Source organism: Neoarius graeffei, chromosome 4 (genome assembly GCF_027579695.1).
Source record: "Neoarius graeffei isolate fNeoGra1 chromosome 4, fNeoGra1.pri, whole genome shotgun sequence".
Classification (NCBI taxonomy): domain Eukaryota; kingdom Metazoa; phylum Chordata; class Actinopteri; order Siluriformes; family Ariidae; genus Neoarius; species Neoarius graeffei.
Window position 1 is genome coordinate 61,810,719 of NC_083572.1, and position 60,515 is coordinate 61,871,233.

The following is a 60,515-nucleotide window of genomic DNA, read 5'->3' on the forward strand; positions in this document are numbered from 1 at the left end:
AGTGGTGTCGCCTCACAGCAAGAAGGTCCTGGGTTCAAGCCCAGTGGCCGGCGAGGGCCTTTCTGTGTGGAGTTTGCATGCTGTCCTCGTGGGGTGCTCCGGTTTCCCCCACAGTCCAAAGGCATGCAGGTTAGGCTAATTGGTGGCTCTAAATTGACCGTAGGTGTGAATGGTTGTCTATGTGTTGGCCCTGCGATGACCTGGCAACTTGTCCAGGGTGTGCCCTGCCTCTCGCTCATAGTCAGCTGGGATACGCTCCAGCTTGCCTGTGACCCTGTTGCACAGGATAAGCGGCTACAGATGATGGATGGATCCCTTGCTCTTGTGGACTATAAGAAAGTGGGTCAGTTTTAGAAATGCGCCGTCTTCTCACCACAAGTAACATGCCCAGTATATGACTTGTAGCTCTGAAATTCTGCGCAGTAAATTTCCATCTCAAAAGGTCACTTTTGGCAGCAGAGAAACACAAAAACCTGAGGTTTGATTTTTGGACTATTGTGGACCTGAAAAGTATACCCTGATTGTGAAACAGCCTGTACAAAATTTGGAGGAAAAAGAGTGAGGCTTTTAATCCAAAACATATTATCTCAGTTGTGAAGCATGAGGGTGGCAGCATCATGTTGTGGAGCTGTTTTATTGGAAAAGGGACGGGTGCACTTCAGCAAATAGATCAGCCAGAAAGCTAAAACCTGGTCACAACCGGGTCATGATCCCAAGCATACTTCCTAAGTTTGAACAGAATGGTTTAAAGACATCAACGTGAAAGTACTGAAGTTGAGTTCCATCTCAAAAGGTCACTTTTGGCAGCAGAGAAACACAAAAACCTGAGGTTTGATATTTGGACTATTGTGGACCTGAAAAGTATACCCTGATTGTGAAACAGCCCGTATAAAATTTGGAGGAAAAAGGGTGAGGCTTTTAATAAAAAAAAAAACAACAACATTATCTCAGCTGTGAAGCATGAGGGTGGCAGCATCATGTTGTGGAGCTGTTTTATTGGAAAAGGGACTGGTGCTCTTCAGCAAATAGATCAGCCAGAAAGCTAAAACCTGGTCACAACTGGGTCATGATCCCAAGCACACCTCCTAAATTTGAACAGAATGACTTAAAGACAGCAACGTGAAAGTACTGAAGTTGAGTTCCGTCTCAAAAGGTCACTTTTGGCAGCAGAGAAACACAAAAACCTGAGGTTTGATTTTTGGACTATTGTGGACCTGAAAAGTATACCCTGATTGTGAAACAGCCTGTACAAAATTTGGAGGAAAAAGAGTGAGGCTTTTAATCCAAAACATATTATCTCAGTTGTGAAGCATGAGGGTGGCAGCATCATGTTGTGGAGCTGTTTTATTGGAAAATGGACTGTTGCACTTCAGCAAATAGATCAGCCAGAAAGCTAAAACCTGGTCACAACTGGGTCATGAATCCAAGCATACTTCCTAAATTTGAACAGAATGGCTTAAAGACAGCAACGTGAAAGTACTGAAGTTGCGCTAAGCCCTGACATGGATCTAGCAGGCTACTCCAAGCATTTGTTTCAAGTTCAAGCAACTAAAAGACAACGCCAGCAAATATTTTCAACATTGTACCAATGGAAAATCCTCAGCTAAAATTAAAAAAAACCAAAAAAAACTCTCTATTATTCTGAAATGACTTCTTATGGAAATAAAGCAGACCCTCTAATTGACAACACAGGAAATGTGTGGAGTTAGGAAACACTGAGTTTTTGCCTCAACCCTAAGTTACATTGTGTGGGTAAAGAAGAAGAAGGCTAATTATCTTATTATATGATTTCTGTGACATTTCTGCAATGATTTCTGTTTAACTCGAGTCTAAAAGGGTGAACAGGGATGTGAGGTAGCCTATTAGTGCATAATGTAGCTGAAGTATAACTTTGAACAAACAATGCACTTCACACGTTGTTTAATAACGTTATTAAGTCTCCAATGTCTCTGAATGTTGTGTGCCTGTGACTATAACGCTGAGAAAACAGCTCTATCATCTCCCTTCCACTCTCCCAGTCACAGTGAGAAGGAGACACAGGCTGCACAAAGAACAGAGTCCATCACCAAACTCCTTCTTCTTCAACGCCTGCTGCCTATATCGCTTTCCTATTGGTCCGCAATATTAAATTCCGCTTGCCTATTGGCTGCCCGGGATGTCAATCATTGTTACTCGTTCCCGTTGTGTCTTCATGGTGAAATGTAGTGTGTAGTTGACTCGTCTTTAAATCGAAATCTGATGACCAGTGTTAGAAAGTGAACAAAGCTGGAATGGCACCGACGACGGTAAGAATTTCCATCGTATAAACTGTGTATGTTTTGTTTTATTTTGTTGTTTTCGCATGATGATGATGATGATGATTATTAGTTGGATGAAAGTAGTCCAGTTTGCAAACTTGGTGCAAATCTACAGCTGTTTAGGAAGACTGTCAAGAGAATATGTAGAAAACGTTGGTTTTAATTGCTTTATATTTATTATGGTGCATTTGGTGAAATGTAAACTATCCCAAGTGATGATGCAGTGTTGGAGAAGTTGTTGGACAGCCTGCTCTTTGTTACTTTGCAGTGCAGGAGTCAGATATCAAATAACCACAGGATTGCTGTCAGGAGCAGCCTGACACACTGTTACAGTTCCCACACATCCTACACACAAGGCTTTTCATACATGTGGAAGCTTTACGACACTGTTAGTACTGGATTCATGTAGCTTTGATATTACTTCTGTTTCCAAAGCTGGAGCCTATCCCAGCTGACTACGGGCGAAAGGCGGGGTACACCCTGGACAAGCCGCCAGGTCATCGCTGGGCTGACACATAGACACAGACAACCATTCACACTCACATTCACACCTACGGTCAATTTAGAGTCACCAGTTAACCTAACCTGCATGTCTTTGGACTGTGGGGGAAACCGGAGCACCCGGAGGAAACCCACGCGGACAACATGCAAACTCTGCACAGAAAAGCCCTCGCCGGTCACAGGGCTCGAACCCGGACCTTCTCGCTGTGAGGCGACAGCGCTAACCACTACACCACATGGCATGTAAAATAACTGACCTTGTTGCTTTAAAGCACTGATGGTAGAGTTCATAAACTGCCTTAGCGAAAAGTAAAACTCCTGTAAGAAAGCAACAACTTTTAATACTTTTAATAAGTTGTTTGGTGGGGGCGGCACGGTGGTGTAGTGGTTAGCGCTGTCGCCTCACAGCAAGAAGGTCCGGGTTCGAGCCCCGTGGCCGGCGAGGGCCTTTCTGTGTGGAGTTTGCATGTTCTCCCCGTGTCCGCGTGGGTTTCCTCCGGGTGCTCCGGTTTCCCCCACAGTCCAAAGACATGCAGATTAGGTTAACTGGTGGCTTTAAATTGACTGTAGGTGTGAATGTGAGTGTGAATGGTTGTCTGTGTCTATGTGTCAGCCCTGTGATGACCTGGCGACTTGTTCAGGGTGTACCCCGCCTTTCGCCCGTAGTCAGCTGGGATAGGCTCCAGCTTGCCTGCGACCCTGTAGAACAGGATAAAGCAGCTAGAAATAATGAGGTGAGAATGAAGTTGTTTGGTTGGGGCAGCATCAAGGGGCTGTCAGACACCGAGCAGGGCCACGCCCCACCAAGCACCCCTGACAAGCCGGGCAAGTAAAAAGCAAATGACTTGGCAGGTTCCCTTTGGGTGTTGTAAGTGGTTAGCACAGTCGCCTCACAGTGGTTCTGGGTTCAAGCCCAGTAGCTGGCGGGGGCCTTTCTGTGTGGAGTTTGCATGTTCTCCCCGTGTCTGCGTGTTTTTTTTTTTTTATTGAAAGAAAAAGAAAGCAGAACTTTATTCATCACACACTTGTGAAATTTCCTCTCTGCATTTAACTCATCTGAAGCAGTGAACACACACACATGAGCAATGAGCACACACACATACATACCCAGAGCAGTGGGCAGCCATGCTAACAGCGCCTGGGGAGCAGTTGGGAGTTAGGTGCCTCACTCAAGGGCACTTCAGCCCAGCCCATATTAACCTAACCACATGTCTTTGGATTGTGGGGGAAACTGGAGCACCCCTGAGGAAACCCACGCAGACACGGGGAGAACATGCAAACTCCACACAGAAAGGCCCTCGACGGCTGCTGGGTTCGAACCCAGAACCTTCTTGCTGTGAGGCGACCGTGCTAACCACTATACCACCGTGCCACCCAATTTTGTGAATATTGTGTACAGTTGTGAACAATAGCAAGATAGAATACAATTCCACTTGGCCAATCATCTGGTTCACTGTAGCTCATCTGGTAGTGGGAGGAGTGGTCAGAAGATGCCTGTGGACCCTGCATTTAAAGGCCTGTCCAACTACATGTTCTGGAAGGCTATTCCATACCCGGACAGCAGTGTGGAGGAAGGTTCTGCCCAGGGTGCGAGTATTAGAGGCTGGGAGGTCCAGGGCATGATCTGGCATAGCTGTGCATAGGCGAGTGGTTCGCCGTCTAGGGTATGGTGGGTGGAGCATATCCCGGAGATCCGTAGGGCAATGGTGGGTATGCATTTTGAACAGGACTGTAGGAACAGCAACCTGTCTTCTGTGGCCAAGGCTGGGGATGGAGAGTTTTGTGCTGGCAGTGTCCTGGTCCACTCCTGTAATCTTTAGGGCCTTCTTCTGGATGTTGTCGAGTAGGCCAAGATGTGTTGGTGAGGCACTCATCCAGCTGAGTGAGGCGTATTCCATGACGCTGCGTACCTGTAGCTTGTAGACAGTTGCTTGGCTCTCCATGGTGAGTTTACTGGATACTCCTCAGCGCTGCCAGTTTCTGACCAGGGTTTCCTCCGGGTGCTCCAGTTTCCCCCACAGTCCAAAGACATGCAGTTAGGTTAATATGGGCTGGGCTGAGGTGCCCTTGAGCGAGGCACCTGACTCCCAACTGCTCCCCGGGCGCTGTTAGCATGGCTGCCCACTGCTCTGGGTATGTGTGTGCGCTCATTGCTCATGTGCGTGTGCATGTGTGTGTTCACTGCTTCAGATGGGTTAAATGCAGAGAGGAAATTCACAAGTGTGTGATGAATAAAGTTGCTTTCTTTCTTTCTTTCTTTCTTTCTTTCTTTCTTTCTTTCTTTCTTTCTTTCTTTCTTTCTTTCTTTCTTAAACAGACACATCATGTAGTTCATTTTGCACTGGAAGGCTGTGTGTGTGTGTGTGTGTGTGTGTGTGTGTGTGTGTGTGTTCAAGAGTTTCCTTTCTTCTTGTCTGGAGTTACTTGGGAAGAAAAGATTCAAAATCTAAATCCAAGTGGCTCTGCATTTAAGTGCACTGCAGAAAATAGAGGGAGGAAATCATGGATGTTATATCCAATAGGAGAGCACTTGGAATTCGGTCAAGAGTTTTCTGTGGAGCCTAAAGGAATTTCGGCACTCTTTCTGAAGTGGTTGGACATGTTTAACACCATAGCCCTGTTGAATGCTCAGGGCCAGAGAGGAAATGCCATATTACTGAACCATATAAGGAGCACTGCAAGACTGGGCTCAATCCCAAATGAACATTTAGTGCACTTCATTGAGTGGTGAAGCCATCATTTTTGTCCCCTGTATGGAGAAGCATTTGGAACTCGGCTCTTGGATAAAAGACCGGAAAGCTTAGAAGTGATTTGTAGAGGTGGACAATTTTTAAAACTGTTGGCGGAACGGCTGGTGAGCTCCTTAAAGCCACACAGTTAATGTCTGGCCAGCATTATTTTAACCAAAGTGCAGAAGTCTGTTTTTTTTTTTTGGGGGGGGGAGCAAATTTTGTTATAGATATTTATTTTCATTAATTGTGTATTATTGCGCTAGTACAAAAACATTTTATGTTATCAAACGTTACTTTTCCAAAAATTTTTTTTTTTTACAGAAATGTTTTATATCAGCGAAGAAAGCAACACATTATGTAAGAGACCACTTTTCAGGCAAAAAAACATAATGAAGGCTCCTTCATTATGAAACATAATGATGGCAGTCAGAATCTCTAGATGAATTGTGGCAGATATTTCAAGATGCTCAGTAAAACCTACCAGCTAATTTCCATATAAAACTGCACGAATTGTACTTTGGACGACTCTTTAAGAAAAAAAAAAAGCAAAGGGTCATCACACCAAATATTGAATTTGTTTAGTTTATTATTGCATTGTAATATCATCTGTACTTAACAGCATTTCTTTGCATGTTCCTTAGACTTTTGCACAGTTCTAATATACTGTATATAATTATAAGAGCAATATAGCAGCAGCGATTATATGCCCTTGTGCTGTTTGAATGTAATCGTACAGTGTATGGTTCGTTATGATGGTCTAGTGACCTGAATGGCTGTATCGGCAGGAAGTAGCTGATCATAAGTTAGAAAAGACCTTGAATATGATTTTTTTGCAAGAAAATTTTTTGCCTGCAGTAAATATTGTATCAGGCTTTATGCTTGCTTATACTGCAGAGCTTCCCTTCTATACTGTAGGATGAATATCTGTATCTAAGATGTATTATTGTATTGTACTGTATTATTATTGTAGTGTATTATTGTACTGTACTATTATATTCAAACAGCACAAGGTCATATAATCATTGCTGCTATATTGTTCATATATATACTGTGCAAAGGTCTAAGGAACATGCAAAGAAATGCTGTTAAGTAGAAGTGATTTCAAAAATAATGAAATTATATCTTAAATCTTGGGGGAGAAAGAGACTATTCCATGGAGGAGAATTTTTTCATTATTTGCGTGGTCAGACACAAACCATGAACGCTGTCGACACCACTAAAGACTACAGAGCTACTTGGTACCAATTTAGTCCACAAAGCAAAAGCAGCATGTATGGTACAACTTGGCAAGTTATTGCAAAATTGAAAGTGTTAACACTGCCATGTTGAGATTAGTGGTAACAGTTTGACGAGGGAGAAAACTATAGTTCTTTGCAGTCTGAATTCTTGATTTAGTACAGTAGCCCAAATTGCGGTTTCAGCGTATATTATGTAACTCAATCCTCATCACTTCATGATGTGGAAACTTTGGCTGACCAGACTAATCTCAGTGTGAGCCTGCAGTTTTGCATAAACCAAAGTACAGGCTGTGTAGAGAGGTAAGTGTGCTCAGTTTGAGCTCAGTACGCTTTAGGCGTGATGATGGGGAATTAAATTTACCTTTTTTTTTCTTGTCATTGTTTATTGAGAGACTGGTGAATGTGTGTGACTTCCATAAGTTTCAGTCAGTCCTATTCCATTTGCACCCAGTTAAGAAACACTTCATTTTGGACTTTCGACATTCTGAGGACTACTGAGACATGACAGCGCTGAAGGTAAGGAATGTAGCTTTGGCTCAAGAAGAGAAAATGGATGGCCTTCATTTATTGATGGTTTTTCTTTCTCATGAACCATGTGACAGAAAAGGAGATGTACCATCCAGATGTCCATGCATAAACATCTATAAATAATACTATGAGAACTTCTCTGTTCTCCAGGCTTGCTGCATATTTCATGTATTTCTCTGTTGTCATTAAAATAATACTTTCTGATAAGAAATGATTTTAATATGACATAGATTCCAGATAATTGCAGACATGGTGTTGCATGGTGTGCGGTTTTCGTATGTAAAAGACTGGGGATTCCCAGCACTGTGGTTTGTATGAGCAAGCTACCAAGTAAGCATCAGATTTCCTCCGACTCCCTTTGTCTGACCCTGAGTGTTTTTTTTCCCCCAGGCATTGACTGGGCTATATCAGGCAATTCCTCTACTCCCCAAACAGTGCACCTACTCAGTCCTGTACCTGGGTTAATTATTCCCATATGCCTTCTCTATTCTTATCCCTACCCTAAGATACCTCCAGTCAGACCTGGCTTTCTGTTTTTGTTGTCTGGATGTTTGGAATGGTCTGAAGGTCTGAAATCAGGAGCACACTTAGAATTGAATTATATTTTACAAAGAGCGTTCTGGTGTATTAAGAATCATACCTAGCGTGTGTTCTAGATATTATCTTGGCTTATGTAACTGGCAATACAATGAGCAACACAATGAGAAAACAAGCATTGCTCAGAGTGCTGCTGATATTTATTTACCCAAAAACGTGTGATTAAAACAGCCGAAATACCACCGTGAAATTTGCGTGTCACTCTCTACAAGTCGTTACAATGTTTGCACACCTGGATTTGGGCAGTTTATCTTGCTCTTCTTGGCAGATCCTCTCAAGCTCAGTCATATTGAATGGAGAACGTCTGTGAACTGCCACGTTCAGGTCTCTCCAAACATATTCTGTGGGTTTTAAGCCTGGGCGCCTTTTTGTTTGGGGTGGGGTGGGGGGATACTCAAGGACATTCATGCCCCTTTTCCACCAAAGCAGTTCCAGGGCTGGTTCGGGGCCAGTGCTTAGTTTGGAACCGGGTTTTCTGTTTCCACTGAACAAAGAACTGGCTCTGGGCCAGAAAAACCGGTTCCAGGCTAGCACCAACTCTCTGCTGGGCCAGAGGAAAGAACCGCTTACGTCAGCGGGGGGGGGCGGAGTTGTTAAGACCAACAACAATCGCAAGACCACGAAAGGTCGCCATTTTTAAGCGACAAGAAGCAGCAGCTGTACAAACATGAAGTCATCCATTATTATTGTTGTTGTTGCTGCTGCTTCTTCTTCTCCATGTTGTTATTGCTTCGATGTTCGCGCCAAGGTTTATGCAAACGCAGCGACGTAACTGACCTATACAGCGACGTAACTGACGTATACAGCGACATAACTGACGTGGCTCCCCTTAGCACCGTAAGCTATGGAAAAGCAAACTGGTTCTCAGCTGGCTCGCAAGTTGAACGAGTTGTGAACCAGCACCAGCACTGGCCCCGAACCAGCCCTGGAACTGATTTGGTGGAAAAGGGGTATCAGAGACTTGTGCTGAAGCCATTCCAGTATTGTCCATGCTTTTGGTTGCTGCCGTGCTGAAAGGTGAGTCTTCACCCCCAGTCTGAGGTCATGTGTAGTCTGGAGCAGGCTTTCTTCAAGGACCTCTTTGTATATGGATCCATTCATCCTTCCTTCAGTTCTGACCAGTTTTCCTGTCCCTGTCGCTGAAAAGCACCCTGCAACCATGACCATGCTTCACTGTAGGGATGATATTACCAGTTGATCAGCAGTATTTGTTATTTATCCCGCGTTCTTTAACTTATACAATAATGAATTTCATATGCAAAAGGGGATCATGTCAACACGATCATTTAGTTGTTTTCCTTTTATAATGTTGAATGTGTTTTTCTCAATTGAAAATGAAAATCCAAGGCAGATATGCAAGAACTGCTTACTTTTGCTGCATGGAAAATGTATTTTATTGAGCCACCACTGTATCATAATATATTGTTATCTGTTCTATAGTAACAGTTAACAGCAACAGAGCTAAATTACTCATAAACAGAATAAAAAGGCACTTTGCAACAGTCAAAGTTTTCCGTCACAGGAGAGAGGACAGAAGGGTTTATGTTTTTTCTGCTTTTTTGGTCTTATTAACATCAAGAGAGAGAAAAAAGGAAGCTATTAAGGGACTGACTGTTTATAGCTAGTACTAAATAAGCAATGAGCTGAACTGATTTCTTTTGTGAATATTTAAATAATATTGGCTAGTGTTGAGTGGTATCTCAAATATATTCCATTCAGCTAGCATGATATTGAATAAGTTGAAGACAAATATATCTAATATACCATGAAAAAAGGCAGCCAGTATTATTATTACAATACATACACACTCTCTTTTCCAGTTTTTCAATGTCTGTTGGTATGTTTTTCTCTTGTAAAGATGCATGAAGGATACCGAATGAAGTTCGGGAAGCCTTTCGGGTGTTCACAGTGTCTTTCATTACATTAAATTAATGGCATTTAGCAGATGCTCTTATCCAGAGCGACATACAACATACCCAGAGTAGCCTCTGGAGCAGTTGGGGGTTAGGTGCCTTACTCAAGGGCACTTCAGCCATTCCTGCTGATCCAGGGAATCAAACTGGCAGCCTTTTGGTCCCAAAGCTGCTTCTCTAACCATTAGGCCTTGGATTCCCTGTTTTGTTCCCCTTTCTTTTTCCCAATGAACAAAGAATTGCTTCTGCAGATGCGCAGCAGAAAACTTTCTCATTGGATATTCGCATCAGCTCCGACGTGTGACCTCATGTTGTCTTGACAATATCGCAATATTCGTAAACTATATTCAGCGCTCATTCTCCATTGGATAGAGTGACGATACATGTCGGATAAGCAATACGTTAACAGTATTGCATGCTATTAAACCAAATTAATGAAACCCACTAGAAGGGAATAGAATCCATGTTTTTATTCCATCGAAAAAGTGTCCTGGATGTATAATAAGACAATATTAAATGTAAGTATAAAGTTATGAGAATTATGATGTCCTTCAATATATAAACAACGTTAGTGTAAATGTACATTGGGACACAACTGATCGTAAGCCAAGACCTGCCTGTCTTGAGCAAGTGTTTTTACTGCTATTGATACTTTTAAATCTATAAATACTAAGAACTATAATATATAATTAAATATAATATAAAAAATAACAGTGGCGGCACGGTGGTGTAGTGGTTAGCGCTGTCGCCTCACAGCAAGAAGGTTCTGGGTTCGAGCCCCGTGGCCGGCGAGGGCCTTTCTGTGCGGAGTTTGCATGTTCTCCCTGTGTCCGCGTGGGTTTCCTCCGGGTGCTCCGGTTTCCCCCACAGTCCAAAGACATGCAGGTTAGGTTAACTGGTGACTCTAAATTGACCGTAGGTGTGAATGTGAATGGTTGTCTGTGTCTATGTGTCAGCCCTGCAATGACCTGGCGACTTGTCCAGGGTGTACCCCACCTTTCGCCCGTAGTCAGCTGGGATAGGCTCCAGCTTGCCTGCGACCCTGTAGAACAGGATAAAGCGGCTACAGATAATGAGATGAGATAAAAAATAACAAATCATAATGGATTTCAATATTAAGGCAGTCTCAAGGGTCACTGTCTTATCCTCAGTGATTTTAATTAAAATAGTGAAGACTGTCAGAATATTCCAGGGCAACCAGAATGTTGTGTATGACTAACATTAACCCTCATCCTACCATGCTATTTTACACCTTAATCTTACCATGTGGGGTCCATTTGGACCCCAATACTTTTCTTTAAAATTAAAGCTTATAAAGACAAAATCACCAGATAAGTTTTGTTCAGAACATCTTGTATTAATAACAGCAATACACTAAAGGGCCCAAGGCATAAAGAACACACTTAACCTTCATCTTACCAGCCAATTTTACATACACAAACTACCAGGCGGGGTCCGTATGGACCCCAGGAGGGAATACCTTGAAATCAATGCAGTAAGAACCAATTCAATGCAGCAAACAGACATAACTTTATTGAAGAACAAAATCCACTATGGCTGAATATCAATGATGTATTATAAATGCAATAACATTGCAATAATATTGCAATAACTAGCATACATGTAGCAAATTATAGCGCCACAAAAAAATTGCCATTATATACATGATTTTTGCAGCTCATGCAGCTGTAAAACATTCTGGATTACAACTTAGGTCTTTTCTTACAGAATTTAAAACAAAAAAGTAATTGTAAAATAATTTAGGGCTTTTGTTTTGCAGCCTGTGCTTATTGCAGCAGTGGGGTCCACACGGACCCCAAGAAGGAATGCCTTGGTAGTTTCATTATGGAACATAAAAGAAATAAAAGAAGTTAACTTTCAGTGTGCTATTCAATTATAAAATGAAAGACAGATAAACTTTACTCTGGGGTCCGGTTGGACCCCAGTAACAAATTAATTATACCTTCACAATGCAAAAAGCTGATCTTCCGGTGCTTTAGTGTTTTAATTAAGACATAAATTCCGACAAATTCATAAAACGGTGAGGCAGTATGTCACATATTTTTAAAATGGCAAACAAACATATAGGTGCGGGGTCCAGATGGACCCCACTTGGTAGGATGAAGGTTAACAAATATTCACAAGCCAGCTAGCTTAGTGCATTCAGCTTAAAGTTTTGTGGTACCTCGCCATTTTCTAATCTTTGAATTGAGTGCAGCTTATTTTCTTGCATCAGTGACTGAGTTCATATAACTCATGTAACAGTCAGAATCAGCCATCCAGGAATTAAGTGTAATGTTTTCGAGTACTGTTGTATCCTGTCAGTGGGGGGTTAAAAACATATATGCATGGCTCAGTCACTCTTGTTTTGTACGCAGGAGTCTAGGTTGAACGTTGATGCTCTCAGTAAGAAAGATGTGCTGCTGCTCTTCAGTGTGCTGGAGGGAGAACTGGAGGCCCGAGACCTCGTCATCCAGGCACTCAGGGTGAGTGAGAATGAGTTTGGCTCTTTAGATCTGCTCTAAGACTGATGCTGATATTCTTTACCCTAATGCACACACAAATGCATTTGACCAAGGCTTGCACGAGTCATCTGAAAGACTGTGGATATCTTGGTGGGAAATTTCCATTTTGAAACCCCAGTCAGGAGTTGTTAAAACACCACTATCCCTCACAAATAACTTCGAGATCAACTAAAGTATGCTTCACTGAGTGCATTGTTAATTGCCCTTCCTCACCTCATTCCATTGGCTTCCCGTAGCTGTCTGCATCATGTTCAAGTCCTTGCTTGCCTATTGAGTAACTAGTGGAATTTTGGCCACCTACATGGAATCATTCATCAGGTGCTGGTGTGTGCAGATCCACGAGTGTTACCACCACCATGTGCTGCTAAGACCCTGTCTACATTTATATAGATATTTTTATCCCCCGCTGGCTGAAATGCCCAAAGGGGGATTATGTCATGGCGATGTCCATCTATCCGTCCGTCCGTTCCGGGAATGGTGCTCACCTTCTGAAATCAACTCCTCTCACAATTTTTGGAGGAATTTCACGAAACTCGGCAGGATTCTTTGTTATATGTCGGTAATACGCATATTGTAATTTCATTCAGAGTTCGGTCACATTTTACCAGAGTTACAGCCCTTGATTAACAAAATTAGACTTTGACAATTTCATGAGTGTGTTTTCCTTCTGAAATCAACTCCTCTCACAATTTGTGGAGGAGTTTCACCAAACTTGGCAAAAGGCATTGTTATATGTCGATAGTACGCATATTGTAATTTTGTTCAATTCAGTCGCATTTTACCAGAGTTGTGACCCTTGATTATTAACAACCTTGTACTTTCACAATTTCATGAAGGTGTGCTTGCCTTCTGACATTAACTCCTCTCACAATTTGTGGACGAATTTCTCGAAACTTGGCAAAAGGCCTTGTTATATGACGCTAATACGCATATCGGGATTTAATTTCGTTTGTGAAAATTTTACCCGAATTTTGACCCTTGATTAAATAACTTGTATTTTGACAATTTCATGAGAGTGTACGTTCTTCTAAAATCAACTCCTCTCACAATTTGTGGAGGAATTTCACCAAACTTGGCAGAAGGCTTTGTTACATGACAGCAATACGCATATTGAAATTTCGTTTAATTTGGGCAAATTTTACCAGAGTTATGCCCTTGATTATTAACAGACTTGTACTTTGGCAATTTCATCAAGGCGTGCTTGCTTTCTGAAATCAACTTCCCTCACAATTTTTATCCCCCACTGGCCGAAAGGCCCGAAGGGGGATTATGTCATGGCGATGTCCGTCCGTCTGTCCGTCCTGGGAAGAGTGCTCACCTTCTGAAATCAACTCCTCTCACAATTTTTGGAGGAATTTCACGAAACTTGACAGGATTCTTTGTTATATGTCGGTAATACGCATATTGTAATTTCGTTCAGTTCAGTTACATTTTACCAGAGTTATGGCATTGTTGCCAGCGGGGGATATTGTACTCTCAGAGCACTCTTGTTGAAAAGACAGTTTTACTCCTCTGATGTTTTTCTCCCCTGCCAAATTCCATTCACTAGCCAGCTCTCCTCTATCACACGACAACTCCCAACTAGGGAAGATGAAGGTTAATAAGCGTTTCCTCCTAGAAACATGAAGCCAGCCAAATGGACCTTTTTGAACTGCTGCTCATGTTGGGTCACAGGACACCATAACACACTTGGAGGACAGTGTTTTCTGCTCTCTTCTGTAGCCACGGATGGCTGCAGCATACTCCACGGTGGATGCAACAGAAAAACTTCTATCCACATAAACGGCATTCCCGAAAATGTTTGTCTACACAAAAATGATTTGAAAATGATCACATGAAGATGTCTGGTATATCGCAAAGTGTTATGTTAAATAATAACTACGTTAAGAGTATGCATATTGAGTAGTAGAGAAGGCGAAATCCACCAAACACCAACAAGGTCAATGTTTCTATTATAAACACTGACAAACGCAAGGAAGTGGAACTACTGCTTAAGACTACACTTGAACACAAATTGTTCAGATGGGTCTTATCCAAAATCTATACTGTGGTTTAGATCTGTATTCAGATTTAATCCCAACATGTATTCTTAGGCTACATCCACACGACAACGGCAACAAGATGTTATTTAAAAAAATATCGCGTCCAAATGGGCAACGATCAGTAAAATATCAGGTCCATATGGCAATGCAACGCTTGCTGAAAACGATGCAATACACATGCCACACCTCTAGGGGCACTGTAAGACGGTCCCTTCGGAGACACCAGAACAATAGAAGAAGTAAGGACGCATGCACATAAACTATTATGCGCGAGACTTCATATTAGCCACAAAGTCAGAAAAATCTGTTCGTAAAATTACATTATAATGACCAAATACAATGAAAAGTATTTTTCCAGTCTCACCTGTGAAAGGTAATCCCATGTGATCTCGTTTGGACGGTAAACCTGTTGGTACAGTTAAACGCAGCACATGAATGAGGCATCTTTATTCCCCGCTTTGACCCATCCAATATGGCGGCGAGGTTGACGTATGATTCTACGCGGAAGGCGGCGTCTTTAATGGTCTGGAATAAATTGAATGCTACACGTTGATGGATTAATTTGTTCTTCTACGCCCTTTTTGAGGAATGTATTGTAGGACTTAAACCAACATCTGAAGAGGTGAGATCACTCCTTTTTTTCCCTATTTTTGCTGGCGGGATTGACTCTGCCCTAAGGGCTATTCTCTCTCTCTCTCTCTCTCTCTCTCTCTCTCTCTCTCTCACTTTGCACCATTACACAATAAATATTCACAGTGAAAATATTTTGGAAGCACGTTTCATGAACCAAGTTATAGGATTTGTTGACAACTCGCATCGAGTTCGTTACACTTCTACCCGGCGTAAAGCACTCACAGTCATGTGGTTGTGACGTCATCGTAAACAAATCCGTTCTACTCATCCAGACGACTTCGCAACGGCAACGTTGCCAGATCTTTCCACTCTGGAACCCGTTCTCAAAAGATTGTGTTTTGGGGCACCCAAAACGCCGGTGCCGTGTGGACGCCAGGCCGAAACAATAAACAATTGTATCGGATTCACCTGAATCCGTTGCCGTGTGGACAGGGCCTATATCAGATGCCCAGTGAGCCTTTCTGGCAATCTTTCTTTAAAAAAAAAAAGCATGTCACCTATTTATGTCTGTATTTGTATCTATAGCACATTCAATCCAGATGTTTCAGTATTCAGTTATATCGATAGTTTAATTAATTTGATAAAAGTGGGTGCCCAATCCATAAATCCATACTAAATGTTATTTAACTCCTGGTGTTGGAGAGACATACAGTGCTCAGCGTAAATGAGTACACCCCATTTGAAAAGTAACATTTTAAACAATATCTCAGTGAACACAAACAATTTCCAAAATGTTGACAAGACAAAATTTAATATAACATCTGTTTAACTTATAACGGGAAAAAGTAAGGTTAATAATATAACTTAGATTACACATTTTTTCAGTTTTACTCAAAAACAACAAAAACTACTACATCTAATACTTTGTATGGCCTCCATGATTTTTAATGACAGCACCAAGTCTTCTAGGCATGGAATGAACAAGTTGGCGACATTTTGCAACATCAATCTTTTTCCATTCTTCAACAATGACCTCTTTTAGTGACTGGATGCTGGATGGAGAGTGATGCTCAACTTGTCTCTTCAGAATTCCCCATAGGTGTTCGATTGGGTTCAGATCAGGAGACATACTTGGCCACTGAATCACTTTCACCCTGTTCTTCTTCAGAAATCCAACAGTGGCCTTAGATGTGTGTTTAGTCATGTTGGAAAAGTGCACGACGACCAAGGGTACGGAGTGATGGTAGCATCTTCTCTTTCAGTATAGAGCAATATGTCTGTGAATTCATGATGCCATCAATGAAATGCAGCTCCCCGACACCAGCAGCACTCATGCAGCCCCACATAAGGACACCGCCACCACCATGTTTCACTGTAGGCACCATGCATTTTTCTTTGTATTCCTCATCTTTGCGACGCCATACAGTTTTGAAGCCATCGGCTCCAAAAACATTTATCTTGGTCTCATCACTCCAGAGTATAGAGTCCCAGTAGTCTTCATCTTTGTCAGCATGGGCCCTGGCAAACTCTAGGTGGGCTTTTTTGTGCCTGGGCTTTAGGAGAGGCCTCTTTCGTGGACGGCATCCATGCATGCCATTCCTCTGCAGTGTACGCCGTATTGTGTCACGGGAAATAGTCAGCCCAGTTTGGCTTTCTACTTCTTTAGATAACTGCAGTGAACTTGCATGCCAATTTTCTTCAACCCTTCTCATCAGAAGACGCTCCTGTCGAGGTGTTAACTTCCGTGGATGACCTGGACGTCTCTGTGAGATGGTTGCAGTTCCATCTTTCTTAAATTTTTGTACCACTTTTTCTACAGTATTCTGACTGATAAGTAAAGCTTTGCTGATCTTCTTGTAGCCGTCACCTTTGTGGTGTAAAGAAATTATTTTCTTTGGGGAATTCTGAAGAGACAAGTTGAGCATCACTCTCCATCCAGCATCCAGTCACTAAAAGAGGTCATTGTTGAAGAATGGAAAAAGATTGATGTTGCAAAATGTCGCCAACTTGTTCATTCCATGCCTAGAAGACTTGGTGCTGTCATTAAAAATCATGGAGGCCATACAAAGTACTAGATGTAGTAGTTTTTGTTGTGGGGTGTACTCATTTTTGCACCACCCTAATTTGAGTAAAACTGAAAAAAATGTGTAATCTAAGTTTATATTATTAACCTTACTTTCACGTTATGTTAAACAGATGTTATATTAAACTTTGTCTTGTCAACATTTTAGAAATTCTTTGTGTTCATTGAGATATTGTTTAAAATGTTACTTTTCAAAGGGGGTGTACTCATTTACACTGAGCACTGTAAATGTTATGCTGTTTGGTACACTTCCATACTAATACTGAATCACATTAACTGCTTTCACATTCTGAACCCGTCGAGAAAGTTTTTAAACATCTAATGTGAGCATTTTTTTTTGCATCAGAACAGCGGTGGGTTTCCCAAAAGCCTCTTAACTCTAAGAGCATCTTAACTAGGAGAGAGAGTGTTCATTGTGCTGCTCGCTCGACCATTTAATGATGATCTTTGTGCTACGATGCTTTTGGGAAACTCAGCACTGTCTGTTTTTTAAAACTTGCCATAATAATGATCAGATCGCAAGCATAGATAAAGCAGTTCCAAAACTAACTAAACATGGGAAAAAAGATGTTTTGGATGCATTATTATATTACCTGGTTTTAGAGTCACATTAGATTTAGATTGAGGGTTCCGTGTTCAGCGACTGAATGTTCATATCTATAGATAAACCCAGATTCAGAATTAAACTTAGTTTTAGCTTCAGACTGTGTGAGAAGCCTCTCACTGATGGTTGTTGGACAGGTGTAGAGCTTTGTATGGCATGCAGGATGCGACAGGAGGCCAGAGACGTACTACGGTTGTACCACTCCATAAAATCCATGTGTGTGTGCAGCACATGTCTCCTCTGCCTGTTTACACCAGTGCTTATTTTCCTGTGTCTCTTTCAAGCATTTTTTTTTTTATTATTTCCTGCACTGAGACATGTCGTCCACTCCAACTTCATTGATCCATCGATGGCTCTGAAGCCACATTTACGGAAACCAGCCTTCTGAGCACAGATGAGTTTCAGCAGGCAGCATTAAGCCTGTACTGTTTTCACTTATAACCCAAAGCAGTCACTTCTGCTTCATATTAAATCAACTGTGACTTTAGTTTGTCTTCTTTGTCTAAGACAAGTAGAGTATAAATAAACTATGAAGCCTTACTGTATGAAGCTTTAACAGTGACAACTATTTCCTTCGAACTTAACTATTTCTTTCCTTAAATCGTCAGATTACGTTAACACAAGTAATTAATGCGTTTTCTTCAACTTAGGTCTGTGCTCTTTGTTTGGCGGTATTTACGTAGTGGCACATACATGTAGTTACAGATGGTTTCTCATGAATTCCTCATTGGGGAGGACCCTGGATTTGGGATTCTTTTTCCAAACAGATGTGTCCAACAGGTTTTCAGCAAAAATATCCTGAAACATAGTCAAATGCATGATGCCATTAATTTTCTCTAGATCCCCTGAACCACAAATAACCCCAACTCATTAATGATCCACCTTCATACTTTATCTCGTGCATTATCTTCTTTAGGCCATTATTAAAAAATGTTCTGTTTCTGGTCCACCAGCCGGGTGAGTGCCGTTTGTGCGGTTGAATTTTTTTTTTTTAACGCCGGTTTTTCGACATTTTTCTCGGGTTCGTAAATCTAAAATCGAACTTGACATTTACGCATTCCCAGGGCTTTCCATTAAGGCTCATACTAGCCAGCCATGACAAATAAGTAGCCAGCCGGGGGGGAGTAAACACAAAATAAACTCCTGTGCACGCAGTTCCCAGGATTAAATGTATTTTCCACAGACCATTTATTTATTCACTTTACTCAAATACAAAGTAAAATGGCAGTAAATCTTCTTTCTTTTCTTGCGTATTGCATCATGAGGCGTTCCTGGCTTGTAAATCTCTTATTTTCGGTGCATGACACATTCACGCAACTGAGCATGCTATGAATTAACAACGACAACGGTCTGCAGTGGCGGCTACACAATTAAACACTCAGTGAACGTTTCTCCATTTGTGTATGAAAATACACTCCAACCACTCAGTTTGGTTTCATTTACAACCAACGGTGTCTTTTGATGCCAGCACGTAATTGAATGAGAGAAGGCTGGTTTACCGGAGACAAAATAAGCGTCATCTCTGCTTCTGTTCCCTCCGACACACTACTGCCTCCGCCGAGTGCGCGCGCACTCTGAACTGAATCAGCTCTGCGCATGCGCCGTGCGGCACAAAAAAATGGCAGCCACCATGAAGGAAGGAGATCCGGAGTTTTCAAACATTTGCTTAAGTGTGAAATCGCAAAATGGTATTCTAGCGAACAACAAAATAGTAAAGATTCAGAAAAACAAATCATTCAGTGATCATTTTAATAGTGTAATTTCATCCGAACTAGGCCTAACGGCCGATTTAGAACTACAAAAATCCGTGTGTCAGACATTTTAAGTACCTTTGTAAAAGTTTTGCAAATGTTGCAGTCAGCATTTAAAATGCGAACTTAAAGTTTTTGTACAAGTTTCACTTGATTAAACTGTCATTTTATTAAATGTGTCTGCTTTTGTAATAAAAAAGTACTGAAAGAAAAAGCAAACACAGCATTGCGATTTCTTATCCATCCATATATATATATATATATATATATATATATATATATATATATATATATAAAAAAATCCCTCCCGACTGAAAATTTTTTTGCTCACCCGGTGGACAGGAAACGGATTTTTTTTTTAAAGGATGGCCTTATAGTACTCTTTTTCACTGAACAAACTGTTGAAGTCTTGACCTGGCAGCAACACATTTCTAACTGCAGATCTGGTGACACTTTAAGTTCACTCAGAGATACTCTCAGGCTTATATTTATGAAGGCGGTGTATATTCCCTGATTTTAGAATATAACAGGATGCTCATATATGTAACATATTATTATTTAACAGTATGTTCCATATTTCTGACAGATTTTTAGTTGTTTCAGACTTGATTTGTGCTTAATGGGCTATTTATAATCATAGCCACTTTATTAGGAACACATATACCTGCTGTTTTATGCAGTTCTCTAATCAGCCAATCCCTTGACAGCAGCACAATGCATGAAATCACGCAGCTACAAATCAAGAGCTTCAGTTAATGTTCACTTCAAACATCAGACTGGGAAAATTTGTGATCTCTGACTTTCACTGTGGCATAGTCTTTCAGAAACTGCTGATCTCCTGGGGTTTTCACACCACAACAGTCTCGAGTTTACACAGAGTGGTGCGAAAAACAAAAAACATTGAGTGAGCGACAGTTCTGTGGGTGGAAAACGCCTTGTTGATGAGAGGTCAGAGGAAAATGACCAGATTGGTTTGAGCTACCAGGAAGGATATAGTAACTCATATAATCACTCTTTACAACCGTGGTGAGCAGAAAAGCATCTCAGCATGCAACAGCAGAAGACCACATTGGGTTCCGCTCCTGCCAGCCAAGAACAGGAATCTTAGACTCAAGAACAAGTTCCTATTAAAGTGGCCGGTGAGTGTAGATGCTGGAGTTTCTTATAGCTTGTTTTACAGGGACACACTAGCCCTATCTACAGCAGTAATGTTTCTTTATAAGTTCTAGGAATGGGAATTGATAAGATTTTATTGGTACCAGTGCCATTATCAATTCTGCCTATCAGTCCGATTCTTTATTGATTCCTGATCAAGTTTGTGTGGGGGGAAAAAAGTAGGCCTACACAGGTTTTCAGTATCATTACAGCTGGTTTATGATCTCTGAGTCTGACCACAGTGTAGAGTATCTGTCTAATAACATACAAACGTTAAATAAATTATCGTGCTCCTTGTCTTAAAAGGCTATAACTTGGAAAACAAATATAAAACTGATTGATAAAATCTGTGTTGCACTGATGCTATTATAATATAGGAGATTTGCCCTCGGTATTGGATGTGCTGCTTAGTCGGGAAGTGCGTAGAGTTAAATACATGCCAGAGCTGGAATTTTAGCCCATGTTACGTCAAAAGATGTTTCAACATATTGATGTTATTTCCACCCTTACATTTCGAGACATTGCAAGTAGCATTGTTGTCATCTTTCTTCCTGAAATGAAGCCACTCTTCTTCCTCTCCACCATGACTCCTTCTTTTTGCAAGTTTTCAGCAGCATAGGCGCGGAGTTTGACGTCATGACACATGCGTTTTTGCAATGTGCAACTGTCTGAACAAAAACATGCTGGCATTGATAAAAGGAATTAATAAACCTCGGAGACATATGATTCCAATGGATCGGACAATATGGAACCAGTTCTCATTTCCCATCTCTTTGTGTTGAAAGCATTTTGTTGTTGCGTGTGAAGGTGTTTTGTCAACAAACAACCTCATACAACCCCGATTCCAAAAAAGTTGGGACAAAGTACAAATTATAAATAAAAACGGAATGCAATAATTTACAAATCTCAAAAACTGATATTGTATTCACAATAGAACATAGACAACATATCAAATGTCGAAAGTGAGACATTTTGAAATTTCATGCCAAATATTGGCTCATTTGAAATTTCATGACAGCAACACATCTCAAAAAAGTTGGGACAGGGGCAATTCTTATTGCCCACATCCACATCTTATTGCAACACATCCAGCCTCTTGGCTGGAAAGTTAAAGGTACAAAAAAGGAACAGCTGGAGGACCAAACTGCAACTCATTAGGTCAATTGGCAATAGGTCATTAACATAACTGGGTATAAAAAGAGCATCTTGGAGTGGCAGCGGCTCTCAGAAGTAAAGATGGGAAGAGGATCACCAATCCCCCTAATTCTGCACCGACAAATAGTGGAGCAATATCAGAAAGGAGTTCGACAGTGTAAAATTGCAAAGAGTTTGAACATATCATCATCTATAGTGCATAATATCATCAAAAGATTCAGAGAATCTGGAAGAATCTCTGTGCATAAGGGTCAAGGCCGGAAAACCATACTGGGTGCCCGTGATCTTCGGGCCCTTAGACGGCACTGCAGCACATACAGGCATGCTTCTGTATTGGAAATCACAAAATGGGCTCAGGAATATTTCCAGAGAACATTATCTGTGAACACAATTCACCGTGCCATCCGCCGTTGCCAGCTAAAACTCTATAGTTCAAAGAAGAAGCCGTATCTAAACATGATCCAGAAGCGCAGACGTCTTCTCTGGGCCAAGGCTCATTTAAAATGGACTGTGGCAAAGTGGAAAACTGTTCTGTGGTCTGACGAATCAAAATTTGAAGTTCTTTATGGAAATCAGGGACGCCGTGTCATTCGGACTAAAGAGGAGAAGGACGACCCAAGTTGTTATCAGCGCTCAGTTCAGAAGCCTGCATCTCTGATGGTATGGGGTTGCATTAGTGCGTGTGGCATGGGCAGCTTACACATCTGGAAAGACACCATCAATGCTGAAAGGTATATCCAGGTTCTAGAGCAACATATGCTCCCATCCAGATGACGTCTCTTTCAGGGAAGACCTTGCATTTTCCAACATGACAATGCCAAACCACATACTGCATCAATTACAGCATCATGGCTGCGTAGAAGAAGGGTCCGGGTACTGAACTGGCCAGCCTGCAGTCCAGATCTTTCACCCATAGAAAACATTTGGCGCATCATAAAACGGAAGATACAACAAAAAAGACCTAAGACAGTTGAGCAACTAGAATCCTACATTAGACAAGAATGGGTTAACATTCCTATCCCTAAACTTGAGCAACTTGTCTCCTCATTCCCCAGATGTTTACAGACTGTTGTAAAGAGAAAAGGGGATGTCTCACAGTGGTAAACATGGCCTTGTCCCAACTTTTTTGAGATGTGTTGTTGTCATGAAATTTAAAATCACCTAATTTTTCTCTTTAAATGATACATTTTCTCAGTTTAAACATTTGATATGTCATCTATGTTCTATTCTGAATAAAATATGGAATTTTGAAACTTCCACATCATTGCATTCTGTTTTTATTTACAATTTGTACTTTGTACCAACTTTTTTGGAATCGGGGTTGTATTTATACCCAGATCTTACATTGCCATGATATTCAGCATTCTTGCATACTTAAAGTTATACTGCCTTTCAGATTTTTCAAGTGTAGATTATAAAAAGAATTTTCCCTGACACCCAATTATTTTTGTTTCGTGGACCAAAAGCTGCTGAATTCAAATCACAGACTTCCCATTTTATTAGTTTTTTTTAATAGAACAATTAATGAATTTAGGGCCATATGGCCCTCAATTCGCTGCTGTTTCTTCTTGCTTCACCACAACCCAATTCAAGATACTACATCATGCATCACGTGGTTGGCTTTCCCCGTTCGCGCAAGGCATTGTGGGATACAAATTTGAAACAGGAGAGAAAAATCAAGGATGCGAATGTAACGACTACAGTAACAGAAAGCGAAAAGAAAAGATGTTATGTTGCAAAGGAAAGGAAACGCAGGACCAAACTGATAAATATCGGCGGTCGGCAAGCACCTCGGTGTGATCGGCTGTTCATTTAGCGACAGAATGATGTCACTGTCAGTGCACAGTCAAAAGTAAACCTGTAGATGGCAGTAATTTATGTGAACAACCGCTGGTGTAACCTGGGACATATCTCCGTAAAGACAGTTTTATGTTGCCCGGACTTGGAGCTGCTAGCCGTTAGCCTGCGGCCATATTATCTGCCGAGGGAGTTCAGTCACGTGATCACCATCTGTGTTTACATCCCTCCGAGGGCAGACGCAGCCACTGCATGTGAGAGGATTCACTCTGTCACAGCAAGGCGGCAGACACAGCACCCTGAGGCATTTATCATCATTTCTGGGGACTTTAATCATGCTACGTTGGACTCTACTTTGGCTGCTTTTTACCAGGCTGTGGATTGTCCAACAAGGAACAACAGGACAATTGACTTGCTGTATGCTAATGTGAGGGATGCATACAGAGTCACACCCCTCCCCCCACTAGGGAAGTCTGACCACAACCTGGTTCTTCTACAGCCGAAGTACACCCCCCTGGTTCAAAGGCAGCCTGCAACAACTAGCTCCATCAGGAGGTGGTCCCCTGAAATGGAAGATGCCCTCCGGGATTGTTATGACATCACGGACTGGGATGTGCTGCTTAGCCCACACTGTGAGGACACAGAGGGGCTGACACACTGTCTGACGGATTACCTTAACTTCTGTCCAGACGTGGTCTCCCCCGCTAAGACTGTATGGTGTTACCCTAATAACAAGCCATGGATAACACAGGAAGTCAAAGCTGTCCTCAACAGGAAGAAGGCTGCCTTCAGGAGCAGGGATAGGGAGGCAATGAAAGCAGCACAGCAGGAGGTAAAACGCTGCATGAGGGAAGCTAAGGACAGCTACAGGAGAAAGGTGGAGCAGAAGCTGAAGGAGAACAGCATGAGGGAGGTCTGGGAAGGTGTGAAAACCATCACAGGCCACAATACAAAGACCAGAGTCGTTGAGGGGACAGTGGAGAGGGCGAATGAGTTGAATGACTTTTTCAATCGGTTCAACCAGCCCACGTCCCCCCCACCCTCTCCCTCATTTCAGCCATCTCTCCTTCTTCCCTCAACACACCTCCCCCCAGTCATCACAGCAGCCCCCTCCTCCCCCTCCTCAACACAGACTCCTCCATGCATTACTGCAGACCAGGTCAGAGGTCAACTGAGGAAGCTTCACCCCAGGAAAGCAGCAGGCCTGGACAAGGTGTGTCCCCGACTACTGAAGACCTATGCTGCTGAACTGGGTGAACCACTCCGACGCATCTTCAACCTCAGCCTGCAGCTGGGGAGAGTGCCAACCCTCTGGAAGACATCATGTATCGTTCCAGTTCCCAAAAAGAATCGGCCCAGCGAGCTGAACGACTTCCGACCGGTGGCACTCACTTGACATCTGATGAAGACATTGGAGCAGCTCTTCCTCAGCCTCCTCAGACCCCAGGTACAACATGCCCAGGACTGTCTGCAGTTTGTGTACCGGGCAGGTGTCGGTGTGGAAGACGCCATCCTCTACCTGCTACACCGAGCCCACTCGCATCTGGATAAGGGAAATGGCACAGTGAGGATCCTCTTCTTGGACTTCTCGAGTGCCTTCAACACCATCCAGCCCCTATTGCTTCAGAACAAACTGAACAGGATGCGAGTGGACCCCTGCCTGGTCACCTGGATCTCTAGCTACCTCACTGACAGGCTGCAGTACGTCAGGCTGAAGGACATCACGTCTGACACTGTGATTAGCAGCACCGGAGCACCCCAGGGCATGGTGCTGGCCCCTCTTCTCTTCACCCTGTACACCGCGGACTTCTGCTACAACTCGGAGCTGTGTCACATTCAGAAGTTTGCCAATGACCCAGCCATCATTGGGTGTATCAGTGACAACAGAGAGGAGGAGTATAGGAGCCTGGTGAGGGACTTTGCTGTGTGGTGCAACAGGAATCATCTGCAGCTCAACACCTTGAAGACCAAGGAGCTGGTCATTGACTTTGGGAGGTCCAGACCAAGGTCACGACCAGTTCTGATCGAGGGAGTCGAGGTGGAGGCTGTGGATTCTTACAAGTACCTCGGGCTGTGGCTGGACAGCAAGCTGGACTGGACTTGCAACACCAAACACTTATACAGGAAGGGACAGAGCAGGCTATACTTCCTTAGGAGGCTGCGGTCCTTTAACATCTGCAGGAAACTCCTGTGGATGTTCTGTCAGTCTGTGGTCGCCAGTGTCCTGTTTTACACCGTGGTGTGCTGGGGGCACCGTGGTGTGATGGGGGCTGGGGGAGAAGAGATCTATGGACAAACTATTGAACATCATGGACGATGCCAGTCACCCTCTGCACACCGTCATCAGCAACCAGAGGAGCCTGTTCAGTGACAGAATGCTCCTTCCCAAGTGCAGGACGAACAGACTTAAAAACACCTTTGTCCCTCATGCCATCAAACTGTACAACTCCTCTCTGGGGGGAGGAGGGGTAATAGGAGGACAGAGGATGGGAAGGAGCAGTAGCCTAGCCTAACAATAAGCAATACCGGACAATGTGCAATATAATGTGCAATATAAAGTGCAATATCTCTCCTGCCGCCACCCCCCCTTTTTTCTCCCCCCTCCTTCCCCCCTCTTCCCCATATCTTATTCTTTTTATATTTGTATATGTAAATAATTTATTTTAATTTATCTAGAAGTTTTCTCTATTTATTTTCTCTGTTTATCTGTAATGATGCTGGAATCTTAATTTCCCTGAGGGAACCCGCCCAAAGGGATCAATAAAGTTTTATCTAATTTAATCTAATCTAATGCAACACTGTGGATACCAGCTGCTGTAAAATCCAAAAGAAGAAGGAAAAGAAGACGACACAGGTAAACCTGCGCATGCGCACACTGGACTTCGTCTGTCTGCTTGACTCCGCGAAGCGAGTGATTTCGTGCACATTATTTGTTAGGGAATCCCCTGAAATTAAATAACTTCCCAGCCACAGAATGGCCTGTTTTGTGTGTGTGTTTTTGAGATATTGCAGAAACAAACACATCACAATGACCAAATTTCAGAAGGAACTAAATTTCACTGATTTAATGAAATCGAAAGGCTGTATAGATTTTTTTTTTAAAGGATAACAGTTTCTTTTTTTACTTTTAAATATTCTTTTGATATGCCAATAATATAACCAAATGGGTTTGGAGATTAAATACTATTTAAAAAAAAAGAATTGATAATTGGGTTTCAGCAAGGGTACAGTAGCTTTGTGTGCATGTTTGTTGGTGCTGTGGAATTACCGCAGTTCTTAATCAAATAAGAAAACTGGTACATGACTTTTAGACTTTTTCTCTCCTCCAGACAAGTTGGCTCAAAGTGTTGGGAATTTGGCTGCGTTCCCCTGTGTGTTTTTCTTTGGTTTTCAAGAGTGATCTTTCAACATTGTGAAATGGCCCCATCCTGTCATCTCCATCACACTCTTTCATTAACGCTTAGTCAGTATGTGTCATTGACTTTTTTTTGTGTGTGAAAACAACACAGACATTGTGTCTGGGTCCGACAGCCTGCTCTGAGCATTTTTGAAACGTTTGTCTTTTCCTAAACTGTCGTAATAGACTCCAGTGCACTCTTCACTAATTACACTAGGATTATTGTTCCGCCTCCTAGTTCCTGCAATAAACCCAAAGCTCATGAGACCAGAGTTTGTATTTATCACAAATTATGGAAGTGATCCCCTTTTTTGCGCATCATGTAGAAGAAATAAGGAAGTGGGGCGAAACAACTTCAGAGTCACGTTTTCCATGTCTTATGGCTGCTGTTAGCGAAAAGTGTCTGAAAGGAAGAAACTTAATTGTGAGACATAAAAGCATCACTAGAAACTTCTGCTTTGAAAGAGGAACGTTGTTGTACAATGTTCAGCACACCAGTAGAAGAAAAAGATCTTTGTTAGCTTGCTTTGCTTTCTTTTAGGGTTTGAGAAGGAGATATTTAGTGATTTGCAAACACTGTGTCCAGTCTGTGTGTTTTGGAAAACCATTTTGTTCAGAATTAAATACATAAACATGACATGAATAAATGCAGCAATTAAAACATGAATGAGTAAATATATTGTGAAATAATCCAATAAATATTGTTGTTGTTATATTGTTATAATACTCATTTTCACTATCACATTTCAGCTCCTTTTTAATTCATCGTAACAGGTTTTATTTCATAAATGGCCTTTTCCGTTTCAAAATGATACTTTTACTTCATATTGAAACCTTTATTTCATTCTGTTGTCATAATTCAGTCAACACCAGTGTGAGTGGGCAAGAGATCATTGGTTGCCTACACATTCAGGACAAAGCAACTTCTCCAGCAAGTCATTCCCTGGGTTGGGTAACCAGACAACACAAATATGTTGAGCATTTTACCTGGAATTCCCAGAGCCAGACGGCCTGCACGCTGTGCTTGACAAGATTTCCTCGTGGGCATCTTCCACACAAAGCCAGTGCTCAGTCAGTCTTAACCAAAAGACACCTTCATCGTCAGTGTCTAGACCTATACAGTGTCTTGCAAAAGTATTCCCCCCCTTGGTGTTTGTCCTGTTTTGTCGCATTACAGGATGGAATTAAAATGGATTTTCGGAGGGTTAGCACCATTTGATTTACACAACATGCCTACAACTTTAAAGGTGCAAAAAAAAATTTAATTGTGACACAAACAATAATTAAGATGAAAAACAGAAATCTGGAGTGTGCAAAGGTATTCACACCCTTTCGTATGAAACCCTTAAATAAGAACCGGTCCAACCAATTCACTTCATAAGTCACATAATTAGTTGATTAAGATCCACCTGTGTGCAACTGAAGTGTCACATGATCTGTCACATGATGTCTGTATAAATTAGCCTGTTCTGGAAGGACCCTGACTCTGCAACACTACTAAGCAAGCAACATGAAAACCAAGGAGCACTCCAAACAGGTCAGAGACAAAGTTGTGGAGAAGTATAGATCAGGGTTGGGTTATAAAAAATATCCCAAACTTTGAATATCCCACAGAGCACCATTAAATCCATTATAGCAAAATGGAAAGAATATGGCACCACTACAAACCTGACAACAGACACACCAAAACTCACAGACCAGGCAAGAAGGGCATTAATCAGAGATGCAACAAAGACACCAACGATAACACTGAAGGAGCTGCAAAGATCCACAGCGGAGATGGGAGTATCTGTCCATAGGACCACTTTAAGCCGTACACGCCACAGAGCAGGGCTTTATGGAAGAGTGGCCGGAAAAAAGCCATTGCTTAAAGAAAAAAAAAAGAAAACGCGTTTAGAGTTTGCCCAACAGCATGCGGCAGACTCCCCAAACACGTGGAAGAAGATTCTCTGGTCAGATGAGACTAAAATTGAACTTTTTGGCCATTATGAAAGATGCCATGTGTGGTGCAAACCCGACACCCTGAGAACACCATTCCTACAGTGAAGCATGGTGGTGGCAGCATCATGCTGTGGGGATATTTTTCATCTGCAGGGACAGGAAAGCTGGTCCAGATTGAAGGAAAGATGGATAAAACTAAATGCATGGCAATTCTGGAGGAAAACCTGTTTGAGTCGGCCAGAGGTTTGAGACTGAGACAAAGGTTCACATTCCAGCAGGACAACGACCCTAAACATACTGCTAAAGCTACACTGGAGTTGTTTAAGGGGAAGCATTTAAATGTCTTGGAATGGCCTAATCAAAGACCAGACCTCAATCCAATTGAGAATCTGTGGCATAACTTGAAGATTGCTGTGCACCAAGTTCATCTAACTTGAAGGAGTTGGAGCAGTTTTGCCTTGAGGAATGGGCAAAAATCCCAGTGGTTAGATGTGCTAAGCTAATAGAGACATACCCCAAGAGACTTGCAGCTAGAATTGCAGCAAAAGGTGGCTCTACAAAGTATTAACTTTGGGGGTGAATAGCTATGCACACTCCAGATTTCTGTTTTTTCATCTTAATTATTGTTTGTGTCACAATAAAACAACAATGTTCACCTTTAAAGTGGTAGGCATGTTGTGTAAATCAAATGTTGCTAACCCCCCAAAAATCCATTTTAATTCCATCTTGTAATGCGACAAAACAGGACAAACACCAAGGAGGATGAATACTTTTGCAAGACACTGTATCTAGAAAAGCATGTATCTGCTCAAGCATTTCGAACAAATTAGCATCAGCTGTTAAATCCTGTCTTATCTGTTTGTTCAGTGAAAGAAAGCGTCAAATCGCAGAGTTCTCTGAAGTCTTCCATGTGCCTGAAAGCGAGCATAATTTTGCCACACATCTTTTCTCGAAATATCCTGTCAGCTCCAGGCAAAATAATTGAGAGCAAAGGATTATCCAGTCACTACCCCATTGTGTTGTGCTAACATTACAAGAGGATGAAATAAGTGTTGGTGTGACTTATGAATGTCAGCTAGGAAAAAGGGCATTGAAAGGATTTTTATTGCTTCATTTATTTCTGACGTTTTCAGAAAAGTAATTTTGAAATAATAATGATAAAATATTTTATAATAGAGTTTAGTAATGCTTATTTCTTGAATTTCACAATAGATTTAATTATTTCTTGCTGTTTTGTTTTTGTTTTATCATTTATATTGAAGACATGTTGACATTTTAATTTTGAATTAATTGGTATTTCAGTGTGTGACCCATATGATTTTAACAAGGCTGTTTACTCTCTGTCTCACACACACACACACACACACACACACACACACACACACACACACTTGGATGTACCATGAATAGACAGTGTTTTTAACAGTTGTTGGAAGGTTAACCTTCCTGAGCTCTTCTTTTGCACCTTCCTAAGGATATGTACGCCTGATAAGGTTAGAGCACAGGATAATTCCTTGTAAGGCGGCACCGTGGTTAGCACTGTCGCCTCACAGCAAGAAGGTTCTGGGTTCGAGTCCAGCGGCTGACAGGGGCCTTTCTGTGTGGAGTTTGCATGTTCTCCCCGTGTGCGCGTGGGTTTCCTCCGGGTGCTCCGGTTTCCCCCACAGTCCAAAGACATGCAGGTTAGGTTAAATGGTGGTTCTAAATTGACCGTAGGTGTGAATGTGAGTGTGAATGGTTGTTTGTCTCTATGTATCAGCCTTGTGATGACCTGGCGACTTGTCCAGGGTGTACCCCGCCTTTCGCCCGTAGTCAGCTGGGATAGGCTCCAGCTTGCCCGCGACCCTGCACAGGTTAAGCGGCTATACGGATAATGGATGGATGGATAATTCCTTGTATGCAGTTGGAAAAAGTCACTTCACAAAATCAAAATGTCTAGGGGCTCACTTCTTCAGTAATTGGTCACTAGCAGTATGTGAAGAGGTGGAAACTGACAGGAGCTTTAACAGTGCATCTCTGACCACCTCTCCTCTTATACGTTTATCTCGTCACAGCAGCAATGCAGGCCATCAGCAACAAGTAGCAAATCCATTGGTTTATCTCCATCTTCCATAGCGAGATAGTAATATTCCTTTTAACTCAAGTAACTATTTTAGTCAAGAATTTATAATGAATAAAAAGTATTTTGTTTTCTGAGTAGTGGAGATAAACACTGAATTCTTAACTTTATTGTGACAGACATGGTGGAGATTTCATTGAAAAAGTCAAATGCTGCAGTATTAAAGTTACTCTATTATAGTTGATATTTCTTGTTGGTTAGTAAGAACAGATTTTCCTTTTTTTAATCAGTGTAATGGAGTTTGTGTGTTTTTTTTTTTAAATTAATTATTATTTTTTAATAGCTCCACCACTAAGTGGGGTTCAGGTTCTCTGCATCCATCTGGGATTCTTGTTGGCGTAGTGTTTCAAGAACAAGGAATTGAATGCTTGTAGATAGATTGATTGATTTACTTTATTGATCCGAAACTGGGAAATTGTTTTGTTGCAGCAGCAAGTTATCAGACTTGCGAAAAGAAAAAGACACACTGTACAATATAAAACAGAATTTAAAAAAAAAGTATCCCAAGAACAAGCGGACTATACAATATACAGATAAAAATGTAACGATAAAAAATATCTATATATGTGCTTTGTGCAGGTGAATGTGCATTAATAGTGCTAAAAACAAGAATTGTGATATCCATCCATCCCTTATCTGTAGCCGCTTAGAATTGTGATAAATGAAGATTAAAAACTGTGCAAAAGTGGCAGTATTGAACGGAAGATAGATAGATAGATAGATAGATAGATAGATAGATAGATAGATAGATAGATAGATAGATAGATAGATAGATAGATAGATAGATAAAAACAATAGGACATATGTAAGTATTGTTGTAACCAGCAGATTAAATTGATGCAGCAGATGACTTGATCCAAACAGGGTTGAGTGCACAAGCAGGTCACATGTCGTCTGAAATAGGTTTTTCTTCAGTAGTTTCTGTCCTGTTTTGAAGTACAGTATCAGTCCAAAGTCTGGACATGCTAATCCATAGGTTTGTCTGTATTTTGACTATTTTCTATATTGTAGAACAAAACTGAAGACATCAAAATTATGAAGTAACATGTGGTAATCAAAAACATGTTTAAAAAAGCAGAATATGTTTCATATTTGAGATTCTTCAAAGTAGCCAGCGTTTACCTTGATGACGCTTTGCACACTATTGGCATTCTCTTAACCAGCTTCATGAGGTCGTCACCTGGAATGCTTTTCAATTAACAGCTGCCTTGTCAAAAGTTAATTAGTGCAATTTATTGCCTTCTTAATGTGTCTGAGATCAAACAGTAAACAGTATACACTACCGTTCAAAAGTTTGGGGTCACTTTGAAATGTCCTTATTTTTGAAAGAAAAGCGCTGTTCTTTTCAACGAAGATCACTTTAAACTAATCAGAAATCCACTCTATACATTGCTAATGTGGTAAATGACTATTCTAGCTGCAAATGTCTGGTTTTTGGTGCAATATCTCCATAGGTGTATAGAGGCCCATTTCCAGCAACTCTCACTCCAGTGTTCTAATGGTACAATGTGTTTGCTCATTGCCTCAGAAGGCTAATGGATGATTAGAAAACCCTTGTACAATCATGTTAGCACAGCTGAAAACAGTTGAGCTCTTTAGAGAAGCTATAAAACTGACCTTCCTTTGAGCAGATTGAGTTTCTGGAGCATCACATTTGTGGGGTCAATTAAATGCTCAAAATGGCCAGAAAAATGTCTTGACTATATTTTCTATTCATTTTACAACTTATGGTGGTAAATAAAAGTGACTTTTCATGGAAAACACAAAATTGTCTGGGTGACCCCAAACTTTTGAACGGTAGTGTATAATACAAATACAGTAAATATCCCTATTCCACAACTGTAGTAATCCATATTATGTCAAGAACTGCTCAACTAAATAAAGAGAAATGACATCCATCATTACTTTAAGACATGAAGTGTCTTTTAATTAATAAAAGTAAAGAAAAACTATCGAATTAGAAGGTGTGCCTAAACTTTTGTCTGGTACTGTATATCCATCCATCCATCCCTCCATTATCTGTAGCCGCTTATCCTGTTCTACAGGGTCGCAGGCAAGCTGGAGCCTATCCCATCTGACTACGGGCGAAAGGCGGGGTACACCCTGGACAAGTCGCTAGATCATCACAGGGCTGACACAGAGACAAACAACCATTCACACTCACATTCACACCTACGGTCAATTTAGAGTCACCAATTAACCTAACCTGCATGTCTTTGGACTGTGGGGGAAACCGGAGCACCCGGAGGAAACCTACACAGACACGGGGAGAACATGCAAACTCCGCACAGAAAGGCCCCCATCGGCCACTGGACTCGAACCCAGAACCTTCTCGCTGTGAGGCGACAGTGCTAACCACTATACCACTGTGCCACCCTGGTACTGTATAATGTAAGGATATTTCTGGCATACAACTTAGTAACAAGAAGGAGTAAGACTTGTTGGTGGCTGTAACATTCCTATCGATGACGCTGACCTCAAACTCGACTTGTCGTACATTAACTTGTAGTTTAGTTTAAATTGTAGTGGAACAAGTCCGAGATGAGTCATACCAATGACTCGTCTTATATTATTTGAATAGACAGCAACAAAAGATTGCCAGCTCCTACTTCAAAACGTGTAGTATGTACCAAGCTGAGTCAAATTTTAATTTTGTACAGACAACCGAGCTTTTCTGAAGACTGGAATCCCATGGACCCAACAAAAATCTCACATGAGCAGACAATTCTTACATTTCATTTAACTTTATTCATTCCTTTATCCCGTTTATGGTCACTGTGGGTTAAATTAGCGATTTGCTTATATTTCGGGAAATTGAACTAAGTAAGTTCTTTAGAAATGAATAACTGTAGGAGCAAGCAGGATTGTTCAAACTTTCTGCAGCAGTGAGTGGGATTGGAATTTACAAAATCAAATCTGCGAAGACTGGTGTCCCAGCCATGGTGTATAATGTATGGTGATAGGCTCCAGATCCATTGTAACTCTGACCAGGATAAAGCGGCTCCTGAAAGACAGCGAGTGAATGAATCATCCTCAAATGCATTGGGAGTATAAGCTGTCCAGCGTTTAATTTCTAACCAATTACGGCAAATAAAGAACGAACGAACGAACGAATGAGTGAAAGGCCAATTAAATCTTTCTCTAAATTTGCATGATAATGTTTAAAGAACAGTGAGAAATGAAAGCAGGCAGCAGAGTGTTCAATGCGAAATATTACATTTATTTATTTATTTAGGGGCGGCACGGTGGTGTAGTGGTTAGCGCTGTCGCCTCACAGCAAGAAGGTCCGGGTTCGAGCCCCGTGGCCGCCGAGGGCCTTTCTGTGCGGAGTTTGCATGTTCTCGCCGTGTCCGCGTGGGTTTCCTCCGGGTGCTCCGGTTTCCCCCAAAGACATGCAGGTTAGGTTAACTGGTGACTCTAAATTGACCGTAGGTGTGAATGTGGGTGTGAATGGTTGTCTGTGTCTATGTGTCAGCCCTGTGATGACCTGGCGACTTGTCCAGGGTGTACCCCGCCTTTCGCCCGTAGTCAGCTGGGATAGGCGACCCTGGAGAACAGGATAAAGCAGCTAGAGATAATGAGATGAGATTTATATATTTATTTATTTATTTGGAGTGTTTTGTGAGTTAGGAAGTGAGACGCTTGAGTGGTTTCATTAGTACCAGCTTCAGTCAACACAGATTCTACTGCTCCATCTGACATGCCTAATGCAAGGACCTACTGTGGAGTTTGTTTTTGTTTCGTGTGAAGCCGGGGGTGGGGGGTGTTCACTAAAGAATGTCGAAGGAGAGCTTTTACAGAGCGGAGGCAATTATAGTGAAGCCAGTTGTGTGTCGTCTCTGTAAACATCAACAAACATGACCGTCTTTATATTCATTTTGAGCTCACACCCTACAGTAAGTTCCAGAAGCACCTTTTCTTAGTCCTCCTGTTTATTTCCCTCTTAGGATTTAATTGAAGAGACGTTCTTGAGGCTCAGGGACTTTATGTACTGAAAGGTCTTTGTTCATCTCCAGTGAGTGGCATTAGTTTGGGAAAATGGTAATTCCATGCCACATTCTTTCTCAGGACTGTCTTCAAAGCAGTCTTATCTCTTTGCGTCGGCAGAATTGTCCCTGTCAGCCCGTGCCAAAAGCCTAAAGCACGCTCGTCTCATCAAGTCTCAATCTCATCGGGCGCAACGATGCCTTCAGCTCTGTGGAATTATCCGACTCGGTTAAATCACTGCCAGGTGGCTAACTTTTAGCACTGGATGCTGTTTATTTAAGGAGAAAGGCAGAATTTCCTATCTGTCATTATGATTTACATGTGTAGAAACGAAGAACTGTCTGTTAGATCCACTGACTTGTACTGGTATGTAAACAATTAATTTTATTGGCTGTTCTTTCCTTTAAAACAAAAAGCTCTCGGGTCTCTTTATTTTCTGCTGTCTGAAGGTTCTTTATCTGCAGGCTATTTCATTGTCTCTGTCTCTCTCTTTTACACACACACACACACACACACACACACACACACACACACACACACACAGAGTCGACTGTTGCCATATTTACAGTATTCAAAATGCATTTTTAACACAGTTCTTGTGGGAATGTGCTTTACAGCCTCCATGAATAACAGGATCCCCCTGCCTTCCTCATGCTCTCTCTCTCTCTCGCACTGTCTTCCTTCATCTGTTCCAGAATGAGTGCCATAGAGGTCACAAAGTGTTCAAAGACCACTAGCTATTCCACTGAGAATGGAAGGGAAGGGAAGGGATGACTCATCGCTGTTCAGTCTTCATGTGTTTGTGTGGGCCTTTCTGTAGTAAACTATCTGTAGTTAAACCTTCACTAATTTTTTGTCGAGGAGCTAAACCTGTAGTTCATCACAGCACGAGTTCAAACAGCCACCATATAAAGTAAAAACTGCTTTCCTGCCTGGCAGTTTATTATTCACGGGAAGCATTTTCCCATATGTTCCTACAAGTCCCCAGTTTAGCATGTATATGGTAAGCACAGCTCAGCATGTAGAGCAGGGGTGCCAGGGTGAAATTGGTCAGGGGGCCAGATTGTTTTCAAGTGGGACCTCAGGGGGCCGCATTACCGGCGTGACAAGACCAAACACTAAACAAATAGACATACTATTTGATATCATTTATGAATATAAATATTATTTATAAATGTTTGTTTTTTTTAAATAATAAAAAAACAACAAAATGGACAAGGACACATAAAAACACAACTAAACTGTAAATTACTTTGATCAGATTTATTGACAACTTGCACATAAAACCATGTCAATACACAGGCCTAATTAGGCCAATTAAAAAAGATGGCCCTAAGTAGCCCTAAAGAAGTCAAAAGATGTGCCAAGGTTAAGTACTCCACCAACAGGCCAAGTGACTAAATATTCACTAGAACTTAATAATAAAAAGACATAAATAACAGATGGTACATTAACTTAAACAACTCCCACAAACTCCCACTCCCACAAACATACCCTCCCAATCATTACTTCACAGCACTATGTTACATGGGCAGACAAGCCAGCTACATTTTACATGTCGAAGCCAGAAGCCTTTTATTTTTCACCAGCTTGTCCACATTGGGGGACAGGCTCTGGGCCGTGGCTATTTTCATGACATCATTGAGATGTCCATGTGTCATACGATTGCGCATTTTCGATTTATTAATATTCATAACTGAAAATGCCTGCTCACATAAACATGTTGTCCCAAACATACAGAGTATTTTACAGTACCTGCAAATGCAGTGATAGTCGGGTACTCAGGTGGCAACAATTGGTAGAATGATTCAATACCAACAGATTTGTACATGTCCTTCAACCGCGTGCAGCATTGCAAGTCTATCAGTTCCATTTGCATCGCCTCGGGGACCTCGGAAGCATCCGTGGTGAATGGAGAGCCAAAAAAACGCAAAGTCCTTTTCCAGTTCAGTGAAAACCGTGAATCGATTGGCAAACTCGTGCATGAGACCGGAAAGCAAGTTTGCATACTTGTCCATGCTCTGATGACTGACAGACAGAGATTTCAAACAGGGGAAGTGGGCTGCATTGCGCTGACAGAGCTGTGCCTTCAATAACGCAAGTTTACGTTGAAACGCACGGACACCGTCGTAATACTCGGTAACGAGTTTGTTGCGACCTTGCATATTAACATTCAATAAGTTCAGGTGTTCGGTAATGTCCACTAAAAAGGCAAGGTCCCTGGTCCATTCGGTGTCGTCCAATTCCTCCACAGGCCCTCCTTTCGCCTGCATGAACTCGGCTATCTCTTTGCGCAATTTGTAGAACCGTTTGAGCACTGCGCCTCGGCTCAACCAACGCACATCGGTGTGATAGGGAAGGCCCTGGTGGATGTCATTTTCAGATAATTTTAAACAGTCTGTGGCGCGAATTGGACCGATGCAAATGGCAGGCGCCATCAGGCAAATCTCCGCCTCTGACGTCAATGCGATCGGCAGTGAAAGACAGGCAATTGTTCTGTAATAATTGTTCGATGGGGTGCGGCAGACATTGATGGCTCTCTGCCGGCCGAACGATTAGAGGGCCATCAGCAAGGGGGCCGGATTAGATGTTCATTCGGGCCGGATCCGGCCCGCGGGCCGCCACCATGGCACCAGTGATGTAGAGACTTTATCTTTTATAGCACGTCTAGCACAAAGGCTCAAAACACACTTATCAGATGGTCCTTCATGTTCTGACCTGACTTCCGTCTGTAACGTGTGCAGTATCTAAAGCCCCTTTTACGCAGCCTGTTCACGGCGGGAATCTTACACCTTTATTCCACCTCGCATTCCGTATAAAACGTCCGAATGCGGAACAGTGGGTCTGTGTTGTTCCACCTCTGAGCCAGAACGATTAACAGTAACAGAGGTGCCATCAGTGTCTGTATAGTTTTTGATATTTCTTCTTTCTGAGACCAGCGTGAATTCAAACGTCTCCGCCTGCAGCATCTAAGGTCCGCATGCCATCTCCTCCAATATGTTTCTGATCACTTTGCTTGTGTTTGGAAGAGTGGTATAAATGTGCACAGCTAACAAAAGCACCCGAATGCTCATTTCACCTGCCGTTTTTGTTTTGTATGATCAGGGGAATCGTATTTCTGATGTATAGCATGTTATACGTCACCATAGATGCTGACACTGTGTTGTGTTATACGTCATGCTACTAGTTGTGGAATACCGACACGCCGTGTAAAAACACACACTGGCGCAGCTTTATTTGCTTCACTATAAAAAACCAAAGCCAGAATATTGAGGGATCTTCTTGACAGCAATATTGTGGAATATCTTTGTGGCGTCAAAGCTCTTAGAAAACACCCTCCTCCATTCAAGCATGTCTACTTGTACCAACGCGGCTCCCTATTTCGCTGGTATAACGCCTTTACTAATTGCACAGCCGTGTCCTTGTTGCCTGCTGACATGAGCAGCTTAAATGACTTACATGACTCCAGTTGTTTGAGCCTTTCATCCAGCACTGACCTACTCCAGGCAGATTTTTCTCTCTGCCTTGATGGACCGCCCACATTGTCTCTGTACGAAATACATGAATGCAGAAGGGCAAAGATTAAGTGCATCTTGCACAATGAACTCCAGAGAACGGTTTATGTTGTTTGTGGCAGGGTCATGAGCTCTGTATTATTGTGTTTCCTGTTCCTGAAGAGAAGCATGTGTGGGGAAGAGAGAGAGAGGGTCTCTCTTCTGTAATACTCTATCTTGTAGCTTTAACTACAGTTTGGCACAAATCATGAGTCATCTTATGTTCTTCATATGGAAGATCAGTAACATAAAATTGTGATTTGGACTCCTGAATCCTCACACATGCTTGTTTTCTGTTTTGCTTTTCCCCTTCATTGTGAACCTCCTTGTTGTTTGTGCAGGCCCAGCGCAGGGAAACATATGTGTGGGAGCGTTATGGGAAATATGATCTGAGCGATCCCTTCCTGGCCCTGCAGAGGGACAACGAGGCTCTTAAGAGCCCTAGTCAGGGCAGAGGAAATGGCACAAGTTGTTCACAGAGACGAATGACGGACAGCAGGCACTCTGATCCGCTGTCCATGCTCAGGCTGGTGGTGGGACACTGCAGGAGGATGCAGGAGAAGATGCTGAAACAGCTTGCAGCTGCTGAGAGCAGGCACAGAAGGGTGAGCCAGATGATGGGGTGGTTGAATGGTTGGATGAATGAACTGCTGTGTGTCATGTATTTAATAATATGTTTTTAAATACAGAACCAAAAGAGTTTAAGTAGAATTCATGACCTAGTGATGTGTGTTCTTGATGTCTTTGCATGTCTCTACTGACACCTGTATTCACGCTATCATCCTTTTGTCACTATAATTAAGGTGGTGGTTGAAAGTTTGTGAACCCTTTAGAATTTTCTATATTTCTGCATAAATATGACCTAAAACATCATCAGATTTTCACACAAGTCCTAAAAGTAGCTAAAGAGAACCCGGTTAAACAAGTGAGACAAAAATATTATACTTGGTCATTTATTTATTGAGGAAAAGTGGCAAAAGTATGTGAACCTCTAGGATTAGCAGTTAATTTGAAGGTGAAATTAGAGTCAGGTGTTTTCAATCAATGGGATGACAATCAGGTGTGAGTGGGCACCCTGTTTTATTTAAAGAACAGGGATCTATCAAAGTCTGATCTTCACAACACATGTTTGTGGAAGTGTATCATGGCACGAACAAAGGAGATTCCTGAGGACCTCAGAAAAAGCGTTGTTGATGCTCATCAGGCTGGAAAAGGTTACAAAACCATCTCTAAAGAGTTTGGACTCCACCAATACACAGTCAGACAGATTGTGTACAAATGGAGGAAATTCAAGACCATTGTTACCCTCCCCAGGAGTGGTCAACCAACAAAAGATCACTCCAAGAGCAAGGCATGTAATAGTCGGCGAGGTCACAAAGGACCCCAGGGTAACTTCTAAGCAACTGAAGGCCTCTCTCACATTGGCTAATGTTAATGTTCATGAGTCCACCATCAGGAGAACACTGAGCAACAATGGTGTGCATGGCAGGGTTGCAAGGAGAATGCCACTGCTCTCCAAAAAGAACATTGCTGCTCGTCTGCAGTTTGCTAAAGATCACATGGACAAGCCAGAGAAGGCTATTGGAAAAATGTTTTGTGGATGGATGAGACCAAAATAGAACTTTTTGGTTTAAATGAGAAGCGTTATGTTTGGAGAAAGGAAAACACTGCATTCCAGCATAAGAACCTTATCCCATCTGTGAAACATGGTGGTGGTAGTGTCATGGTTTGGGCCTGTTTTGCTGCATCTGGGCCAGGACGGCTTGCCATCATTGATGGAACAATCAATTCTGAATTATACCAGCAAATTCTAAAGGAAAATGTCAGGACATCTGTCCATGAACTGAATCTCAAGAGAAGGTGGGTCATGCAGCAAGACAACGACCCTAAGCACACAAGTCGTTCTACCAAAGAATGGTTAAAGAAGAATAAAGTTAATATTTTGGAATGGCCAAGTCAAAGTCCTGACCTTGATCCAATCAAAATGTTGTGGAAGGACCTGAAGCGAGCAGTTCATGTGAGGAAACCCACCAACATCCCAGAGTTGAAGCTGTTCTGTACGGAGGAATGGGCTAAAATTCCTCCAAGCCGGTGTGCAGGACTGATCAACAGTTACTGGAAACGTTTAGTTGCAGTTATTGCTGCACAAGGGGCCACACCAGATACTGAAAGCAAAGGTTCACATACTTTTGCCACTCACAGATATGTAATATTGGATCATTTTCCTCAATAAATAAATGACCAAGTATAGTATTTTTGTCTCATTTGTTTAACTGGGTTCTCTTTATCTACTTTTAGGACTTGTGTGAAAATCTGATGATGTTTTAGGTCATATTTATGCAGAAATATAGAAAATTCTAAAGGGTTCACAAACTTTCAAGCATCACTGTAGATTCTCTGTAGAGATTATGCACCTACGTCATCAAACCACATGACATTTGTGTACAACACCATGTTGGATGGCAAAATGAATAGAGCAGCAGCTGACTCACAAATAATAAAGCACGTTTGTTTATTTTTTTTACGTGCACAGATGTGTAATTTCTCTAAAACTGCAAAAAACTTGCAGACATGCACAAATGAATCAAAATACTTTTTGTTTGAGACTACATGGGACAGCCTTGAACGTATCAGCACCAGTCTGCTTGCTGGCTGCAGTGGTGGTATAATTTTGTAAATTTTGCAAATAAATTGTATGTGTAAAGTTCCATTTGATTATTTGCATTCATTTCTGAAATGGCAGACAATGCTCACGTTGATCTAATTTCAGAAAATACTTTTGATGCCCATACTTATGAGGAGAGGAAAATTAAACAAAAGGGTGGAATAACAACCAAGATTTTAATTCAAAAGTCAGGAAGCCAAAAGGTTCCTGTTTAGCTGTCTTGATCCAGTAAAATCGATTGTCTTTTGTTTATTGTTTGTCTTAGATCAGAACGAGAATAAAGTTAGTTTGGAATTCTGCAAGCTATAAAAATATTGTACGCAGACAAAAAAAAAAAATCAATAATTGTTGGTTCATTAGAGATGGGTTTCGAGTCACGGGGAAGTCCAGTGTTGACGTTAGAAGCATAAGAAAATAAACGGACGAAATGTATTACCAACCGTTTTGAGGTAATTTCTTTGTTTTCTGTATTCACAAGTCAGCACTATCAAAATAAGCTGTTATCCGTGTTTTTTGTCCATGTGGGCAGTTCTTCAGCAGAGAGGCCAAAGTTATGAAATGATTAAAGGTGTCATTCCATGACAAACCGTTTAATACTTGCTCTTTTTGAAATACCATAGGTCACTCCGAGTTGCATATGCATGCTGCACGTGAAAATGTTCTTCTACCCCCATTCCCTGTATTAGCTTATGGAAGAAAATAGACGGAAAAGTGAGCGAATCAGAAAAAGCCCTACGAACTTACGTCACTTCGAAAATTAGTAGTCATGGCCTCGCCCATAACCCACTGGAGGGAGCGTCTCAGTGCTGTTAGCCAATCAGAAGCGATATGTTTGCACTGCAAAAAATGGCCTTTCAAAAATAAGAAATAAAAGATTAAAACAAAGCATATTTGCTTGAATCAGGTGAAAAAAAATCTGCCAGTGGAACTAGTCAAATTTGACTTGGTAAGATTTCTTAAAGTAAGATGAAAAATCTAACCTGTTTTTAGATGAAATAATTCCAAAATAAGATTGGGGAACTTATTATGCGAGATCTGATTAACTCAAAATAATCAAAATAGTTCTTATAACAAGATCGTACTTCTTACATTTAGCCATTCAAGTCTTTTTTATTTATTTCATTTTAAGGGTATTTCACTTAAATTCATGACAAAGTCTTAGCAGTAAAAACTGAATTTAAGATAAATATATTAGGATTGTTAAATTCTACAACTAAGCATTGCTAGCTTAAAAGATTCTCCTTTTGTGGCCTGTAATTAGTAAAATACTCTAGATATGAGACCAGAGACTATCTTGAATCAAGTTGACGACATGTGTAGCATTGCAACAAGTTTATTTTTTTTCCCATTTCAACATTCAAACATTAAAACATCTCTTAAGATTCCACTTCCCCAGGACCTCAGGCACCAAAAAAATAATAATAATTAAAAAAAAAGTCTACGCATTTTGACTTACAGTGCTTACACAACGCCAAAGCAACAGTGCATTTTGGGGGCACTGACTATTCATGTGTACGAGGGGTTTACAAGATCAGGCACAAAAAACAAACAAACAAACAAACAAAACACTGAACTTAACTCCCAGCATTCCAAAAAGCCCTCACTAAAACGCCCTCCACTCACTCATAGCCTTTTTGAAGGCACTTGTCTGGTCTAGAGTCTGTACAGCATCTAGAAGGAGCTCACTCTGAATGACTGAGAAAACAGTCGCAGTAAACTAAGGATATGAAAGGTGACCCAAACGTCTACGCATTTTGACTTACAGTGCTTACACAACGCCAAAGCAACAATGCATTTTGGGGGCACTGACAATTTGTTTTTGTTTGTTTGTTTGTTGCCTGATTTCAGTAAAGTTCATTTATTCCCAAAACAAGAATACTTTGTTTTTTTTTCTTGAAACGATGAACCGCATTTGACAAATGTCCAAAATGTACTTACTTGTTTAAAAAAAAACTTGTTTTATTTTCAAAGGTGCTCCAAATAAGACTTTTTCAAGACATTTTGTCTCATCTCATCTCATCTCATCTCATTATCTGTAGCCGCTTTATCCTGTTCTACAGGGTCGCAGGCAAGCTGGAGCCTATCCCAGCTGACTACGGGCGAAAGGCGGGGTACACCCTGGACAAGTCGCCAGGTCATCACAGGGCTGACACATAGACACAGACAACCATTCACACTCACATTCACACCTACGGTCAATTTAGAGTCACCAGTTAACCTAACCTGCATGTCTTTGGACTGTGGGGGAAACCGGAGCACCCGGAGGAAACCCACGCGGACACGGGGAGAACATGCAAACTCCGCACAGAAAGGCCCTCGTCGGCCACGGGGCTCGAACCCGGACCTTCTTGCTGTGAGGTGACAGCGCTAACCACTACACCACCGTGCCGCCCCGACATTTTGTCTATACAAGATTTTCAAGATGGACTGTCTAAAAACTAGCCTTTCTAGCTAAATGAGGTTTTGCTTGTTGGGCAATTATGTCTTATAATAAGGGTGGCTAGATGTTTTGACTTGAAAATAGACAAATAAACTTCCTAAGATTTTTATTTTTTGCAGTGTACGTCATGAATATTCATGAGTAAGAGCTGAAATCCTGTCGTTCTCTCCCCACCCACTCCTCCACCAAACTAAAACAGCCTGAAACAGGAGCACCACAGCATTTTTTTCACCAAAACCGGCTCACAGGGCGTTCATTCATACTAGAGACCACTGCACAATTAATGAAAAAATGATGCAATGACACCTTTAAGATTTCCTTAACTTGTCAGCTCAGTGATATTCCTAAAGTACGGAATCCAAGGCAAAACGTACTGAAAACCATATGTAAAAATCATCACCCCAATTATAGCAATGTCGCTTCAGAGAAATCTTGGTTTGAATTTTAAGAAATGAAAGTTCAGTTTTTTTCTGGCATAATTCTGTCACTGACTTTTTATTTAAATGCCGTTACCTTGAACACCGCAACTAAAAAGTTACCATATTTTGCTGTGAATGTAATTCCGTTACTGAAGAGCTACCCATATGTTTTTATAGCTTGCGGTATTCCAGATAGCTGACCACAAACTAACTTTGCAGAGCTGGACTAAAAAGCTTCTAAAAGGAATACGCTTATGTCTCTATCTCACATGGTTCTGAGATATTTAAAGGTTAAATAGTGACATCCTTTTCATTGTCCAGACCAGAGGGTTAAATTGAATTGTAAACAGTTAATGAGCCACTTACCGCCGATGACATGTTCGCTGCATAGCTGTGTATACACAGAAGGCGTCCAGTCTTTGTGATTCATCGCTGCAATCCACCTCTTTCTCCGATCAGGATCAACTGGTGCATCTGGAATCCTGTAGAAACATCTCTTGACTCATCATCATGATTGTGACACCCAACAGCACAGCACAAGTTTATCATGTTTTTTGTTTACACCATCCAGCACTGTTTGTTTCCATCCAGCATGACAGCAAGCTCACCAAATGCGTCATGATGACGTCACGTGCATAGTCTCCATAGCACGTCAAGTTTTTCATAGGATTAAAAAGGATTAAAAGTTTTTAATACTGTTTGCCTCTTTGGCGCCCCTGTATGCTGGTTTCAGGTCATTGCAGATTTAGAAGAGGAGAAGAGGAGACATGCTGAGGATACAGCTGAGGGAGATGATGTCACATGCATTTTAGAAAAAGAGCGAGAGCGCCTCCTACAGCAGGTACGGAACCTTGCACCACTTGTGGCTGTGCTGGAAATGGCATACTAGCATACTGTATACTGCGCCAGACCATACTGTACATATAATAGCAGTCATGTAGAAAGTGAAAAGCTTTATAAAAATGAAGCGAAAGCATAATATTAAATGTTTTATTATTTCGGCAAATATTTTATTTCTTAAACAATAATTCTTAGATTAAAGCACGTTCAAAATGAACATGCTGTCTTTATGAAACACAAATGCATTAGTATTGATGAGCTGAATGAAAACAAGATGCTTCTCCCTTCCTTTTTTCTTTTTGTGTGTTGTAATGTGGAACATGGTATACTTATGAAGACCGCTGTAGCTGCATACAGGGAAGTTTGGTCCAAGCATTATGTTCTCTATTGGTCTTTGTCGTACTGGAAATGCTCATGTTTATATACTGTGCTTTTCAACAAATTAAGGATGAGTAGTACGAATTAGAGGTCTGCGCGGGACAGAATTTTCAGTCCCGCTCCCGCATTGTGCAGTCCCGCTCCCACAAAGAATTATGATTTTCAGTCCCGCCCGCGTCTGCCATATTTTGTCCCGCCCGCAAATCCCGCATGATGCAGACGTTCGCATTATTTCTCACGAAAGTTCTTGTCATTGGCCTGGGGAATTAAACATGCTGAGCTTAGCTGAGCTCTCCACTGACCGATCCTTCACCTAGCACACGGAGCGAGGGTGCGCGTTTCCAGGCGGCATGCGCAGCTGAGGCTTTACAGAGATACCCATTGTGAGCTTCACTAGAGGAGCTCTGCTCTTCTGCCATGATCGGAGATCTCAAACACGGAAGAGCGGAAAGGAATCGGAAACGTACGCGAGATTAGACCACATCCGCAAATTTAGGCATCTTAAAATGTTTTTATTAATGCCAAATAAAATATCCAGCACAAATTATATATGATAGACATAAATTAATAATTTATAAATTTTATTTTAAACACGTTTTTAGTTAGCGGGACTGCAGCTTATCACCTCTCCTGCCCGCTCCCGCATTGTGCACTCCCCCTCCTGCCCACGCCCGCAATGAGCTTTCAAAATTTGTCCCGCGCCACACTGCTTTGCGTCGGGTCCCGCGGGACTCCTGCGGGAGTGCAGGGCTCTAGTATGCATATTCTGTTTCTCAACCACTGGGCCTGGGCCGCAAAGCGCCATCTAGTGGGCTGCGAAATTTTTTCAAGTTTGAAGCCAAATACTAAATAGTTCAGGATGTCGTACTATCCCAAATCCGGTAGCTGGTTTGCCGTATGCTTTTCAAGTGGAACAACTACATTTGTGGGTAAATTAAGAAGAACAAGCCTTTATTTTGTCACATTTAACCTACGCATGCGCAGAGAGAGAGAGGAGAGGGCTGAATAAATAAATAAATACATTTGTGGGTAAATTCTATGGATCTGTGATGCCTGCTGGAAGAGAGCTGGGAGGATTGAGAATTAAGCGGCTGTGGTTTGTTTACACCTAATGCTAAAACTTGTAGCGTCCTAGCAACCTTCTCAAAGACGCTTACAAAAGCCTAGAATCTCTTCCTTAGCCAGGCAAAAACGATACAGGATTTATCTTGTAGTGTCCTGATCGCCAGATCTTTAACTCAACCACATATAAAAACTTGTACACCTCCATGCTCTTCCAGGTTTTCATCTGTTTGTCCGTGTAGAACAATGTCTGCAGCACCAGGTAGTTTGAGATTCAGTGGATGGATAATTTTCCAACTCCTAATGAATGAATGAATGAATGAATGACTTTATTTAAACACGACAAGTTGATCAGCAGAGCTGGTGGGGTCGTGCATGTACAGATACAAATAGTTACAAATACAAACGACTAAAAATATACACAATCTTTTAAAAAAACCCTAAAATTTGTTGATTATCTGTTAATTCTGTTCACATTAAGTTAATTAATAGTATGCATAACTATTTTATTTGTATTTACAAAGTTACAGCTACAATAGGATCAAAATTTATTCTACTAATGTCAAATTTAGCTAGTAAATTTTTCTTTCATAGGAAAAATCCTTCTTTGTTAGCGTGTAAGGATCTAATCCCACTGAGTGGTTTCTATATCCACTTCTTTTGAGTGTACGTCTTGGTTTTAATAGCTTGCTTGTTTTCTGAACACAAACATGGCAATAAGTTCTTGTGTTAATGGATCAGACTCCACTTTTGGATCATTAATCCCTTTTGAGTGAGAATGCCCTGCATGCATGGTTTTATGTTGGCTTCTGGTACATCCTTACAATTTTAAATACAATCTCTATAATTAAACAGGGGCGGCACGGTGGTGTAGTGGTTAGCGCTGTCGCCTCACAGCAAGAAGGTCCGGGTTCGAGCCCCGTGGCCGGCGAGGCCCTTTCTGTGTGGAGTTTGCATGTTCTCCCCGTGTCCGCGTGGGTTTCCTCCGGGTGCTCCGGTTTCCCCCACAGTCCAAAGACATGCAGGTTAGGTTAACTGGTGACTCTAAATTGACCGTAGGTGTGAATGTGAGTGTGAATGGTTGTCTGTGTCTATGTGTCAGCCCTGTGATGACCTGGCGACTTGTCCAGGGTGTACCCCGCCTTTCGCCCGTAGTCAGCTGGGATAGGCTCCAGCTTGCCTGCGACTCTGTAGAACAGGATAAAGCGGCTACAGATAATGAGATGAGATGATTAAACAGTTTGTTTTTATTGCATTTATTTAATTCCTGGACTCCCATCTGTAACAGGGAGTGATGTTGCATCCCATTAATACACTTTACAATAGATTATTAGATTCTAATAGAATAGATGAGCTAAAATAACTGGGTATCTTTTTTAATGGGCCTCGACTCATTACAAATATGAATAGGTGGCCCTTAAAGTAGAAAAGGTTGAGAACCCCTGGTCTAATTCAAACACAGCTTTGAAAACAAAGTAAATTAATGCTGTTATGGTCTTTTGTTGACTATTCTGAGCTTTCTTGGCTTGTATATAGAATAGAATCCTTGTATTAGGCTTTGGAAAATGTTTGGCATTAAGAAAATAAAGATGCAAAGTATTTGACAATAATAATTGGTTTGTCTGTGTTTTAGTTGGCATTTGAAAAGACGAAGTTTTCCCGCATGGATAAAGAGAACAAGCGATTGCAAGCTCAGCTGGAGGATGAACGTGTACAGCACAAGCAGCTTATGGCTGCACTGGGGCGCGAGTGCAAACGCTCAGGTTTGCGTGCCCACGAGGAGGGACAGCGCGCCAGTGAGCTTAGTCGTCGCCTGGAGCGCCAACGTGCCACCAATCAAAGCCTGAAGGCGGAGCTTGAGGAGGAGAAGAAGCGTGCCATGCAGATGGAGGCAAGGAGAGAGGAGCTGCTGGCTGAGTTTGATACAGAAAGGGAACAGCTTGGTCTGCGGCTGAGACGGGAAGAGGCATGCAGCAGTGCTCTACAGGAGGAGGTGGAGAGGCTGAGGAAAGAGGTACGACAACTCAGGGGAGAAGAGGACAAGGAGGAGCATAGTAGAGAGTTTCGGGAGGAGAGAAATGGTTCAGTGGAAGGTGGAACAGAAAAATCAGACACGATCCCGCTGAAGATTAACGGTCATCAGACTCTGGTAGAGGAAGGAGGGAGTGGCTTGAGGCAGAGGAATGAGAACGAAGGAGAAAATGGAGCTTTTCATTCCACCTTAAGCTCTGACCATAATGAACTGACTAATGGGAATGTGTCACCTGCTCATCTGAATAATGAGAGTCCCTCAATCTGTGGCACAGGCTCCTCTCCCGAGACAAAGTCCTCCTGTAGCGTACAGGCTGCCTACCAGGCTGGGATCCAGCAGCGTTTCCATGCAGCACGTCACAAATTCCAGTCCGTTGCTGAACAAGACCCCCAGCTGGGCTCACCTGTCCCTCCTTCCCCTCGTGATCTTTCACCCTGTGCCAGCGTAGATCCTCCAGCAGAGGGCAGCAACTCCAAACAGTCAGGCCGCAACTCGGTGACACAGGCTGTCAGCCGCTTCAGCACCAAAACAGCATCAACACCCAACAGCTCACTTTTTGGCACAGATTACCGTGCCCTGACCCCATCAGGAGCTCTGTCTCCTGGAATTCGCTCTCCCACAGTCCCCAGGGTTGACAGGGGCATTCCTCCACCCATTCCACCTAAGAAACCGGGCCTGGCTGAAACCCCACCCTCCCCCGCCACCCTCCGAGCTGCCCACATGGCTCAGCTATTAGCTGGATGTGGGCGTAAAAGCACAGAAAACAGCAAAGAACCAGACTTGCTGTTGTCTTCAAGCAGCTAACAAGCACACCTTTTCGTCAACCAGCCATGGGTTCTGCAGTGGCAGTGGATTTTTTTTTTCCTCATTATTCCAGATCTCTTGCAGCCACATCATGTTTATGCCTGCTATGATAATACCATTAATTACAGACTTCATCATATGAAGTCATATCATATAATCAGTTATACGATAAGTAAGGAATAACACGACTGTTGTCTGTCCAATGACACAACACTGTAAACATGTAATAAGTTTTAAAGCAGCATCTCTGATGGTACCAAAAAAGATTACAGTTATCGCAACACAAAGAAATATAATACTTGCACATATTTGCTCACAACATTAAAACATTGTTGAGCTTTGCGGTCGGTTATTATTGTATGTTAATTATAAGAGAAGATACTGAGGGGTTTATTTTTAGATTTTTAGTTGTGGGAAGTGAGAGGCAAGTTGAAATTTGATAAACTTACCTACCATTTACTGAGGGTTTTTGGTTGTTTGGTTTTGTTTTGGGTTGTTTTTTTTTTTCCATAAAATTTTGTGTGCTCACCAAATGCTAATGTATTGTAGATGGTCCTCTTTGAGTCACCAGGTTTTCATAAGATCTTCCACTTCATAGCACAACAGATTTTTGTCATGTATTTGTGCCTGAAATGTTTTTGAGTTTATACACTGTAATGTATGTTTGTGACAGTTTGTACGCAGCAGACAAACATGGTTTTCACAGCTTTTGTAATTTGTTCATATGTCTATAAAATATTATATACCAACTATTAACCTTTAAGTTTTGCTTTAATGCTATAATTGTGAGAATTCGCATGAGGTAGCACAACCATAATATTTGGATGTTTATGTCTGAGGTTCATGCTTATTAGTGTATTATTTTATACACTGTGTAAATAATGTTGTTCTTCATGTTGGTCACGTCCCTAATCCAGTGTATTCTATATAGTGTTATATAATGTACTATAATTGTATATGGGTTAGGATAGTATTCTTCTGTATATTAAATATATATACTTGGTCATAGCATCAAATACATAAGCATTGTATTCATTAAGTTTTGCGAGTGTTTGTTTGTTTGTTTGTTTGTTTGTCTTTATCTCTTGAATTGCGCCACAAGGGGGAAGCAACTGATTAGCTCATGGTAAAGGTGCTTTATCCATTTCCTTCTTCGTCAGCTGTGTATACTATGCTTATATTTCTGTCTTTTATCCATGCTATGACTAAAGTCATTCAGAAAATATTGAATTATTACTGGAGACAGTGTTTAATGTTAATTGGTTTTCATTTTTAGTTTTTATAATTATTTGACTATTTTAAAATTGGCTTTATTGACTTCAAAAACAAAAAACCCCACTAAACTGGCACCAGTAACAGTCCAATACTGCTGTTGCAGAAAAATGTGTGAACTTCACAGGCATCCATGTGAGACTAACAGACTAGGAGTCTCTCCCTAAATCCATAATCCCCTCGTTATACCTCTGTGTGTATGTGTCACATGGGAGACAGCAAAGCAAACATGCATGAAGTATGCGCTGCTCTGCTGCCCTGCTGTAGAGCTCTTACTAATGACCAATCATGTGTGAACTTAGGGTATTTAGTTTGGAATTAAACTGAAGAACTTTTACAACCAAATATCACAGATGGAATATATTTGCATGAGGTATTCACTTTTAGATGTAGCACCGTTCATTAATTTTTATGTTCTGTTCATAACTAAAAGATCCATTAATATATTTTTTTGTGTGGAACAATACTAAAACCATGAATTCATTTTCCATCGTGAAATTAAATGTGCATAGCTCATTACATTTCTTTTCACTTAAAAATAAATTATTTACTAGTGCATCTCAAACAATTAGAATATCGTGAAAAAGTTAATTTTTTCCTAATTTAATTCAAAAAAGTAAACTTTTCTATATATTCTGTATTAATTACACCTAAAGTGAAATATTTCAAGGCTTTTTTTTGTTTTAATTCTGATGATTATCTCTTAATGCTCATGAAAATCAGAAATCCAGTATCTCAAATTATTAGAATATTTCCTAAGATCAATCAAAACAGATTTCCAGTACAGAAATGTCCAACTTCTGAAAAGTATGTTCATTTATACACTCAATACTTGGTTGAGGCTCCTTTACTACAAATTACTGCATCAACGCAGCGTGGCGTGGAGGTGATCATGAAGTGTTATTGAAGCCCAGGTTGCTTGGTAGCGGCCTTCAGCTCGTCTGCATTTTTGGGTCGGGTGTTTCTCATCTTCCTCTTGACAGTATCCCAGAGATTCTCTGTGGGATTCAGGTCAGGCAAGTTGGCTGGCCAATCAATCATAGTCAGCAAACCATTTGGTAGTAGTTTTGGCACTGTGGGCAGGTGCTAAGTCCTGCTGGAAAAGGAAATCTGCATCTCCATAAAGCCTGTCAGCAGATGGAAGCATGAAGTGCTCTAAAATGTCCTGGCGGACAGCTGCATTGACTTTGGACTTGATAAAACACAGTGGAGCAACATGAGCAGATGACATGGAACCCCAAATCATCACAGGCTGCAAAAACTTCACACTGGACTTCAAATACCTTGGATTCTGTGCCTCTCCACTCTTCCTCCAGACTCTAGGACCTTGATTTTTCAATGAAATGCAAAATTCACTTTCATCTGAAAAGAGGACTTTGGACCACTGAGCAACAATCCAGTCCTTTCTTTCCTTAGCTCAGGTAAGACGCTTCTGACATTCTCTCTGGTTCAGGAGTGGCTTGGTATTAGGAATGCGACAGTTGTAGCTCCTTTCCTGAAGACGTCTGTGTGTGGTGGCTCTTGATGCACTGACGCCAGCCTCAGTCCACTCCTTATAAAGCTCTCCCAAGTTCTTGAATCGACTTTTCTTGACAATCCTCTCCAGGCTGCAGTCATCCCTGTTGCTTGTGCACCTTTTCCAGCCAACCTTTTCAGCAATGACCTTCTGTGGCTGACCCTCCTTGTGGAGAGTGTCAATGATCATCCTCTGGAAAACTGTCAAGTCAGCAGTCTTCCCCATGATTGTTGTTATGTGTACTGAACTAGACTGAGAGATACACGGTATTTATACTGTTTTACTCAAACTCAAAATGGATTGTTTAATTTTGAGGGTTTTTTTTTGCACTGTAGGCCATAATTATCAAAATTAAAATAGAAAAATGGTTGAGTTATTTGAGTTTAAGTGTAATGAGTCTAGAATATATTAAATTTTCACTTTCTTAAATAATTGATGGAAAATATTGAATTTTTTTCACAATATTCTCATTGTTTGAGATGCACTAGTATATTACAGAGATGATGTGTAGGTGTAAAAATGACTGGTCTACAGTTAACTCCAGAGAATGGGCAGAAATGACTGTATAAAATAAATATTTCCACTAAAATAGTTTAAGTCTGCTTATGCTTTTTCTTTCGCAGCACAGCGGCACAGCAGATAGCATTGCTGCCTCACAGCTTCAGGGTCCCCAGTTCAATCTTTTTTCTTTTTTTAATTGATATGTTTTGAGGATTTTTTTCCTTCCATTTTCTCCATGGTTAGTCTTGTCAAATCCTACCCACAAGCTAATTCTCTCCAATCACACAACAACTACTGCATCTTTGTGAACTGCTGCTCTGGCTACATCACAGGGTAGTGCAACACACTTGGAGGAAAGTGCTATCTGTCTTCTTGTGCATATGTCACTTGACTCCTGCCCATGGATGGCAGTGACATTGTCAGTATTCTAAGTCACAATCTCCCAGCCATAGAACCAACACTTTTCTGTTGCAGCAGTTGGCGAGCCCCCCAGTTCAATCCTAAGCTTAAGTTACTGTCTGTGTGGAGTTTCTGTGCATGTTCTCCTCATCTCTATACGGGTTTCCTCTTGGTTCTTTGGTTTCCTTCCACCTCCCAAAAACGTGTAGATGGATTGGTTATGATCAGTAACCCCCAGGTGTAAAGGTGTGTGTACAGGCTACCCTGTGATGGACTGGTGTCCCATTCAGAATGTAGTGCCACTTGAAACTCCCTGTTCCTGGGATGGGTTCCAGATTCACTACCACTCTGGCCAGGATAAACTGGTTACTGAGGAATTAATGAATGTTTATCTTTGTATTTTTCTCTAATAAAAAAAAGGTGGTGGTGGTGGTGGTGGGGGTTTCGTAGTGGTTCACAGGCTCTTGTGAAGATTGATGGAATTATTAATTCCACTAAGTATCAGGATATTTTATCCTAAAACCTGGTTTGAATCTAAAAGATTGCATCCAAATCACACACACACAAAAAAAAAAGACATTGTTTTGCAATGACCATCTCATTTAAACCCTGTTGAAAACATGTGGTCTGAATTGAAGCGGGAAGTCACATGCAAGAAACCTAATAATAAAAAGAAGCTTAAAATGTTCTACAAGAAGGAATACGATAAGCTCCATTATGTTCTTCAACTGACTGAGATATTATCAAAACACGTCAGCTCTACATAAGCAGGTAAAGAGGAGTAAAAAATGGTTTTGTGGTTAGCTTAATCACACACTGAAGATGTGAGAGAAATCTAACCTTTAATTAAAGTAAATTTATTCTAAAAAAAGTGAAAAAAGTAAGGAATCAATTAAAGTTGGTTTAAAAGTAAACAAAACTACACAGTTATTAGCATCTGGAGAGATTCTTATGAGCAAAATGTAAATGAACTCTTCTATGGTCTAACATGACTTTCTGTTTCACTGGGGAAGAACGACTGTTCAACATACATCTTTAATAGGAAAAAAAACAACAATGACAAGGATTTGGTTTTTATTTTATTTTGGGTTTTCTGAAATCAAAACGGGGTCAAAATTATACATACCGCACACCCAATATTTGGTTAAATGTTCCTTAGCAAGTGTCACCTTGACCAGACTCTTTTGGTAGCCATCAACAAGCTTCTGGCAGAATTCTGGTTGAACATTTGACCACTCTCCTTGGCAGAATTAATAGAGTTAAATTAAATTTGTTGGCTTCCTGGCATAGACCCAACTTTGAAGCACATGTCACATATTTTTGATAGGGTTGAGGTCAGGACCTTGGGAAGGCCATTCCAAGAGCTTAATGCTAGTCTGCTTTATCCATTCCACAACCAGCTTTGATTTGTTTGGGGTCATTGTCCTGTTGGAACACCCAATTATGACCAAGTTTCAACTATCTAGCTGATGGTTTGTGGTTATGCTGAAGAATTCTTTGCTCATCCTCGTCCTTCATTATTCCATCCACTTTGTTTAACCATGCTCAACAGTTGCTTAACAGTTGGTACAGTGTTCTTGGCGTTGAATGCCTCAATTTTACTCCTTCAAACATACTTGGTCATTTTGGCCAAATAACTCAATTTTTGTCTTATATGAGAATAAAACTTTCCTCCAGAAGGCTTTTTCTTTGTCCATGTGGTCAGCTGCAAACTTGAGATTGAAGGCGTCGAGTTTGGAGCAGCGGCATCTTTAGACGGCAGCCTCTCAGTCCATGACAATGTAAAACTTGCTTAACTGTAGACAGTGACACTGGTGTTCCAGCAGCTTCCAGTTCATGACAGGTCTGTGCTTTGGGGGCTCCTGAGTTGCTCCTGACCAGCTGAACAAATTTGCTCTCAGGTGAGGGTGACAATTTGGGTCTTCTTCCAGTAAAGTAGCCTGGCAAAGTGGTTTCACCTCCCAATAACTTGTACTTGTCAAACAAAGCCTTTTTATGTTGGCACAGTGAAGCTGCCAGCTGTAGTTGGTCATAATCACTAAAAGGAAGTTATGTAGCCTTGGCAAGTTAAGATATTTTCCAACTTTCAGCACCACTGAATTAATAATCTAAGTGGGTGTGTGAATATTTTTGACCCTGTATGTATAATTTTGACACTTTTTTTGATTTCAGAAAATCCAAAATAAAACTTGTGCACTAAATTCTTGTTGTTGTTGTTGTTGTTGTTGTTGTTGTTGTTGTTGTTGTTGTTTAAATTAAATATGTATATTGTACAATCATTTTTCTCTGGAAAAAGAACAGTTCAAAGAGATCATTGAAAGCTCAGTGTTGCCATGATATTCATGATCAGTGTATGTAAACTTCTGACCACAGATGTACACCCACTTTTCGGACAATAATTGAAAAGAAAAGAACTGGAGCTGTACCAAGCCTGCCTGAAAGATGACACAAGCATATTGTGCCCCTGTTCATGGTGAAGAGGATAATGAGAACTGCAAACATCTCTCCAAGGATAACTTTTGCTGATTTACAGAAGATGGCAACATTTTGGGGTCACCAAATCCAAATCTCTGTAAAGCTACTTTGTTATAATATTTATTGTTAAAAGTGCTGTACAAATAAAATTGAACTGGATTAAAGCGTCCAAAGCTACAATTAGATGTCATCCCCATGGCAACAAACTATTTGGAAGGTGTGCCAGAAAAAAAAAAGCCTTCTCTTTCATCTAACCACAAATGTAAGCACCTGGAGTTTGCTGGACACGACTCAAACTCTGACTGTAAGCTAGTTCTATGGACAGATGAGACAAAAATAGAGCTGTTTGGCAACAAATACTTAAGGTGGGGTTGCCATACCGTAGAAAGAAGGATGGTTACACTGAAGACAACTTAATCCCCACTATTCGGTCTGGTGAAGGCTCTATGATGGTATCTGTTTTTCCCTTCCTTGGAAGTTTAGCAGGCATGGCAGCATAGACTCTATGATGTACCAAGAGATTAAAATGAAAATCTGTCTGCCTGGCTCCCTAGCAGGACAATGATCCAAAACATGTGTCCAAATCCACACAAGGGTGGTTCAATGACCACAGAATCAAGCATTTTGACTCGGCCATCCAGGCCTTGGCTTAAACCCCACTGAAAACCTGTGGGGCGATGTGAAAAGGAGAGTCCACAAGAGAGGGCTTGGAGCATCTGGAGACATTCTGAACTGAGGAGCAGTCTCAGATGTACTTGCGCTGAATTCTTATCAAGAAGAAGACACTGTGCTGTATTAATTTGGCCAAGGGAGACTGGACAAAGTCCTGAAAGCAGGGGTGCCAATAATTGTGACAATACTTTTTGTTAAAAATATTTTTCATAAGTTTTTTTTAATTAACACAAAAATCCAATTTCTCATCTATTTGGTGAGGTTAAGCTAATTAACTGTAAAGATATTTTTCATAATCTTTTTTATATACCAAGAGTTATTAATGATGGAGCTGATTTTATATTTCTTTTAGAATATTGCTATAAAATGAAGAGAAATGGCCTGCCCAGTGATCAGCCATTGTAAATTAGTGAATAGGACTTTGATTTTTTCCATGTGGTCCTCTGCTGGATAACACCAATTAACATTCCTGTTAAATGCATGAGTTTGGGGTTATTAGGCGAGCAGAGACATGTGTATGGCATCCAGGAAGCCCTCCTTATGAACACCAGCTCTTGGGCATGAGAGGGGACGATAACTTCACATCAAAATGGGAACAAAGAGTCCATGTGAATAACATGGTTATGACTAGCTTGGAGGGTGGCACAGTGGTGTAGTGGTTAGCACTGTCACCTCACAGCAAGAAGGTCCTGGGCTCGAGGGCCTTTCTGTGTGGAGTTTGCATGTTCTCCCAGTGTCTGCATGGGTTTCCTCCGGGTGCTCCGGTTTCCCCCACAGTCCAAAGACATGCAGGTTAGGTTAATTGGTGGCTCTAAATTGACCGTAGGTGTGAATGTGAGTGTGAATGGTTGTTTGTCTCTGTGTGTCAGCCCTGCGATGACCTGGCGACTTGTCCAGGGTGTACCCCGCCTTTCACCCGTAGTCAGCTGGGATAGGCTCCAGCTTGTCCGCAACCCTGTAGAACAGGGTAAGTGGCTACAGATAATGGATGGATGGATGGATGGATGGACTAGCTTAGACATAATCATAATTTTTGTAACAACATCTGGAGCAGCTACCACTTTACTGTGGATTCAAGAGAGGATTATTCTAAATGTAGTCTTGTCAGAAAAAAAAAAAGTTACCCATTCCCTATATTCCTCTGCAGTGCTGCTGCCTGTCCAGGCAATTTAATCGCGTGGAAATCAAAGCTACTAGACACGCAGAATGATGCTAATTGCCAGTTGGGGTTCCCTTCTCCCATATAATCTCTCTTTGGCTCACATGTACACATTCATCCAAAACAGTGAGGTTTCCAATGGGTTTATCAATCATGAAACCAAAATCTCTCAGGACTCACCATTGATCCAGAGTAGCATTTTTGCAATGCTGCACTAATAACAAGACCGCAGCCTCTATGGACAAGCATAGCAGTCATTATTCTGCAAATAATTTGAAACCGGTCCCAGCCACAAACCCCAGCTCTCCAATGATCTTTCTGAAGAGTACAGGCCTGCCAGTCTGTTCGTTCCTGCCTCATCCCAGGAGAGAACAATTATCCTAGTGTGATTACAAAGCCAAATAACTGAGCTCTATATTATAATGCAGAAATCGTGTCTGGGCATGTTTACAGGCAACAGCACAACCACATCAAAAGACTAAAATAAACTGGCCCTTCAGGCACAGCAAAGCAAAATGATAGATGTTAGAATTCTTAATGTGAACGTTTAAAAAGAAAGGAAGAAATTACATTTTAATTATCAACCAAAAACCTCGAAAACAGTTGTTTCTTCTATAACAGTCACCCTACTGTGGTTTTAATGGGTCACCATGTCCCAGTCGCGGTTGCTGTCATAGAGATGTCACAGCAGAATCTACAGCCTAACATATGGACAAACCAAGAGGGGGTCACCAACTAACAAGCGTACAGGAATTGAACCGGCAGATGTAACAAAGTCACATCCTGAAATAAATGAGCAATGTCAACCATCTTCACAGAGAATGTGCTCATTGTGCTAAATATAGACTTGAATAAGCTGCTCTGCGCTACCTAGACAAACTGTACTGCAGAAAAAAGACATTAGTGTCATGGTATAGACCGTACAAGTCTCCGAAACTGAACTGTACACATTCGGTAAGAACCTTGTGCACTGTGGACGAGGGCGTTAGTTATCACCCTGGAAGTGGAAACTCCCACCCAAATAGAAATGTTTCATCACTGGATAAGGGTGATCAGTCAGAAGAACTCTATATTAATTTGCAGTAGCTTGTCCCTCGATGGGAACAAGTGGACCCAATACATACACCTCCCTACTGCTTAAAGGAGTCACCAGTGTTTTCCTTTAATTTACAAAATCCCACGATGTGATGGTTTAACTAGCAAAGACGGTTAATGGAAGCCCTTTAAGAAATTAGGAACATCTCTCTCTCTCTCAAGAAGAAGAAGAAGAAGGAGAAGGAGAAGAAACATCTAATTTCTTTGTTGTTGTGTTGGTAATGAAGACTTTTTAGGACCAGATTAGGACCACAGGCCAAGTAGACTAGTCCAAGCCATATTTAAATTTAAGTAAGCACAAACATGTAAAGGCATACATACTGAATGTTTATTTACAATACAATAAACTGACTGTTTTACTTTTTTTTAATTTACACACATTTATGCTAATATACTGCAAAGACATTTTGACATCTAAACAAAAGAACAATATGTTTACCAAAAAGGCAAACAAAACGCAATATCTATCAGAGAGGGGCGAAAAATAGATATATGGAAATATACCGATTAGGTTTTGAATACCAATATCAGTAGCTTTCTGGTAAATAAGTAAATAAAAACATTTGGATTCAGTGGTTAGTTTCAGGTTTATTGGTTGGAACTTTGTGAAATCTCGAACATGTTGCTTTCACTTTTTCTCTCACAAGACCTTCCTGGCATTCAGGTACGTTCTCCATCCATCCATCCATCCATCCATCCATTATCTGTAGCCGCTTATCCTGTGCACGGTCGCAGGCAAGCTGGAGCCTATCCCAGCTGACTATGGGCGAGAGGCGGGGTACACCCTGGACAAGTCGCCAGGTCATCACAGGGCTGACACATAGACACAGACAACCATTCACACTCACATTCACACCTACGGTCAATTTAGCGTCACCAGTTAACCTAACCTGCATGTCTTTGGACTGTGCAAACTGGAAACCGGAGCACCCGGAGGAAACCCACGCAGACACGGGGAGAACATGCAAATTCCACACAGAAAGGCCCTCGCCGGCCACGGGGCTCGAACCCGGACCTTCTTGCTGTGAAGCGACAGCGCTAACCATTACACCACCGCGCTGCCCTCAGGTAAAAGATCAATCAAAACAAACAAACAAACAAACAAACAAACATCTTGACTCTTCAGCCTACATTAATAGCACTGTAAAACTGAGTTTGTTTGTTTGCTTGCTTTGATGTAGCTGATGTGAACTTTAGAGTGTCTCAGCGGTGTTTATTTGTTTGTTCTTAAGTGGTTTAAATTTGTTTAACCCCCCAAACAAACAATTTTGCTTGTAATGCAGGAGACCATACTGGCTCGAATACAGACTTGTTTAGAAGAAGAAACCTTTATTTGTCACATGCACACTTCAAGCACAGTGAAATTCATCCTCTGCATTTAACCCATCTGAAGCAGTGAACACATGCATACACACCCAGCCACACCAGAGCGCCTGGGGAGCAGTCAGGGGTCAGGTACCTTCCTCAAGGGCACCTCAGCCCAAGGCCGCCCCACATCAACCTAACTGCATGCCTTTGGATTGTTGGGGAAACCGGAGCACCCGGAGGAAACCCACGCAGACACAGGGAGAACATGCAAACTCCACACAGAAAGGCCCTCGCCGGCCGCTGGGTTCGAACCCAGAACCTTCTTGCTGTGAGGCGACCATGCTAACCACTACACCACCGTACCGCCCTCAGGTAAAAGATAAATCAAAGCAAACAAACATCTTGACTCTTCAGCCTACATTAATAGCACTGTAAAATTGAGTTTGTTTGTTTGCTTTGATGGAGCTGATGTGAACTTTAGAGTGTCTCATAGGTGTTTGTTTGTTTGTTTGTTTGTTTGTTTGTTTGTTTGTTTTTCTCTCTCTCTCTCTCATTATCTCTAGCCACTTTATCCTTCTACAGGGTCGTAGGCAAGCTGGAGCCTATCCCAGCTGACTACGGGCGAAAGGCGGGGTACACCCTGGACAAGTCGCCAGGTCATCACAGGGCTGACACATAGACACAGACAACCATTCACACTCACATTCACACCTACGGCCAATTTAGAGTCACCAGTTAACCTAACCTGCATGTCTTTGGACTGTGGGGGAAACCAGAGCACCCAGAGGAAACCCACGTGGACACAGGGAGAACATGCAAACTCCGCACAGAAAGGCCCTCGCCGGCTACGGGGCTCGAACCCGGACCTTCTTGCTGTGAGGCGACAGTGCTAACCACTATATCACCTACAATCACTTTGATGAAAACAGTGAGAATTTGGTGCAAATGAAATTTTGGAAAGAAACTCTTATTTGTTGTTGTTTGTTACT

The 60,515-nt window shown here is 41.6% G+C and overlaps 1 protein-coding gene across 3 annotated transcripts; it reads left to right on the top strand.

Annotated features, from left to right (window-relative positions):
• Positions 1-2,192: 2,192 nt before the first annotated feature.
• On the top strand, positions 2,193-50,104 carry cttnbp2nla (CTTNBP2 N-terminal like a). Of its 3 annotated transcripts, XM_060919452.1 has the most exons (6): positions 7,041-7,068; positions 7,220-7,284; positions 12,185-12,292; positions 38,831-39,094; positions 44,747-44,854; positions 47,927-50,104. In XM_060919452.1, the coding sequence occupies exons 2-6, from the start codon at positions 7,270-7,272 to the stop codon at positions 49,127-49,129; spliced, it is 1,698 nt and encodes a 565-aa protein (XP_060775435.1). In that variant the 5' UTR covers positions 7,041-7,068; positions 7,220-7,269; the 3' UTR covers positions 49,130-50,104. The 3 variants fall into 3 exon arrangements, with proteins under 3 accessions (XP_060775433.1, XP_060775435.1, XP_060775434.1); XM_060919450.1 differs by lacking the exons at positions 7,041-7,068; positions 7,220-7,284 and adding an exon at positions 2,193-2,285; XM_060919451.1 differs by lacking the exon at positions 7,041-7,068 and having other exon boundaries at positions 7,200-7,284.
• The last annotated feature ends 10,411 nt before the right edge of the window (positions 50,105-60,515 follow it).

Bases quoted from the DNA above. Each gene is read 5' to 3' on its own strand.
- cttnbp2nla (XM_060919450.1), top strand. The intron at 12,293-38,830 runs GTGAGTGAGAAT...TTGTTTGTGCAG, and splicing joins TCGTCATCCAGGCACTCAGG to GCCCAGCGCAGGGAAACATA. The intron at 39,095-44,746 runs GTGAGCCAGATG...TGCTGGTTTCAG, and splicing joins CTGAGAGCAGGCACAGAAGG to GTCATTGCAGATTTAGAAGA.